The sequence below is a fragment of the Sorex fumeus genome, unplaced genomic scaffold, assembly GCF_029834395.1.
Source record: "Sorex fumeus unplaced genomic scaffold, SorFum_2.1 ptg000007l, whole genome shotgun sequence".
NCBI lineage: Eukaryota > Metazoa > Chordata > Mammalia > Eulipotyphla > Soricidae > Sorex > Sorex fumeus.
Genome location: NW_026606064.1, coordinates 47,878,551 through 47,950,639, shown reverse-complemented (window position 1 = coordinate 47,950,639; position 72,089 = coordinate 47,878,551). Strand labels below are relative to the sequence as shown.

The following is a 72,089-nucleotide window of genomic DNA, read 5'->3' as shown; positions in this document are numbered from 1 at the left end:
CTTGAGGCAGAAAAGTGAATGGACCATGCATTAAACTACAGCGCCATGCCTCCCCTGGAGGGAAAGGGTGTTGCTCCCTTCCGCCTTTTTTCCCCTGGCAGCAAGGTGGCTGCTGCCTCAGAGCTTATAGGAAAGCCAGACTATATTTGAAGATGTGAGTGACGTTGGTGCCTGGCACAGGAGGTGGTGTGTTATTTCTGAGAACTGTATCTCTTACTGGACCTACCCAGATGACGAGAGACGAAAGAATCCTATAGGAAGGATCAATCTGGCCAATTGTACCAGTTGTCAGATAGAACCAGCCAACAGGAGTTCTGTGCAAGACACAGCACCTTTGAGCTGATCATTGTTCGGCCGCAGAGAGAAGACAACCGAGAGACCCTGGTTAGCCAGTGCAGGGACATGCTCCTTGTCACTAAGAACTGGCTGTCTGCAGATACCAAGGAGGAGCGGGAACTCTGGATGCAAAAACTCAATCAAATTCTTGTTGATATTCGGCTTTGGCAACCTGATGCTTGCTACAAACCTGTTGGAAAGCCTTAGACTACAGTGGTCTCTGAGCCTTGTAGCAGATTAGCTAGCTAAGTAAGTGATAAACAGAGTTTAGAAGCATCAGACTACTGATCGAATTTTATGCTTTAAATGCAAAAAAAGGTGTGTGCCAATATTCACTACATATTATGCAGTATTTATATCCTTTGTATGTAAAACTTAAATTTAGTTTTCTTCTGTCATAAATGATTTGAAGAGAATTCATTTTTTAATCTAGTCTGTTTTGCTAAATCCTAATTTAAGAAGCCTTGATTTCCTAGAAATCGAGTTATTCAAATATTTTTGATTTAAAAATATTTTATTTTAAACAAGAAATTCTAAATTGGTTTTTTTTTGGAGCTGCAAGTCTTGAAGGTAAAATTCTCCAAGGGCAGAGGAGAAGCTTCTGGATCTTGGTGATTCTTCTCGTGTCTTGGTACATTTTTCCTAAAGATTGTTAACCATGGCATGTCTTTTTACTGGAGCACTGAAAAGATTGCTAAGAAACCACATGCAGTGGTTTCATAGTGGAGATCTGGACTGTTTTCAAATAGCATGTTTATCTGAGTCTAAAGCTTGAAGCTGTCTTCAAACAAGAGATTGAGGTGTAGGCACTACTATATATGTTTAAGGTAAAGGTAAAGGTAAAGGCCCTGCCGTTGATCATCAATTTGCTCGAACGGGCCCAGTAACATCTCCATTGGAGACTTTGTTGTTACTGTGTTTGGCATATCAAATACGTCACGGGGAGCTTGCCAGGCTCTGCCGTGCGGGCGAGATACTCTCGGTAGCTTGCCGGGCTCTCCGAGAGGGGCGGAGGAATCGAACTCAGGTCGGCCATGTTGGCTGCGTGCAAGGCAAACGCCCTAGAAGATTGAAAAAGCACATGGTTTACCTTTGTTCATTTACTACAGATGCTATGTGGTGCACATTTTCATTGAATACAGGCTTCTAAAAGTATAGCTGCTATATGGCTTATCCACTCCTCAAAATATATTTGGCACATTAGTTCTTTCTACTCTTGTAACAAGAGCAAATTTAAATTCAGAAATGTTTATATAAAAGAAAACTTTACCAAGCTGCTATGAACTAATACTTTTCCTGCAAAAGTTCTTGTCTCTTTCCTTTTTCATGTTCATATATGACAGTATCTAGAAATCTATACAAAGTCATTTGAAAAGCTGTTGTCATGTATTGTCCTTAAAAGCCTAATTTTTTTTTGTTATAAAGTATTCTTAAAACTTGGTTTCAGCTTTCAAATACCCTTTCAGTTTCTTGTCTGAATTGTTAAAAGTTACTCATTTATAAACATTAGCTACTGTCATTTGTCATTTTTCTTTTTATTCATCCAAATGTGTTTTCTTTCTTGTGTATTATAAAGTACAATTTTATACTCTTACTCAATAAATTAAAAAAGTCCAGAAATAGTTCAGGTATGGATACTGCAATAAAAGAATCTTCATTTAAAACTAGTTGAAATATTTGTCTGGTTCAGTGTCTATGGAAAACCAGCATGACGTACTTTAAAACAACTAAAAAATGTAACATCAATATTTTCCAGAAACTCCACTCATTACTATCTATCTCAAGCACATATAAAATATTTAGCTCAAAAAAAAAAAAAAACACAAGGGAGTATGGTGCCGCCAACAGGTCAATCTGTACCTGTGAGGTGAATGCATCAGCAGCCTGATGGCAACGTCAGACTTTCAGATACCCCAAAATTGCTGCTGTGCCTCTGGCCAGACCCCAAAAACTGGGGGCAAAGTTTACCAAGAAAGCAAATGTTCAAAAGTTAGATATGTGGGAGACACACCCACAAACCACCTCTGGCTCAGCTATATAATTGGAGGCATGGCCTCTCTGGTTCCTGATCGAACTGCTTAATGGCCATGATCCCAGAGTCTCAGAAACGAATCTTGGAACCCAAAGGCTTTTGGCAGAAATGCGTCCTATTCCTGCAGTAGATTACTGGTGCTGGGCCACTTCAGGTGGGAATAGGTTTCATGGCTTGGCCTGTTCCCCCTGGCAGCCTGGTGACCACCATCCTCCAGAGGCCACTGGACAGTCAGGTTTGGGCCTGCAGTGACGAGACACATGGGGCCTCACCACATGGGGGTGGAGCTGACTCTTTCTCCCCATCCCAACAAGATCCTGAGTCGCCACTTACAAACGGCTTCTCTGGCTCCCGATCAAGCTGATTAATAGCCATGATACCGGAGACAGAAACAAATCTTGAAACCCAGCGGCTTTTGGCAGAAATGCATATGGACTGCATACAAGATGGCCGCCAGCTCAGAACTTATTGGGAAGCCAGGTATGAGCCAGCGGTGACGGGGTAACTGCAGTCTCATGGGAAGGGGGATGGTACTGGCTCGTCCCTCACGCCCTACTGAGGTCACGAGTTGCCCCCCACAAGTGGCTCTCTGGCACGGCCATTGCTCCAGAGGCAAAAGGACTTAATCCAGAGCCCAGAAGCTTGCGGCAGAAAAGTGAATGGACCATGCGTTAAACTATGGCGCCATGCCCCTCCCCAGGAGGGAAAGGGTGTTTCTCCCTTCTGCCTTCCCCCCCCCCCCCAGCAGCAAGGTGGCCGTCACCTCAGAGCATATTGGAAAGTCAGGTATGAGCTGGCGGTGACGGGGCAACTGCAGTCTCATGGGAAGGAGAGCGGTACCTTCTTGTCCTTCACGCCCTACCGAGGTCACGAGTTGCCTTACCACAAGTGGCTCTCTGGCACAGCCATGGATCCAGAAGCAAAAGGACTTAGTCCAGAGCCCAGCAACTTGCAGAAGAAAAGTGAATGGACCATGCGTTAAACTATGGCACCATGCCTCCCCAGGAGGGAAAGGGTGTTGCTCCCTTCCACCTTTTTCCCCCCTGGCAGCAAAGTGGCCACCACCTCAGAGCTAACAGGAAAGCCAGGTACGAGCTAGCGGTGACAGGGCAACTGCACTCTCATGGCAAGGGGGGTGGTACCCGCACGTCCTTCACGCCCTACCGAGGTCATGAGTTACCCCCCATGAGCTGCTCTCTGGCACAGCCATAATACCAGACACACAGAAACCAATCTTGTAATTATCTGGCTCTTTGCAGAAATCCAAAATCGTGGCTGCGTGACATTATATGATTCTCATAACCAGCTACAGATAACAAAATATTTCACAATGCCTTTTCAGAAACTCTGATTGTTTGGGGGGGAAATTCTAAACAATAATGGTGCATCTTTTGTCGAAATAATTAATGTAATCAATGTACAGAAGAGTTAAGTAGAAATCATCTGCCTCACAGGCATTTGGAGAGGTGGGAGGGGGAGTATACTGGGGTTCTTGGTGGTGAAAAATGAGTACTGGTGAAGGGAAAGGTGTTCGATCATAGTATGACCGAGACTTAAACCTGAAAGCTTAGTAACTTTTCCCACAGTGATTCAATAAATAAATATAAAAAGAAAACAAATAAATAAATTAAGGTGGAGTTCATGCCCAATTCAATCAGCTAATCAGTGGCTGAATAAATAGCAGTACTCCTACAAAAAAAATACAGACTATCTTCCACCAGTAGAACACCCCAGATACCCACCAACATGGAGCAGATGCTGAATCTGGCTCCACCCAAAGGTTTGAAGTTCAGCATAGTTTTCCAAAGTGAGCAGCAGCTTATGTGGTTGCAAGACAATCTCAGTCCCTCAATACAGCTCCCCAAGGTATTTCCCTGGTAGTGGGAGTTGGAGGATGCTGAGAGTGAAGTGAAAAAGATACACCTTCAGACTATAAAAGAAACCATGATAAAGCGGTGAAGATCTCCACTATGGGTAGTGGAAATTGTAATCCTGAGGACTCACTCAATAATAGCCACCTCTACAATATCTGGAAAGGATTTCGAAGTGGAAATGCTTAGGATGTTTAAAGAAATAGTGGAACAGACAACTATGAAATATAAGATCAGAAATGAGAAAACTACAAACAGAAATTACAGAATTGGTAGGTGAAATGAAAAACTCGTTAGAAGACTTCACCAGGAAAGGAATGGCTGCTGAGGATAGAATCAGTGAACTCCAAGATGAAGAGAACCTCAACACAACAGCAGAAAATGGGGGGAGGGGAGAAGTTTCAAAATAAAAAAGTAGCAAACAAGAGATATTTGGAGTGAATTCAAGAGGAATAGCATAAGAATCATTGGGGTTTCAGAGTGCCAAAAAGGCAATCATATCAAAACACCAATAACCAATGATATCACTGCTCAGAAACTCAGTGCTCGAGAGTACAGACACCCAGATTGAAAAGGCAAGAAGGGTACCAGCTAAAAAAATACAAAAAAAGAATTTCAAGATGCATCCTAATGAGAATGAGAAAAATTATAATAGAGACAGGATGCTGAAAACAAGATCAAAGAAGGAGACTAGGGCTGGAGCGATAGCACAGCAGGTAGGGCGTTTGTCTTGCATGCAGCCAATCCAGGTTCAATTCCCAGCATTCCATATGGTCCCCTGAGCACCGCCAGGAGTAATTTCTGAGTGAAAAGTCAGGAGTAACCCCTGTGCACTGTCGGGTGTGACCCAAAAGGCAAAATAAATTTAAAAAAAAAAAGGAGGAAACTATATACAAAGGAGCATTCTTAAGATTTGCAGCAGGATTACTGAAGAAAATATCCCAAGGCTGAATCAAGAAGATTTGGAGTACAGGAATAGAGCTATCATTATCAAGGAAACTGAAACAGTAATCAAAAGTCTTCCCCAAAACTAAAGTCCAGGTCCAAATAGATTCACTATCAATTCACTATCGAATTCTTCCAAGCATTTAAAGAGGACCAATTGCCAGCCCTTTTCAAGCTTTTCCAGGAAATTAAAAAAACAGAAACACTCCCAGCCATTTTCTATGAGGCACATATCACCTAATACCAAAAGCAGACAGAGTAAACACACACAAAAAAGAAAGTTACAGGCCAATATCCCTGATGAACACTGATGCAAAGATCCTCAACAAAATATTAGCAATAGAATCCAACCAACTCATCACAAAGATCTTATACCACAACCAAGTGGGATTCATCTCAGGGATGCAAGGATGGTTTAACATTGTCAAGTCAATCAAACGATCCATCATATCAATAAAAGAAAAGATAAAAAACATATTGTCACTATCAATAGATGCAGATTGCATCTATTTATAGAGAAAAAGAGAAAGAATTTGACAAGATCCAGCACCCATTTATGGTGAAAACTCTCTGCAAAAATGGAAATTTAAGGAACTTTCCTCAATATAGTCAAAGCCATCTACGACAAGCCCATGGCAAGCATTACTCTCAATGGGAAAGACTAAAAGCCCTCCCTCTAGGATCAGGGACAAGACAAGGATGCCCACTCTCGCAACTTCTATTCAATATATTACTGGAAGTACTTGCTATAGCTGTTGGACAAGAAAAAAAAGATATTAAGGGCATCCAGATAGTAAAGAAAAAAATCAAGCTCTCAGTATCTACAGATAACATGATACTATACTAAGAGAACAAAGAGAACTACAAAGTGATACTTCAAGAAATAAAAGAGGAAATGGAAACACATCTCCTGCTAATGAATTGGGAGAATTAGCATTGTCAAAACTGCAATAGACCAAGCATTTAAAGAGGACCAATTGCCAAAGCATTATACAGATTCAATGCCATCCCTATAAGGATACCCATGACATTCTTCAAAGAAACTGGTCAAACACTCCTGAAATTCATATGGAACAACAAGCCCCATGAACAGCTAAATCAATTCTTAGGGAAGTGTGGGGGGTAATATAGGAGGCATCACTTCCCCAAGTTCAAACTATACTACAAAGTGGCAATAATTAAAACAGCATAGTATTGTTGTTTTACAAAGATAGATTCAGAGACCAGTGGAATAGGGTTGAATATCCTTACACATACCCTTAAATATATGATCATTTGATCTTTGATAAGGGAGCAAGAAATATAAAATGGAGCAAAGAAAGCGTCTTTAACAAATGGTGCTGGCAAAACTAGACAGCTATATGCAAAAAAAAAAAAATGGGCTCATACCTCTACCTCACACCACGCACAAAAGTCAGATCTAAATGAATTAACATCAGACCAGAATCCATAAAGTACATTGAAGAAAAGGTCAGTAAAACCCTCCACAACATTGAAGCTAAAGGTATCTTTAAAGATGAAACGCTGCTGACCAAGCAAGTAGAAGCACAGATAAACAAGTGGAACTATCTCTTAAACTAAGAAGCTTCTGCACTTCAAAAGAAACAGTGACCAGGATACAAAGACAGCCTACTGAATGGGAAAGGATATTCAGCCAATACCCTTCTGATAAGGGTTAATATCAAGGGTATAAAGGGCACTGGTTGAACTCTACAAGAAGAAAACATCCAAGCCCATCAGAAAATGGGGCGGCGAAATGAACAGAGACTTTCTCAAAGAAGAAATTCGAATGGCCAAAAGGCACATGGAAAAAATACTCTTCATCACTAATCATCAGGGAGATGCAGATCAAAACAACTATGAGATATCATCTCACACCACAAAGACTGGCACACATCCAAAAGAACAAAAGCAACCAGTGTTGACATGGATAGGGGATGTGGGGGGTAAGGGATTCTTCTTCATTATTGGTAGGAATACTCCAGCCTTTTTGGAAAACAATATGGACGTTTCTCAGAAAAGTAGAAATTGAGCTCCCATTTGACCCAGCAATATCACTTCTGGGAATATCTCTGAGGGTGCAAAAAAGCACAGAGAAATGACATCTGCACCTGTACATTCACTGCAGCATTGTTCAAAATAGCCAGAATCTGGAAACAACCCAAGGGCTCAAGAACAGACTACTGAAACTTTAGTACATCTTACACAGTGGAATACTATGCAGTGGTTAGGAAAAATGAAGACATGAAATTTGCCTATAAATAGATGGACATGGAGAGTATCATGATGAATGAGTCCGAGGGAGAGGCACAGATACAGAATGACTACACCCATTTGTGGTATATAAAAATTATATAGTAGAAGATTAATAAATATCGCCAGGAAAAACAAGGCCTAGGAGGACTGGTCAATGGTTGCATCCACCCACAAGTGTGTGTGAGACTGAGGGTAGGTAAGATATAGAAGAGACCTGTATGACAATCATAATTGGGAATGATCACGCTGGACAAGAACTGAGTATTAGAATTAGGTAAAGTGATATTCTTGATAACCTTTTAGTATCAATACTGCAAACTATAATGCCCAAAAGGAGAAAGAGAGAGAGAGAATAAAAGCCCCTGCCATAGAGTCAGGCAGTGGGTGGGGAGTGGAGGAGTGGGAGATGATGGGAGGGAACCTAGGGACACTGGTACTGGGAAATGTACATAGGTGTATGGATAGTGTTGGAATACTGTATGACTGAAATCAAATCATGAGCAGAGTTGTAAGGGCTTATATCACAGTGATTCTATTAAAAAGATAGAAAAAATTAAAATTAAGGAAAAAAATACTTCAACAAAATAAAAGCCTTACCAAAAATACTTTATCCACTCAGACTCTCATTCAAATATGAAGGAATGGCACACAACTTCACCGATAAAAAACATCTCAGAAATTTCACACTGAACCAACTTCACAAGGAGATGACTAAAGATAAGATGAATCCCACAAACACCAAACTCCAACTGAAAGATGTTACAAAACTCCATGACAATAATCTCTTATTGTCAACAGACTAAATGCATCAATTAAGTGACTCCAAGTGCCAGGATAGATTATAAAATTGAACCCAATATTCAGGTGCCTGCAAAAAACACATTTGAATAATCAGAGAAAATATAGACTCCTAGTCAAAGGCTGGAAGACAATTCTTCAAGCAAATAACTCCATCAAAAAATCCAGGAGTCATACTAGAGTCAGATGACATAGACTACAGACTCAAACAGATTATAAGACACAGACCAACAGATATGTACATCAGAAAGAACTCACACTCCTAAACATACATGCACCTAGTAAGGGACTAGCAATATACTTCAAACAACTGCTTAACAGAATTGAAGAAAGAGATGCTTAGCAACACAATATTAGGTGGAGATTTCAACACTGCTCTGTCACCTCTGGACAGATCAATTAGACTAAAGCTAAGTAAGGAAATACTAGCTCTGAAGGAAGAAATAAAAGAGAGGGGTTTAGTAGACATAGACACACACAGACACACACACACACACACAAACACACATATGGCTTTTTATCCCCAATAAGCCAAATACTTATTCTTCTTCAATGCACATGGGACATTCTCCAAGACAGACCACATGATGGAACACATAAAATATATCCAGAAAATGAAGTGTATAGAAATTATACCAATAATCTTCTCAGATCATGATGTGATGAAAATAGAAGTTAGTCACAAACAGAAACAGAGAAATTGGGACTAGAGAGATAGTACAGCAGGCAAGGTGCTTGCCTTGCATGCCGCAAACCCCAGGTTTGATCCCCAGCATCCTATATGGTTCTGTGAACATGCCAGGAGTGATTTCTGAGTGCAGAGCCATGACTAACCCCTAAGCATCCCCGGATGTGGTCGCCCCGCCTAAAACAAAAACTAGAGAAAAAGAAGAAACAGAAAAAGCTCTTAGAAGTAAAACAGCTCACTATTGAACAACCAGTGGGTTGTTCAGTGATAACCAGTGGGTTATATACAATGATATACAATGATAACCAGTGGGTTAGAGAAGAAGTTTAAGAGAAAATCAAAAGAGTCATGGAAAGAGAGGAGGAAGAGGATCAGACCTACCAGAACTTGTGAGACACAGCAAAAATGGTGTTAAGAGGAAAGTTCATAGCTTTGCAAACATTTATCCGGAGGAAGAAAGGACCCACACAAATAACTTGACTGCACAACTCAAGAAACTGGAAGAATGCCAAAAAAGGAGGCCAAAGCAGAAAAAATCAAACAAGTAGAGTAGAGTAGAGTAGAGTAGAGTAGAGTAGAGTAGAAATTAATAGGAATCTGGAATCCATAAAAACAATCCAAAAGACTAATGAAACCAAGAGCTTGTTCATGAAAAACAATAAGACCAATAGACCACCAGAAAAACTCAGAGAGAGGAAGTGAGGGAAGGATGGAGAAGGAAAAGGAGAGAGAGAAAACCCTAGTAAACTAATCAGAAATGAAAGGAGGGATGTCACAATAAAAACAGAAATTTAAGGAATCATCAAAGATTACCTTCAGAATCTTTATGCCATAAAATTCAAGAACCTAGAAGAAATGAAAACATTCTTGGACTCCTCTAACCTCCCAAGGCTGCCTCAAGAAGATATGAACACCTGAACAGGCCTATTATTTTAGATTTAAAATAGATATTTAAAATCCCCCCCCAAACCAAAAGACCAGGTGCAGATAGATTCACAAGGTTTTTTGTTTTTGTTTTTTTAATTGTTATTAGTGAAACACCATGAGGTACAGTTGTAGACTTACAAATTTTTGTGCTTGGGTTTCAGTTATACAATGATCAAATACCCATCCCTCCACCAGTGCCTATTCTCCACCACCACTGATCCCAGTATCCCTCCCACCCCCCATCCCCCCAGCCCACCGTACCTCTGTGGCAGGGAATTCCCTTTTGTTCTCTCTCTCCTTTTGAGTGCTGTGGTTTGCAAAAGAGACATTGAGTGGCAATCATGTTCGGTCTATAGTCTACTTTTGTTTGTTAACAGTGCAATTTTTTTTTTGTATCACCGTGAGAACAGTCACAAAGCCTTTCAGTTTAAGTCTCGGTCAGTCATACAATGATCAATCACCCGTCCCTTCACCAGTGCACGTTTTCCACCACCAAGAACCCCAGTATACCCCCCCTCCCACCAACCCACCCATCCCCCGCCTGTGTGGCAGATTTCCACTTTACTCTCTCTCTCTCTCTACGTTGATCACATTCAATAGATTCACAAGGTTTTTTTTCTTTTTTGGGGGGGTCACACCCGATGTCACACAGGGGTTACTCCTGACTCATGCACTCAGGAATTACTCCTGGCAATGCTCGAGGGGACCATATGGAATGCTGGAATCGAACCCAGGTCGGCTGCATGCAAGGCAAATGCCCTACCCGCTGTACTATAACTCCAGCCCCCAATTCACTCTAGCCCCCAGATTCACAAGTTTTTAAATCTTTAATGAAGATCTACATTTCTGGATCTTCAAAAAAAAAAAAACTGAAGAAACAGAGGCATTCCCAATTTCTATGGAGCAAAGATCACCCAGAGACCAAAAGCAGACAGAAATACCACAAAAAGAGTTATATATCAATATCCATAATAGACACAAATGCAAAAATCCTCAAAAAATACAAACAGAATTCAACAGCCCATCAAAACAATTATAAACAGTGGGCTGGAGTGATAGTATGGTGGGTTGTGTGCTTGCCTTGCATGCACTGACCCGAATTCAATCCTCGGATCCCATATGGTACCTCAAGTCCACCAAGGTTGATCACTAAGCACAGAGCCAGGAGAAAGCTCTGAGCATACAGGGTGTGGCCCCCAAAACAAACAAAAAAACCACTCAATTAAAAAAAAACTAAAAATATCATGATCAAGTGGAACTCATACTGAGGATGCAAGAATGACTTAACATATACAAATCAAAGTGATACACAATACCAATAAAAATCACTGTCACTCTCACTGTCCTCCTGTTGTTCATCGATTTGCATGCGCGGGCCCAGTAACATTGTGAGATGTGTTACTATGTTTGGCATATCGAATACGCCACGGGTAGCTTGCCAGGCTTTGCTGTGTGGGCGAGATACTCTCAGTAGCTTGTAGGGATCCCTGAGAGAGATGGAGGAATCGAACTTGGGTTGGCCATATTGGCTGTATACAAGGCAAATGCCCTACCTGCTGTTCTATGGTTCCAGCCCACCAATAAAAATAAGAAGAAAAATTATTGATTATTTCAATAGATGCAGGGAAAACATTTGACAAAATCCAGCACTCATTCAATATAAAAACTCAACAAAAAGGGAACTGAAGAATGTTCCTCAACATAATCAAAGCCATTTAACACAAGCCCACAATAAACACTGTACTCAGTAGAGAAAAACTAAAAACCTTCCCTCTAAGAGCAGGTACAAGACAAGGTTCCTCACTTTCACCATTCCAATATAGCACTGGAAGTACTTGCCATAGCAATTAAACAAGAAAAGAATACTAAGTATTTTAATCAATTAACAAGAAAAATGTATTAAGGTATCTGTAAAATCTTAGCACACTGAAGGTCGTGTGTTCGTAGGCTCTGTGGATGGCTCTATCTCACCACCTGCATTCGGTGCTCTTGAGCCACTGTGTGTGGCCTGGATCAGGACAGCTGTTGGCCAAGAGCAGATGAAGGAAGAAACGAGAGCCAGGCTGGTTGGTCCTAGTTGCAGTTTATTCCAATCCTCTTCTCTCCTGTCTCTCCTCTGCCTCCTTCTCTCCTGGGCCCCAATCTGGAACCTTTCTCCTTCTGGCTCTGACTCTGGATCTCTGGAGCCTGAGCTCTCTCACTTCTGACTTTGCCCTCCTCTGAGCTTACATTCTTAGTTTATATAGCAATCACGTAGGGTGGTGACACAAAGGTGGGTTGAACATCGACAAATCAACAGAGGTAAGACCACTCCTCCAGGAGATTAACTCAAGGATAAAATCTCATCTAAAGAGATTGCTCTATATTACTAGGAGATCTGCTCAAGGGTGGAATCCCAACAAGGGTGTGTTCTTTCCTCAGGTGGTAATCTACTTAAATAGATGTATTAAATCTACTTCTAATATTTCTAGCCATGTCATTCTGTGTGAGCACAGTAAGAGATATAAATTTATAGTTTGGTTCTTCCTGAGAACATCTCATTATACATTCTGTCGTCCTCAGGCCAGGTTAGCCTTCCTAGCCCCAGCAGGGTCCTAGCCTCATTGTTACTTACTTTTGGATCATGATAGCATTTGTCCATGATCATGCCCTCAACTTATAGTTGAGTATCGTGGTGCTTTGGCCTGGCCCATTTCGATGCCAGGGTAGCTCACAGCTTGCCCTGAATCCATTCAGTTCCTCGTTGGGACCCTGCTTTTGGAGTGCTGGGAACTAAGGGCAACTGAGTCAAGAAAGCAGATGCCCAGGAGTAAATATTATTCGGAGCCAATCAACTTCCAAGTTACAAAGATTAATATTAACAGTCTTCCTGTGTCCACACAGAAAGGACACTGCTCTAAGGTAAACTATGCAAAAGACATAACTTACAAATTCAGTGTCCTTAGAAGGATCTGATCTTACAAGCTAACAGAATCTGATTAGGGAGAAAAGGTGATAAATTGGCTGGGAGGAGAACATAGAAAGGAGTTTAGAGATAAACAGAGGAATGGCAATAACTTGGGAGCACCAGGATGGGTGTGACCTAATAATCCTAAGATACCTGAGGAAAGACAAAACAGTGTTATCCTACAGGTATCTGGATAGAAAATGAAGTCAAACTCTCACTATGAGAGTATAACACGACACTATATTTAGAAAATCCTAATCCTAGAGACTACCAAAAAAAACTCATAGAAACAATGATTTTTTACAGTAAAGGGTCAGGTTATAAAATAAAAGTGCAGAAATATGAAGTAGAGCAAACAAAATCTCTTCAACAAGTGGTGCTGGGAAAACTTGTCAGCTGCATTCAGGACAATGAATCAAACCTTTCTCTAATGCCAAATAGAAAGGCCAAATAAAAATGTATTAAAGATCTTGATATCAGACCTGAATATATAAGGTGCATAGATGAACACACAGACAGGACTATCCATAATATTAAAGTTCAAGATATCCTCAAGGATTAAACACCACTGACCAAATCAGTGGAAGCAAAGATAAACAAATAGGATGACATTAAATTAAATATTTTCTGCAACAAAAAGGAAATGATGGCCAGCATACCAAGATGGCACACAGCATTAGGGAAATTATTTTCTTGTCACTCCTCTGAGAAGGGTTTAATATCAAAGATATATAAGGATTTTACAAGAAATAAACATCCATCCCAGACACATGAAAAAATTCTCTACATCACATCATCAGAGAGATGCAAATCTAAACAGTGAGATATTATCTAACACCACAGAGACTGGCACACATCAAAAAGAACAAGACCAACCAGTGCTGGTGTGGATGTGGGGGTGGGGAGGAAGTTTCATTCACTACTAGTGGGAAAGTCGATTGGTCCATCCTTTCTGGAAAACTGTATGGACATTTCTAAAATAAACTAGGAACTGAGCTTCCATTTGACCCAACAACTACACCTCTTTGTTTATACCCTGAGGAACCAAATACAAAATGTAAAAAATACATTTGCACACCTATGTTCCTTGCAGCTCTATTCACAATAGCCAAAACCTGGAAACAGCCCAAATGTCCAAGAATAGATAACTGGATAAGAAAAAACTATGGTACATATGCACAACAGAATATTACTCAGCCAAAAGAATAAAGACATAAAACTTGCTGCTACATGGAGTGACCTGGAAAGTATCATGCTGTGTGAAGTTAGAAGGAGAGAGACTGATACAAAATGGCCTCTCTCTCTCATACACTAGAAAGAAAACATATCACAATCACAATCATCACAAATCATCCTGTTATTCGTCGATTGCCTCGAGCAGGCCCCAGTAACGTCTCCTTCATCCTAGCCCTGAGATTGTATTCAAGGCTCTTTAGGAGAATGAGACCCATCATTGTTACTGGTATTTGGCATATTGGGTACGCCACGGGGAGTTTGAATATAACTCCACGGGGAGTTTGAACATAAGAAAACATAAAGGTGGAATAATGAATGCCCAAAAACAGTGGAAGCAAAGAACATGAAAACTGCTATTAGGAAACATGCCTAATGAGGAGGCATGTTGAGGAGGCTGATGGATAAGGTATGGAGAGGGTAATGACTACCATGGAGGGAACTATTCAACTAGGAGGAGGCAGCAATGCTGAGAGGTGATAAATTGTTGTGTAAAAAACCCTATTGACAACAGTACCATGAACCACAGTGCAAAAAAATACACACACATATATAAAAGCACCTCTCATAGAGGTGGGTGGGAAGCATCAGGGGTGGAGTTGGGGCCATTGGTGAAGGGAAGTGAAGGGATCAGCATTGAAGCATTGTGTGTCTTATTCCCAATAATAAATAACTTTGCAATGTTATGGTGACTAAAAAAAAAGGAAAAAGAAAAAAGTTGGGGTTCAAAGACATAAATAACACCAGTAAATCCTCTGAGAGTGTCTTTAGTGACACCATCATGAGGATAAAAAGGTAAAAGGTAAAGGCCCTCCCGTTGTTCATCGATTTGCTCGAGCGGGCCCAGTAACGTCTCCATTGGAGATTTTGTTGTTACTGTGTTTGGCATATCGAATACATCACAGGCGGCTTGCCAGGCTCTGCCGTGCAGGCGAGATACTTTCAGTAGCTTCCCGGGCTCTCCGAGAAGGGTGGAGGAATCGAACTCAGGTCGGCCATGTTGGCTGCGTGCAAGGCAAAATAGCACAGGTAGTAGCAAAGCACAAAAGGATATGAGAGTTGAAATGAAAACACTACTACAATAAGAAATGACAGAGATGAAGAAAAATTTTATTTCTGTTGATATAAAAAAAAAGAAAGCATGAGGGTGGGGGTGCTGGGAAATGTACACTGGTGGAGGAATGTGTATTGGAATATCATATGACAGAAATTCAATCGTGAATAGCTTTGTAATTCTCTAAAAATAAAAAAAATTAAAGTATGAGAGAGCACAAGAAAGTATGGTGTCAAAATGAAAACACTACTACAATCAGAAATGACAGAAATGAAGAACCTTTTATTTCTGTTGATATAAGAAAAAGTAAGTATGAGAGTGAGGGGTAATGGGAGGGATCCTGGGGATACTGGTGCTGGGAAATGTACACTGGTGGAGGGATGGGTGCTGGAATACTGCATGACTAAAATTCAATTATGAATGGTTTTGCAATTCTCTAGATTTTTTAAAAAGTATGAGAGAGCACAAGAAAATATGAGAGTCGAAATGAAAACTCTACTACAATCAGAAATGATAGAAATGAAGAATATTTCACTTCTGATGATATAACAAAAAGTTAATGAAGTGTCGAACAGCAGAATAACAGAAGCTTAGCAAAAGATCAAGGAGTTCCAAGATGAGGAGAAAATTGCTAGGAAACAGCAGGAAATGGAAAACCTGAAAAAGAAATGAACAGCATACCAGGCAACTATGGAATGAGTTCAAGAAGAACCATATATCAGAGTTCTTGAAGACCTGAAAGGCAACTGTGATGATGAAACACTAGTTAAACCATCAAGAAGAACTTCCTGAATTGAGCATTACAGGAATTACCCCCAAGAGGCCATAAGGGTCCCAATGAATATAGACCGAGTTAGGAAAACGCCAAGACACATACTCAAAATGACAAAATACAAATATTTGGATATAAAATTGAATGCAGCAAGATCATAAAAGAAACTTTTATACAAAAGAATGCCTACTAGATATACAGCAGATCAAATGAGATTCTAAAAACCAGAAGAATATGGAAGGGTATAGTATAAAAGCTCAACAAAATGAACACATCACCAAGAATACTCTATCCAGCTAGATTATCCTTCAGATTTGAAGGAACTATACCGAGTTTCATTCTGTGTAAGCAACAGTGCAGGGAATTTGTAGCCTTGAAACCAGTTTTGCAAAAAGGGTTAAAAGAGGGGCTGGAGTGATAGTGATAGGGGCTGGGTAGTGCTCACATGCGGCTGACCCGGGTTCAATCCCCAGCATCCCCTATGAACCCCTGAGCACTGCGAGGAGTAATTCCTGAGTGCAGAGCCAGGAATAACCCTGTAGCATCGCCTGGTGTGACTCAAAAAGCCAAAAAATAAATAAAAAGTGTTAAAAGAGCTCCTTTAAAGGACAAGATAAACTTCCCATCATATGGCATTGATTATGGCACTCACTAATGGTGCATATGGTTGTCCACTATTAGATTTACAAAGGTTAAAAACAGCAATTCACCATCAAAAATTGACTTTTACTGATTTATTTTCTGATAATTCTATTTGCCACTCCTTTGTTTATTGGACTGAGTAATATGAAAATAAATGTTATATCTATGAAAAGGGGAGTAGGCTAGGTATGCAAGCAGGAACCTGCAGCTATAGGTGGAAGCAAAGGGACACTGGTGGTGGGATTGGAGATGTATGCCTGAAAATACTCTATTACAAACAACTTTGTAAATAATGGTTTCTCAATAAACATTCCTGAAAAACAACAACAAAAAAAGGATGCTCAAGAGACAGCTTTAAAGCACCTTAATGATCACCCCTTTCATAAATGATGGAACGTTCAATAATAATTTTGTATAAAGAATTTTACTAAATCACGATCACGATCATCCTGTTGTTCGTCGATTTCCTCGAGCAGGCACCAGTAACATCTCCTTCTTCCTAGCCCTGAGATTTTAAAAGAGCCATTTCAATGCTCTTTCAGGATTAGGAGAATGAGACCCATCATTGTTACTGGTATTTGGCATATTGAGTATGACACGGGAAGTTTGCCAGACTCTGCCGTGCGGGCAGGATACTTTTGGTAGCCTGCCAGTTCTCCAAAGGAAAATAATAAGATGTCGCGTGGCCGCAAATGCAGCTGCACACTTCCGGGAGCTGGGTTTTATAGTCTCTGCATCTTGGCCATTGATGAGACCAACCTGGCGCTGGCGGCAGCTGGTGTGTGTGAGGCCTACCTACTGGAAGATGGGGGGTTTCTGGGTGGAGAAGGCCCAGTTCCTATCCGAGTAGGCTTGGAGACCTCAGCCCTGGGACCCGCATGCCTGGGTTCCTCTGCCAGTTCTTTCATGCATAAGGCCCGTCCAGATGTGTGGAGAGTGGTCCCAGCACGGCCATGGCTGGCTCCGGAGGTCCTCAGCTGCTGGGGCTCTGTTCGGGGCGGGGGGGGGGGCAGAAACTCAACCCCCCCAAGGGGCCCCAGTGAGGACAGCCAGGTGCAGGGGCAAAAGACTCTGCGCTGTTCTCCTCTGGGAGCTGGGTTTTATAGTCTCTGCATCTTGGCCGTTGATGGGACCAACCTGGCACTGGTGGCAACTGGTGGGTGTGACACCTACCTACTGGAAGATGGGGGGGTCTGGGTGGAGAAGACCCAGTCCCTATCCAAGTAGGCTTGGAAACCTCAGCCCCGGGACCCACATGCCTGGGTTCCGCTGCCAGTTCTTTCATGCATGAGGCCAGTCCAGACGTGTGGAGAGTGGTCCCGGCATAGCCGTGGCTGGTTCCAGAGGTCCTCAGCTGCTGGGGCTCTCTTTGAGGTGGGGGGGGGAGAGAAACTCAACCCTCCCACCTCCAAGAGGCCCCGGTGAGGACAGCCAGGTGCAAGGGCAGGAGACTCTGCCGTGTAATCCCATCAACAGACAAAACCCAGAGACTATAAATAAAGCCCAGCTCCTGGAAGAGAACAGCGCAGAGTGTCCTGCCCCCGCGCCTGGCTGTCCTCGTCGGGACCCCTTGAAGGGGTCAGGTTGAGTTTCCCTCCCCGCCCCGAGCAGAGTTCTGGCAGCCGAAGACCTCCAGAACCAGCCACAACCATGCTGAGACCACTCTCCACACTCATGAAGGTACCAGCAGAGGAACAAAGGCATGCGGGTCCCGGGGCTGAGATCTCCAAGCCTGCTCGGATCGGGGCTGAACAACCTCCACCCAGATCCTCCGTCTTCCAGTAGGCAGGGGTCACAACCACCAACTGGCCCCCTGGTGCGATGTAATCCCATCAACGGCCAAGACCCAGAGACTATTATTTTTTGTATGAAAATATATTTATTATTTTAAGGTTATTTTTTATTTATTTATTTATTTTTATTTATTAGTGAGACACCATGAGGTACAGTTGTAGACTTACAAATTTTGTGCTTGGGTTTCAATTATACAATGATCAAATACCCATCCTTCCACCAGTGACCATTTTCCACCACCACGGATCCCAGGATCCCTCCCACCCCCCATCTCCCCCATCCCACCCTGCCTCTGTGGCAGGGCATTCCTCTCTGTTCTCTCTCTCCTTTTGGGAGCTGTGGTTTGCAAAAGAGGCATTGAGTGGCAATCATGTTTGGTCGATAGTCTACTTTCAGCATGCTTCTTCCATCCTGGGAGGATCCTCCCAACACCCTTCATTTGGTGCTCCCTTCTCTATCTGAGCTCCCTTTCGCCCTAGCATGTGTGGCTGGCCTCCAATCCATGGAGCAAAATTCCTGGTACTAATCTCGGCCACTCTTGGGTGTTAGTCTCCTGTCTTGTTACAATAAAGACAACACAATATTTCACTTGGTCACTTGACATCCTGTTACTCATCAATTTGCTCAAGTGGGTGCCAGTAACATCTCCATTTGTCCCTATCGTGTGGTAGTCCAAATGGTGTCTGCTCACTCCAGGAACACAAAGAGCCTCAAACTGGTTGTTGAGGGTCTTGACAAAGAAGTTGGACCATCTCATAGGTGGGTGGCCACGCAATCTTTTGACATCCCGTGGAATCTAGTCAGTAATGGCTCTAGTTCAGCAGTCGTCTCCAAAACACATTATGTGTCCAGCTGATCTTATTTTCGAAGCCTTGGAAAACAAGACAGTGTCCCTGATTCTCGATCGTAGACGGAGGTTGGAACCACGGATTCTTTCTCTCATTTGAGTGAAGCGTGACACTCCAAGCATAGCTCTCTAGATTCCTCTTTGGGAGATCTGAATAGGATTGTCATCCTGTTTTAATAGGGTCCAGGTGTCTGAGGCGTATGTTAATGCAGGAAGAACAGTGGAATCGAAGAGATGTGCCAGCAGCCGGAGGTTTTTCGTCCTCTTAGCTAATTCTTCGACACTCTTGAAGGTGTTCCAAACCACTCTCTTCCTCCTGCACAACTCAGGTGCCAGATCATTCATCATGTTGAGTTCTCGACCTAGGTACATGTAACTGTTGCATTCGGAGATGTTATTTCGTTCAGAGTGAATGGAACGTCAGGAACGAGACCTGACAATAAACATTGTCTTTGTGAGATTCAGATGTAGTCCGACCTTTCCGCACTCACGGTCAAAGTTAGCCAGCATTTGTGCCACTTGGCTAATGTTTGGTGTTATTAGAACGATGTCATCAGCAAAGCGGAGGTAGTGTAGTTGCTGACGGTCTATCTTCACTCCCATTCCTTCCCATCCAGTTGTTGCATGATGTCATGTCCTTGTCAACACAAACTTGGCCATGAGCATTGATTCATTTAAATACCTAACAACCCGAATAGGACCACTACACTTGAATAGATGTGGCTCACTGCTGGCAGTTTCTATCTTCATTGTCTATGCACCAACATCCAATTATGATGGAGAAATTGAGAAGTTCTATATGGAGCTGGAGAAGTTCTATAAACAAGACCACACCTTCTACAAGATCATTGTCGGTGATTTTATTTTTTTATTTTATTTTATTTTTTTGCTTTTTGGGTCACACCCGGTGGTGCTCAGGGGTTACTCTTGGCTTTGCACTCAGGAATCACTCCTGGCGGTGCTCAAGGGACCATATGGGATGCTGGGAATCGAACCTGGGTCGGCTGCGTGCAAGGCAAACACCCTACCCGCTGTGCTATTGCTCCAACCTATGTCGGTGATTTTAATGTCAAGATAGGACTGAGAAGATCAGCTGAAGAACTCCACATCAGGACCCATGGCCTAGAATGGAACGAACGGGTGACAGACTGTCTGAGTTCATCATGTCAACCAAGACCATCCATGGTAACTCACAGTTCCAGGAGGTCAAATCTAAACACTGGACATGGGAGTCTCCCATGGATGATTCCACAACAAAATTGACCACATCATATTCAAATGACGGTTTTGCCTGACTGATGTCACTGTTGTCCCAAAATTCCAAATGGGATCAGACCACCATCTCCTTTGTGCAAATTTCTACTTCATAGAGCAGGGAGAAAGGGCTGCAAAGTTTAAGAAGAGAACTCCCAGAACATTGTGGCACCATGGGAAGATGCTGTCGTTGACAGCATTGACAAAGAATACAATCAACTGGTTCAGCACCTCCATGATTGTGTGAGGACTGCCGAGAGAAAGATAGCTACAAAAAGATGCCTGTCTTCGAAAACTCTTGAGCTCATTCACCAACATGGCTTGGGCGCAAGCCTCAGGTAACTGCAAGCAAACGCCCGAGCTCGCAAAGCAGTGCAGAGAATCAATCAGGGAAGACCTCAAACAGAGAAGAACAGCAGTGCTGGCAGATGTGGCAGAAGCCTGGAAAAGAATTCGCAACACCCGCCTGTCCTTCGCCAACTACAAACCAAGATGACTCCGCTCTGACATCCTGATGGATCTATCACATCTTCCAGAAGGGCAATGGAGAAGATTATCCATGACTTCTACTCGGATTTCTTCAATAGCCACATCCACCTGCCCACATACCAAATTCCTCAGGATGGATATGTCGTTCCCGGTGTTCTCCCTCCCGAAATCCAACATGCCATTTCATCAGCAAAGATATGAACATCACCTGGCCCAGACAAGGTCAGACCTGACCCCCTTTAAAACCTGCCATAAGTACTCATCAATACACTGGCTCACTCTTCACATGCTACCTGTCTGAATGCAAGGTTCCTTCACAATGGAAAACCAGCAGGACTGTTCTACTGTACAAGAAGGGAGACAGCCACAACATTGGAAGCTATCACCTGATCTGCCTGTTGTCTGTCATCTACAAGCTGTTCACTCGAGTCATCCTGAATAGGATTAGCAGAACACTAGATGAAGGACAACCATGTGAGCAAGCCGGGTTCCAAAAAGGATTCAGCACAATCGACCATATCCACACAATAACCAAGCTCATTAAGGTTTCTCGGGAGTTCAAGATGCTGCTCTGTTTAACATTCATTGATTTAAAGAAGGCCTTTGATTCTGTTGAGACAGAAGCGGTTATTGAAGCCTTAGCCAAACAGGGCATTCAAACTCAATACATCAGGATCCTCCGTGAACTGTATTACGGATTCACTATCAGGATCTCACCATTCTACAAGGAAGTGATCATCGATGTCAAGAGAGGGGTTTGGCAGGATGATACCATTTCACCGAAACTCTTCAGTGCTACCCTCAAGAACAAAAAAATCTATGATAATAATGATTTCCACTTACTGGTGAAGGTTCATCTGCAGTCCTTTGCAATTCATCAGGGGATGCTTTTTCAGGATCATATATCCATATAAACACAACCTACAAAAAACATTTGCATGTCTTAACATTTTGCACAAAATTTTATTTTTAACTACGGAAAATCTTAACCCTAACTTTTTCACTTAAACTTTTTTATTATTATATGTTTTAAATCAAAAGCAGTGTATGCTGTTTTAAAATAAATGAAATAATGCAAAGACATATGAAAGAAGAGTTAGTAATATCCTCCTACATTCTAAGATGTCAAAACTTCATATAATTGCCTATAAACCTTTCTCAACACTCAAATCTCACCACCCCACATACTTGCTCACTTTCTTAAAAAGTGAAATAACTCTAATTTCTATTAGAAATTAGTTTTCCTGTTCCCCTCCCTTTGTGATTCTGATGACTACAGGTTACACATTTGCTTGTAGTGATCACAATTTGAGGTGGTTCTCATCTATAAGAACCTCACTTGTGTGTGGTGTGGCCAAGGTCACACACACTGGGTGAACAGGATATCACAACGGTAGTGCATCAGATCACTCTGAAGAAATATGGGGCAATTAGGGGGAAACAAATTTATAACTTCACTCCTTTAAGTGGTCTACTAAGTCCCTGGAACTAAAAATGTCATTTGTAAATTGCCTTTGTCTTTTGTCACATTTTGGCCATTTTAATAGGGTTTGGGGAATGCTATGTGGTCATGGGGATATTTTGAGTGAAATGGGAGTTATTCTAGTTTTAGAAGTGCCCCAATGTTTTCTATATTAAATTCCGTTCCCATTAATAAGAAATCTTTCCTGTCTATTGCATTATTATAGCCATAAAATAACTATTCACTCTCAATTTAACTTTGGCTACCCAAAGTATATACGGACTCGTGTTGGCGCAGATGAGAAAGGGATCCTTCCTCACTGCTGGTGGGAATGCTGACTGGTTCAGCTCTTTTGGAAAATAGTATGGACAATTCTCAAAAAATTAGAAATTGAACTCCCATTTGACCCAGCAATTCCATTCCTGGAAATATATGCCAGAGAGGCAAAAAAGTATAGTTGAAGTGATATCTGCACTTGTTTGTTCATTGCAGCACTGTTTGCAAAAGCTAGAATCTAGAAAAAAACCTGAATGCCCAAGATCAGATGACTGGTTAAAGAAACTTTGGTACATCTACACAATGGTGTACTATGTAGCTGTTAGAAAGGATAACACTGTCACTGTCCTCCCGTTGTTCATTGATTTGCTCGAGAGGGCCCAGTAACGTCTCCATTGTGAGACTTCTTGTTACTGTGTTTGGCATACTGAATACTCTCAGTAGCTTGCCAGGGTCCTTGAGAGGGGCGGAGGAATCGAACCTGGCTCGACCAGGCTGGCTGCATGCAAGGCAAACGCCCTACCGCTGTGCTATCACTCCAGCACAAGTCATGAAATTTACATACAAGTGGTACTATATATGGAAAGTATCATGCTAAGCGAAATGAATCAGAAAAAGAGGGACAGAAATAGAAAGATCGCATTCATCTGGGGAACAGAAAGTAACAAAATAGGAGACTAACACCCAAGAATAGTCGAGATCAGTACCAGGAGGTTTACTCCATGGCTTAGAGGCCACCCACACATGCTAGGGGAAAAGGCAGCTCAGATAGAGAAGGGAGCACCAAATAAAAGGTGTTGGGAGGATCCTCCCAGGATGGGTGAAGCATGCTGAAAGTAGACTATAGACCAAACATGATTGCCATTCAATGCCTCTTTTGCAAACCACAACACCCAAAAGGAGAGAGAGAGCAAAAGGGAATGCCCTGCCACAGAAGCAGGGTGGGATGAGGGGATGGGGAGTGGGAGAGACACAGGGATTAATGGTGGTGGAGAATGGGCACTGGTGGAAGGATGGGTACTCAATCATTGTATAACTGAAACCCAAGCACAAAAATTTGTAAGTCTACAACTGTACCTCATGGTATTTCACTAATAAAAATAAAAATTAAAATTAAAAAAAAAACATGAGCAACAACAACAAAAAAACTCACTTTATGGAGAAGATTATCCATGACTTCTACTCAAATCTCTTAGATAGCCATGTCCACTTGCCGACATACCAAATTCCACAGGATGGGTATGTCGTTCCTAACGTTCTCCCTTCCGAAATCCGACACGCCATTTCGTTGGTAAAGAAGCAAACAGCACCCGGCCCAGACAAGGTCAGACCTGAACACCTGAAGAACCTGCCGTCAGTACTCATCAATACACTGGCTCGGCTCTTCACTCGCTACCTGTCTGAATGCAAGGTTCCGTCCCAATGGAAAACCAGCAGGACCGTACTACTGTTCAAGAAGGGAGACATCCATGACATTGGCAACTATCGCCCGATCTGCCTATTGTCTGTCATCTACAAGCTGTTCACTCGAGTCATCCTGAATAGGATTGGCAGAACACTAGATGAAGGACAACCATGCGAGCAAGCAGGGTTCCGCAAAGGATTCAGCACCATCGACCATATCCACACGGTAACCAAGCTCATTGAGGTTTCTCGGGAGTTCAAGATGCCGCTCTGCTTAACGTTCATTGATTTAAAGAAGGCCTTTGATTCTGTTGAGACGGAAGCGGTCATTGAAGCCCTAGCCAATCAGGGCATTCAAGCCCAATACATCAGGATTCTCCGTGAGCTGTATTGCGGATTCACTACCAGGATCTCACCATTCTACAAAGAAGTGATCGTTGATGTCAAGAGAGGGGTGCGGCAGGGTGATACCATTTCACCGAAACTCTTCAGTGCCACCCTCGAGAACATCATGCGACGACTGGAATGGGAAGGAATGGGAGTGAAGATAGATGGTCGGCAACTACACCACCTCCGCTTTGCTGATGACATTGTTTTAATAACACCAAACATCAGCCAAGCGGCACAAATGCTGGCCGACTTTGACCGTGAGTGTGGAAAGGTAGGACTACAGCTGAATCTTACGAAGACAATGTTTATGAGAAACAGCCTTGTTCCTGACGCCCCATTCGCTCTCAATGGAACGACCATCTCCGAATGCAACAGCTATGTGTACCTAGGTCGAGAGGTCAACATGAGAAATGACCTGGCACCCGAGCTGCGCAGGAGGAAGAGAGCGGCTTGGAACGCCTTCAAGAACGTCGAAGAAATAGCTAAGAGGACGAAGAACCTCCGGCTCCGGGCACATCTCTTTGATTCCACTGTTCTTCCTGCATTAACATATGCCTCAGAGACCTGGGCCCTACGCAAACAAGATGAGAACGCCATTCAGGTCTCCCAAAGAAGAATAGAAAGAGCTATGCTTGGAATAACACGTTTCACTCAAATGAGAGAACGAATCCGGAGTTCTGACATCCGTCGACGATCAAGGATCAGGGACGCTGTCTCATATGCCAAGGTGTCGAAAATCAGACGGGCTGGTCACGTAATGAGATTTAAAGACGACCGTTGGACTAGAGCTGTTACTGATTGGATTCCACGGGATGTCAAGAGACCGCGTGGCCGCCCACCTACCAGATGGTCAGACTTCTTTGTCAAGATCATGAACGATCGGTTTGAGGCCCTCCATGTTCCCGGAGCGAAGAAATGCCATTGGGCTACACTAGCACGCGACAGGGACAAATGGAGACGTTACTGGCGCCCGCTCGAGCAAATCGACGACTAACGGGAAGTTAAGTGATTAAGTGATTAAGTGACACTTAAAAAAACAAAAACAAAGAATATATGGGCTCATTCAAGCATCTTGACTCAATATGAGAAGCTTAATATTATTATTTTTCTGCCTCTTTTTTTCTAATAAATAATTGTTTGAAGAAAATTAAAATATTCAATATTAATTTCTAAATACAGTCATTTTATTTTAATTCTTTTTTTCCCTTTATTTTATTTTATTTTTTTTAAAGTTGTAGATTTACAATTTTTTGTGCTTTGGTTTCAATTATACAATGATCAGATACCCATCCCTCCACCAGTGCCCATTTTCCACCACCATGGATAATATCCCTCCCACCCCCATCCCCCATCCCCCCCTGCCTCTGTGGCAGGGCAATCCCCTGTGTTCTCTCTCTCCTTTTGGGTGTTGTGGTCTGCAAAAGAGGCATTGAGTGGCAAACATGTTCAGTCCATAGTCTACTTTCGACATGCATCTCCCCTCCTGGGAGGATCCTCCAAACATCCTTTATTTGGTGCTCCCTTCTCTATCTGAACAGCCCTTTCCTCTAGGATACCCGGCTGGCCTCTAAGTTATGGAGTAATCCTCCTGGTGCTGATCTCAGCTATTCTTGGGTATTAATCTCATACTTTGTTACTTTATATCCCCCAGATGAATGCAATCTTTCTATGTCTATCCCTCTCTTTCTGACTCATTTCGCTTAGCATGATACTTTCCATATTGTACCACTTGTATGTAAATTTCATGACTTCATCTTTTCTAAGAGCTACATAGTACTCCATTGTGTAGATGTACCAAAGTTTCTTTAACCAGTCATCTGTTCTTGGGCATTCAGGTTTCTTCCAGTTTCTGGCTATTGTAAAGAGTGCTGCAATGAACAAACAAGTGCAGATGTCACTTCGACTATACATTTTTGCCTCTCTGGGATATATTCCCAGGAGTGGTAATGCTGGGTCAAATGGGAGCTCAATTTCTAATTTTTTGAGAATCGTCCATACTGTTTTCCAGAAGGGCTGAACCAGTCGACATTCCCACCAACAGTGAAGGAGTGTCCCTTTCTCGCCACATCCACGCCAGCATCGGTTGCTTTTGTTCTTTTGAATGTGGGCCAGTCTCTGAGGTGTGAGATGGTATCTCATTGTGGTTTTGATCTGCATCTCCCTGATGATTAATGATGTAGAGCATTTTCTCATGTGCTTTTTTGCCATTCGGATTTCTTCTTTGAGAAAGTTTCTGTTCATTTCATTGCCCCATTTTTGGATGGGGTTGGATGTTTTCTTCTTGTGGAGTTTAACCAGTATTTTGTATATCCTGGATATCAACCCCTTGTCAGATGTGTATTCGGTGAATATCCTTTCCCATTCTGTAGACTGTCTTTGTATTTTGGTCACTGTTTCTTTGGAGGTGCAGAAGCTTCTTAGTTTAAGATAGTCCCATTTATCTATCTCTGTTTTCACTTGCTCGGCCAGTGGCGTGGCATCTTTGAAGATACCGTTAGCTTCAATGTCATGGAGGGTTTTGCCAACTTTATCTTCAATGTACCTTATGGTTTCTGGTCTGATGTTGAGGTCTTTAATCCATTTTGATCTTACTTTTGTACATGGTGTTAGGCAGAGTTCTGAGCCTATTTTTTTGCATGTAGCCGTCCAGTGATGCCAACACAATTTATTAAAGAGGCTTTCCTTACTCCACTTCACATTACTTGCACCTTTATCAAAGATTATATGAGCATATGATTGAGGAGAGATGTCAGTGTATTCAACCCTGTTCCATTGGTCTGCAGTTCTGCCTTTGTTCCAGTACCATGCTGTTTTAATTATTACTGCTTTGTAGTACAGTTTGAAGTTCGGGAGGTTGATTCCTCCCATTTTCTTTTTCCCAAGAATTGCTTTAGCTATTCGTGGGGGCTTATTGTTCCATATAAATTTCAAGAGTGTTTGCTCCATTTCTTTGAAGAATGTCATGGGTATCCTTATAGGGATTGCATTGAATTTATACAATGCTTTCGGTAGTATTGCCATTTTGACAATGTTAAGTCTCCCGACCCATGAGCAGGGGATATCTTTCCATTTCCTCATGTCCTCTTTTATTTCCTGAAGTAGCGTTTTGTAGTTTTCTTTGTACAGGTCCTTTACTTCCTTAGTTAAGCTGATTCCTAGGTACTTGATTTTCTGGGGCACAATTGTGAATGGGATTGTTTTTTTCATGTTGCTTTCTTCTCTCTCACTGTTTGCGTATAGGAAAGCCATGGACTTTTGGGTATTGATTTTATAACCTGCAACTTTACGAGTCTATTGTTTCTAGGAATTTTTTGGTGGAAGTTATTGGGTTCTCTAAGTAGAGTATCATATCATCTGCGAATAGTGAGAGCTTGATTTCTTCCTTTCCTACCTGAATGCCCTCAATATCTTTTTCCTGCCTAATCGCTATTGCAAGTACTTCCAGTACTATATTGAACAGCAGTGGAGAGAGTGGGCATCCCTGTGTCGTCCCTGATCTTAGAGGGAAGGCTCTCAGTTTTTCCCCATTGAGGATGATGCTTGCTGTAGGCTTGTGGTAGATGGCTTTAATTATGTTGAGGAAGGTCCCCTCTATACCCATTTTGGCTAGGGTTTTCATCATAAAGGGGTGCTGGATCTTATCAAATGCTTTCTCTGCATCTATTGATATGATCATATGCTTTTTATCTTTTCTTTTGTTGATATGGTGGATTATGTTGATTGATTTCCGAATGTTAAACCATCCTTGCATCCCTGGGATGAATCCTACTTGGTCATGGTGTATGATCTTTTTAATGAGTAGTTGGATTCTATTTGCTAGTAGTTTGTTGAGGATCTTTGCATCTGTGTTCATCAGGGATATCGGCCTGTAATTCTCTTTCTTTGTGGTATCTCTGTCTGCTTTTGGTATCAGTGTGATATTTGCTTCGTAGAAACTGTTTGGAAGTGTTTTTGATATTTCAATTTCGTGGAAAAGCTTAAAGAGCATTGGGAGTAAGTCCTCTATTTTAATTCTTAACATTCAAATATAACTCTTATATCTTGCCACATTCCTTAAATTCAGCTTAAATATCTTTTGGTCTTAAGGCCTCATAGATTTTAAAATTAAGAATTCCAAAGAGCTTGAGCTGGAGCAATGGTACAGTGGAAAGGGTGTTAGCCTTGCATACAGCTGACCCATGTTTGATTCCTGGCACTCCATTATGATTTCCGAGCCTTCTAGGATTAATTCCTGAGCACATAGTCAGGAATAACTCCTGAGCACCATCGATATGGGCCCCCAAACAATCAAACGACAATTAAAAAAAACTCTTTGACGTGGGTTAGATATAATATTTGCTACAAAAAAGAAACAATATCTAATGCTATATACAAATCTATTTTTAAAATCCAATAAACCATTTTGAGTCGGAAAGAGCGGGACAGACATAAAAAGATTGCATTCATCTGGGGAATACAAAGTAACAAAATGGGAGACTAACACCCAAGAATAACCAGGAGATTCACTCCATGGCTTGGAGGCCAGCTGCACACGCTGCGGGGAAAAGGCAGTTCAGATAGAGAGGGGAGCACCAAGTAAAGTGTGTTGGGGGAATCCTCCCAGGATGGAAGAAGCATGCTGCAAGTATACTACAGACTGAACATGATTGCCACTCAATGCCTCTTCGGCAGACCAAAGCACCCAAAAGGAGAGAGAGAACAAAAGGGAATGCTCTGCCACAGAGGTGGGGCGGGATATAGGAAGGTGGGGAAGGGATGCTGGGAGCATTGGAGGTGGGGAATGGGCACTGGCAGAGGGATGGGTACTCAATTATTGTATAACTGAAACCCATGCACAAAAATTTGTAAGTCTAAAAATATAAACCAATCAATAAATAAAATTTGCATGTCTGGTGACCTGGGAAAAAAAACAAAACAAAACAAAAAGAATCCAATAAACCATTTTCACATTAACAATAGCAACATTTAAAAATAAATTTTCCAAAATAAGAAATAAAAATGACTGTATCAGGAGGTGGAGTGATAGTACTGTGGGTAGGCATTTGCCTTGCACGTGGCTGATCAGGGTTTGATTCCAGGCAACCCTTAAGGTCCTCTATTCACTATTAGGAGTATTTCCTGTGTCAAGAGCCAGGAATAACACCTGATCATCGCTGGGGTGTGGTAAAAATAATAATAATAATAATAATAATAGTAAAGTGACTACTATACTTTGCATTACAAAGTAGCCTAACTATCTTTCTTAATAGACAACATCCTGAGTTATCAGCCCTTCTCCTGCATTTAAGTGTTTGCAAATGTTCTTTGAGTGGAAACAGTGCTTGGCAATATGAGATTGAAAAAGGAAAGACTCATCTGAAAGTTCCTGTGGTACTCCAGGTGTGTTCAAACCATAACAAGTACCATCTGCAAATTTTGTTAAAAGAGTAGTTTAGAAAAATTATTCTTTTAATTATGAAGGATAGGAGGAAAATAATGTAGTAGCAATAAAATATTAAAATGCTTAATGTTTTACCTGGGTTGAACTGTTAAAGTCATTTCTGTTGGTAAAAAGAACACATTTCAGTAAAATTCTACTTTAAGTTTTACTAAATTTCAATACTCTCTTTTAGGTTCATTAAAGATAAATAAGAAATTAAAGACTGAATGTAGAAAGTACCACACATATTTCTACAGTTTAATATATTTATCAGTTCTCACCACAGAGGCTTTTAGAAGCTTAAGTTTGCATTGGTCCTTAGCAAAATGACAAGCTCTCAGAGCTAAAGTTGCATGATTAATGTTCTTCAAGTATCTGTCCTAATCACTCCTCATTATATAATGTTTATACTTATATGTCAAGGATGTATAATGCCAGTAAATTAATTTTAATTATCACTGCAAATCCCTCATTCACCATTCTTTCAATGTACCTATTCTAAAATGAATAATATTCTTTTGCATAATTGGTTGCACATTTTAAAGATTCTTTCTTAAAGATTTCTGTATATTTTTATCATAAATATTTCAGAAGTCAATGTTTCAGGACTCCATTATTTCATTTGCAAAATATTGCACATTGTCTATCTTATTAAGATCCAAACAATACAAAGACATTTGGGGGTTAGTCAATGAGTCTTCAGTGAACTTTGAAGACCAGATAATAAACATATTTCATATGTCCAATCTGACAAGAAAGCTACGACTATAAAGGTACCACTACTGAAAACAGACACTAAATATATTTATAGATAAAGTGTTCAGAGCTTATCAAGTACTAGGTTGATCAAAAAGATCCCTAGAGCCCTGGAACTGAAATATTCTGCATATTAGGCTAGTTGTCAGAGGCACCAAAAAGGAGAGAAAAAGAGGACCACTAAGTTAACTACCAGGACACCTAAGAAAGTAAACTTGACAACAGAATTTAAAAAAAAACATTTAATACATTAATAAATATTTTAGTGTCACTCCTAAAACAGTAAAGGTTAATCAGACATTACCTTTTAGTAAAGGTTATCTTTAGTTACTTCTGTAACCTTTGCTAGAAGTAATCTTTTAAAGAGAGTTACTATCAGTGGATGGTAAAGTAACAATCTTGATTCCCATCTAAAGATAATATTAGCATATTTTTCTGGATCTTTATCAATTTGCTTAACTTTATTGAGTTTGTGCACACATTGAAGTGCAGAACAAAAGAGGCTGAAAGAGAAAAACCGCAATTGAGGTTATCAGAGGTAAGTGGATTATAAAAAGAGAGAAAATGGAGGCTGGAGTGATAGCACAGCGGATAGGGTGTTTGCCTTGCACACGGGTTCGATTCCCAGCATCCCATCTGGTCCCCTGAGCACTGCCAGGAGTAATTCCTGAGTGTAGAGCCAGGAGTAACCCTTGTGCATTGTCGGGTGTGACGCTCCCCCCCAAAAAAGAGAGAAAATGACTGGGAAAATTATTACAAGTAATTTGTAAGAGGCTGAAGAGGTTGTACTTGCTTCCACGCACATACACAAAAATTGGAGAAATATACAGATAATTTTATGTCTCTTGTACAGTGATGGCATACAAACTCATGACACATAATCTTATGAAGTATCCATATTTTAAAGAATTCTTCAAAGCAACAGTCCAAATGGTGCTGACTGAAATGATAAGTTTAGTGAATTAAGAACTTCAACAAGGACAAAGAAAGTTTGAGAAAGTACAAACAGAAACCATAAAGCAAAAGAATGGAGTCACTCAACAGCAGAATGTAAAAAAGTCCCAAATCAAATCTTCTTGATATAACGAAGTGGAAGTCATCCAGAAACATTAGAAAAAGAACAATTAAAAACAGTAAGGTAACATCCAATATTTATGGGACAATATTAAGAACAAGATTCATTTCAGATATGGGTTTCAGAAGGAAAAAGAGAGACAAAATTATTATTTGAAGAAATAATAGTTAAGCGTTTCTCCCAGCTGAGGAAAGAGATAACCAAGATCCAGAAAACTTGAGAATTCCAAGCAAAACAACCCCACTGGAATAAAGAAGGGATAATTGTTGGAGGTATCACTCAGGATGCGAGATTATGAACCAAACATGATGGCCTCTTAGTACCTGTATTGCAAACCATAACACTCTAAAGGAGAGAGAGAGAAAGAGGGAATGTGCCTGCTACAAAGGCAGGAGGTGGGAAGGGGTGAGGGTGGTGGGAGGGATACTAGGAACATTGTGGTGGAGAATGGACACCGGTGGAGGGATGGGAGTTTGATTATTGTATAACTGAAACATAATCATGAAAGTTTGTAAGTCTATATGTAACTGTTTATCATGGTGATTCAATAAAAAAAATTTTAAATAAATTTTTAAAAACAAGCACACACATAGACACATTAGAATTGAAGTCATAAAAATCAAAGATAGACTTCTAGGGGCTGGAGTGATATCACAGCAGGTAGGGTGTTTGCCTTGCACTTGACCAACCCACGTTCGATTCCCAGCATCCCATGTGGTCCCCTGAGCATTGCCCAGAGTAATTCCTGAGTGCATGAGTCAGGAGTAACCCCTGTGCATTGCCAAGTGTGACCTAAAAAGAAAAAAAAAGACTTCTAAAAGCAGTAAGAGGAAAGTAAAGATTCATAGGAACCTCCACAAAACTATCATCAGGTTTCTCAATGGAAACTCTATAGACATGAAGGAAGTGGCATGGCTTATACAAAGTGCTGAATGGAAAGACATCCAACCAGGAACATTTTGCACAACTAGATTATCACTCAGATTTGAAAGAGCATTTAAGACAACAAAAATTAAAAGAACTCATCATCACTAAAGTGTTCCTACAGGAAATACAAAAGGGACCAGGACAGAGAGTACAGACGCTAAGACATGTGATTAGCCCCAATTTGATCCCTGAGTACTGTCCCTGAGTGCAGAGCCAGAAATAGGCCTTAAGCACCAATTAATATGTCCCCCAAATCAATAAATACATAAGAGAAACACTAAAGGACTTTGTGTTTATGCAGGGCGGAGGTGGGGGAAGCCTCAGGGGACCATATTGGCTGCCAGAGACCAAACCCAAGTTATTAGCATACAAGGCAAGTGCCCTGTCCACTGCACTATCTCTCGGGCCCCTAGAGAGCTTTTATAACAGGCAAAGAAAGCCACTAGGAAATAGCAAGATGGTAAAAAAAAAAACTTTATATACATTATAAAATGTAGGAGAGAAAGAGAGTACTAATGAAGAACCATAATAAGTTCAATATATACTTGTTCTCATTTTAAAATCATTTTATTTGGGGCCGTACCTAGAAATAGTGTTGACTCCTGGCTCTGTGCTCAGGTATCACTCCTGGTGGGCTAGGGGGACAAAAGAGGGTCCCAGGGATCAACTACATGGAAGACAAGTGCCCTACCCACTGTCCTATCACTCTGGTCCCTTGATTTTTTTTCAGACCAGCAATAAACTTAACACTCTAGGTGTAAATCTTATGGTAACCTCAAAATAAATACTACAAAGGAGCACACAAATAAGGCAAATGGAATCAAATAATTATTCAGTAGTAGAAGGGAGGAGGATAAGTATAAGAAGCATACTAAAAAATCACGTGGAACCCACATAGAAAAATGGCAATAAACCTGTATACATCTGTACTTTCACTTAGTATCAATAGCCTGCATTCACGAACCAAAAGGCACAGACTAGACAATGGATCAAGAAATAAAATCTAACCCTGCAGTCTATGGGAGATCGGTAAGCTCCAATGTAGAAAGCTTGGAAAATAATCCTCCAGGAAAATGTCAGCTTAAAATAAAGTTAGCAACAGTCATTTGGCAAAACATATTATAAGAGACAGGGATAATGAGAAACATAAGTACATAACAATTAAAGCATCAATCCAACAAGTGGACTTAGTATTCATCAAAATATACACACCAAACGACAGAACATCAAATTATATAAAGCAACTATTAACATACATGCAGAGAGACAAACAGCAACATAATAGTAACGGGGAAATTTAACACCTGGGCCTCACCAATGGACAAAATCAACACGGAAACAACAATCTTACATTAGGAGTTGTTATACAAGCTTAATAAAAATTTATAGGGCTCTTCACACCAAATATATAAATACATATTTCGAGTGCACAGGGAACATTCTCCAGGAAAAAGTACATGTTGTTATACATAGTAAGTTTCAATAAGTCTTATATAAGTTATCCTTGGTGAATAATTGTTTTGATTTGCCTGTCCCTGAGCATGTGTGTGCACCTGTTGACCATCTGTTTGTGGAAGGATTTGTTCAGTTCTTTTCCTGTTTTTGATAGAACTGTCTTTCTTTTGAATAATGTGAGTTATTTATATATCTATTTCTATATAAAGGGCTTGAACGATAGCACAGCGGGTAGGGCGTTCGCCTTACAAGTGGCCAACATGGCCAACCCGAGTTCAATTCCTCCGCCCCTCTCGGAGAGCCCGGCAAGCTACCGAGAGTATTCGATATGCCAGACACAGTAACAACAAAGTCTCCAATGGAGACGTTACTGGGCCCGCTCGAGCAAATCGATGATCAACGGGAGGGCCTTTACCTTTTTACCTTTATATAAAGGTAATTAGGCCTTGTCAAATGTAAGGTATGCAAAAACATTCAGTAAGAATTAAAGTCCATTCTATAGGATTTATTTTTATTTTGCTGAAAGTTTCTCAATGCAGAACATTTTAGTTTGATGTAATCCTGTTGGGGATGGAGTGATAGCACAGCGGTAGGGCGTTTGCCTCTCGCACAGCTGGCCCGGCTGAGCTGGGTTCGATTCCTCCACCCCTCTCGAAGAGCCCAGCAAGCTACCGAGAGTCATTCACCCACATGGCAAAGCCTGGCAAGCTACCTGTGATGTATTCAATGCCAAAACATAGTAACAACAAGTCTCACAATGGAGACATTACTGGGCCCGCTTGAGCAAATTGATGAACAACGGGAGGACAGTGACAGTGACAGTAATCCTGTTAATCCTGTTTATTTTGCCTTTGTTTTCCTGGCCACAAAGTTGAATTCTGAAGACAACATCAAAACCAATATCATAGATTTCTCATTTTTTTTAACATATTTTATGGAATTGGATCTAACTTCTTAATTCTCTCTTTAAATTTTATTTATTTTCATTGAATCACTGTGAGATGGACCCTTAAAAAGCTATTCATTATTTGATTTCAGTCATGTAGTATTCCTCCATCAATGTACATTTCCCAGCACCATTGTCCCCAGGTTCCCTCCCATCACTCCTCACTCTTCACCCAATAGTCTGCCTCTATCGTGGGAGCTTTTCTTCTCTCTCTGTCTCTGTCTGTCTCTCTGCTTTTGAGCATTGTGGTCTGCAATATTGACACTGAGAGGTTATCAAGAATATCCCTTTACCTACTTTTAAAACTCAGTTCTTATCCAACCCCATCAAAAAATGGGGTAACGAAATGAACAGAAACTTTCTCAAAGAAGAAATCCGAATGGCTAAAAGGTACATGAGAAAATGCTCTACATCACTAATCATCAGGGAGATGCAGATAAAAACAACAATGAGATATCATCTCACAACACAGAGACTGGCCCACATCCAAAAGAACAAAAGCAACCAGTGTTGGCGTGGATGTGGCGAGAAAGGGACCCTCCTTCACTGCTGATGGGAATGCCGACTGGTTCAGCCCTTTTGGAAAGCAGTATGGATGACTCTCAAAAAAAATAGAAATTGAGCTCCCATTTGACCCAGCAATACCTGGGGAGGCAAAAAAGTACAGTCAAAATGATGCCTGCACTTCTATGTTCATTGCTGCACTGTTCGCAATAGCCAAAATCTGGAAAAAACCTGAGTTCCCGAGAACAGATGACTGGTTAAAGAAACTTTGGCACATCTACACAACGGAGCACTATGCAGCTGTTAGAAAATATGAAGTCATGAAATTTACATACAAGTGGTATTACATGGAAAGTATCATGCTAAGTGAAATGAGTCAGAAAGAGAGGGACAGAAATAGAAAGATTTCATTCATCTGGGGAATATAAAGTATCATAGTTGAATTTTAAGCATATTATGTTATGTCTAAAGGTCCACCGCCAGTGTCAGCTTTCCTTTATTAGTGCTCCCATATCTCCCCATTCCACCACCCCCACTCCAGCCTGCCTCCTCGACAGGCACATTTGTAAGTTTGGTTGTTGTGGTTAGGATCTCCCGCTTTCAGTGTTTTTGACTCTGTGTATTGGATTAATGATTTAAAAATATAGTTCTTGGAGGGGTTGGAGCAATAGCACAGTGGGTAGGGCATTTGCCTTGCACGTGGCTGACCTGGGTTCGATTCCTCTGCCCCTCTCAGAGAGCCTGGCAAGCTACCAAGAGTATCCCACCCACATGGTAAAGCCTGGCAAGCTACTCATGCCATGTATTAAATATGCCAAAAACAGTAACAACAAGTCTTACAATGGAGACACTACTGGTGCCTGTTCAAGCAAATTGATGAACCGTGGGAGGACAGTGCTACAGAGTGCTACAATTCTTGGAGGGAAGTTGACACTGGTGGTGGAACTGGTGCTGAAACACAGTATGCTTAACACTCAACTATGAACAACTTTGTAAATCAAAGTGTCTTGATAAAGAAATTAAAGATAGTTCTTATTTAGTTACCATTCTCAGGGCATAGTACAAACAGAAAAGTGAAACATTCTCTCCAGTCATTCAGTGAAAGAGGCTGATATGCTTGTCTAGGATCCTTGGCCTGTGTGACCGGCTTCAAGTTTGGCACATAAAAAAAAATTACAGGGATACTCTATAGGAACAAATTCCAGTAAATGCTATATCTGAACTCTCCATCTATCTCATTTCAGCCATTCCTATTTCGCAGAAAAGGAAAGTATACAATTCACCTGCACCCCAATTTAGTAACTGCCACCCAGTGGGCAATTTGGGTTGCTCAGTTCTAGTTACCAGCAGCACTTATGCTTTCAGACTCTCAGGACTAATATTTGTATGTTTTTAAAGTTGCTACCTACCTGGCTTCCCATTACCCAGAATCTCGGTACTAACTAATATCCTTTCATTCAGGTCTCTGATATGTCTTAACATACAATAGTAGATTGTATGATCAATCACAAATTCCTGACAGTCAAGCTCAGACAGGATAGCAGAAATTTATATCCCCCAAAGGAAGGAATGGTACAATAGATATTTTATTTTATTTTGCCTTTGAATATTTGTTATTTCCTTTCTTACAATAGATATAATAGGCACTTCACAATTATCTGGGATGGAAATTCTTTGAATCCTAGACTGTTCTCTAGATATTGCTTTCTGATCAAAATTTTTACCTATGAAATTATTTTATAATGAAGCTCTTTTACTTAATCACATTTTCCTTCTTATTGTTTTAACTCATTTTCAACTGAAAATGATTTTGAGGAGCTACAAAGACAAAGCAAATTCTTCTGAAAAAGAACAAGTAAAATAAGAGTTCAATAATGTGTAAAACCTAAAGATAGCCCTCAACACTATCAGTAGCACTGTCCTCCTGCTGTACATCAATTTTGCTTGAGCAGGCACCAGTAATGTCTCCATTGTGAGACTTGTTGTTACTGTTTTTGGCATACTGAATACGACATGGTGGCTTGCCAGGCTCTGCCGTGTGGGTGGGATACTCTCAGTAGCTTGCCAGGCTCTCTGAGGAATCAAATCAGTAGCTTGCCAGGTTCTGTGAGGAACTGAACTTGGGTTGGCCGCATGCAAGGCAAACACCCTACCCCCACTGTGCTATGGCTCCAGCACAACACTATCAGTAAGTTTATATATATATATATATATATATATATATATATATACACACACACATATATATATACATATATACAAACAAACATTGTCCTCCTGTTTTTCATCAGTTTGCTCAAGCAGGCCTGGTAATGTCTCCATTTTGAAACTTGTTGTTACTGTGTTTGGCATATTGAATACGTCACGGGTAGCTTGCCAGGCTTTGCCACGGGCGAGATACTCTCGGTAGCTTGCACGGTTCTCTGAGAGAAGCGGAGGAATTGAACCCGACCCAGCCGGGTTGACTGGGCGGAAGGCAAATGTCCTACTGCTGTGCTATTGCCCCAGCCCCAGATAAATATATGGGGAGAATTCCTGCCTCTTCATTGCTGGGAATCCTGGGGATTCCTGAGCAATACTGAGCATGATGGAATAAAAGGTTTAATGGTCTAGCCCAGTGCTCCAATACTGGGAAAAACCAGAGTGGCACCCAAAGTTGCCTAGAAAGTTGTGTGATGCTAGGGAGCCACCTTAAGATCTCATACATTCAAAGCATATGCCTTATCCCTTTGATCAAAAACCCAGCCCAGCTGGTATGTAATTTTCTCCAACTTATTAACCTACCTAAGCTTATATTTTCTTATTTATAAGGATAGTATAATACTTACATTTATGTGGTTATAATGAAAATATACAGAAAAATGTGCATAAAGTGTGAATATGCACATTAGGCAAATGTTCAAAGAGATTAATCTGGCAGTATATTTAAGGGTATCTTGATTGGTAAATGAAAGTATCAATAATATAGATAATCCACCTGTAACTAATTAAAAAATACTCTTTCAAAGTATTAATTACCCTTCTATTTAATATTGCAATACTTACAGAACTCTATGATACCACTCAAAGCACCGGAAATCATCATCCACAAACAAATACCTTTGTTCTTCCAAATCCTAGAAGAAAATGCAAAAGAAACCTTAAGATGGGGGCTGGTAGCCCAGAGAGTAGGGCGTTCGCCTTGCACGCGGTCGACACGGGTTCAATTCCCAGCATCCCATGTGGTTCCCTGAGAACCACCAGGAGTAATTCCTGAGTGCAGAGCTAGGAGTAACCCCTGTACATCACCAGGTGTGACACAAAAAGAAAACGAAAGAAAGAAAGAAAGAAAGAAAGAAAGAAAGAAAGAAAGAAAGAAAGAAAGAAAGAGAAAGAAAGAAACCTTAATATATTAATTTAAAAAAACATACAGATTTAGATATACAGATGTACTCATTTATTTCTCTAAGATTAGAGGAAGTATATTTTTAGGATAGAATAAATACACATTTAATAGTAGTTGACTTCTTTATTCTCTGTAATGAAGAATTTACATTCATGAATAAAAAATTTAGATGGATTGCTATTCCTATTATTTCATATGTGAAATAATAGGAATAACAGGCCCCTGTTCCTCCTAATATATGATCTTTTATATATTGCCTAGTTCCTGACACAAAGATCCTAGATATCTTTGGATTTCTTGGTGACAGGAGTATCTTTTCTACTAATAAGGCAATTCTTGGTGGCCTCCTGAATAGGAATTTGTAACTAGAAAGAACAACACATGTTTAGAAATGAAAACTTGCAGTGCCCTTTCTCATTATCTGGAGATTGGAGAAGCTATAGAAAATGGTTCAGCATTCATATATATATAATAAATCCCCTATAAACAAAAATATCATGAAGATTAAGGGCAAAGAGATAGCACAGGAGGTAAGGCACTAGCCTCACAAGCAGCCCTGTTAGTCAGTTCAAATCCCCAGCACTGCATATGATTTCCAGAGCACCATGAGTGTGCTCTGGGACACAGAGCACAGAACACAGAGCTAGAAACACCTCCAAGAACCAGTGGGTATTGTCTGACCTCCTCCTGACAAAACAAATGAACAACTCTGAGAGCACAATTTAGAGAAGTTCCAGATGAGTGAACACAGCCAAAGAAGCGTGGCACATGACAATTCCACAGGGAAAAGAGCTTCTATACCAGAGATCTTGTGAAAATCTTCCTGTGTAACTCTTTGTGTCAGTTCATCTGCATGCTTCATCGTAAAGTTAAGTATAATTAATAAACTTGCATTTCCTGAGCTTGCTGAGCAGATGAGGCAAGTGATCTAATCTGAGGGAATCTGGATTTATGTCCAGCCATGATTAAGTGTATACAAGTAACAACTCAGGAACCACAACTGGCATCTGAAGCTGAGGCAGTCTTGTTCAAAGGAGCTTTTAAGATGTGGGATGTGACAATAACTCTATGAAGACAATAACAGAATTTTGAATTGTGGAACACCAAGCTGGTTTTTAGAAGTGATTAGTATAGATAGAATCAATTCTACCCACATACACACAGAATTTAGTCACAGAACTGTTCTCTATGAGTACATAGAAGAAAGCAGTGACTTTTGCTCAAAGTTTCCTCCTTTATTTGTACAATAAATAGTTCTCACCCAGAGGTGGTTTTACTTGCCAAGAGATACGGCAATGTGTGGAGATGCTTGAAGCTGTTATAACTGAGTGATTTTGAGTACATTTCAAAGTCATATATACCTCATCTAGAGACTAACTTGTACATAAATTATGAGAATATACAACCAAAGTATTTGTGTGTCTTTTCCCTTTTTTTTTCTCTACACATAAAACTGTTATCAGTTTCTAGATGGAACAAAAGGGAAAGGGGTTCTTTACCTCCTCAGGGGTGATTTATCTGCTCAGGAATTGTACTTCTGAAATTAGTAAACATTAATAAATTCAAAAAGAGAAAGTCAAGTCTGAAAACTCCATGTTCAACGGAACCAAGAATGGGTGACCTCCCCCCATGTCTCCCTGTTTCTGGCAACTTGGCAGTCACTCCCACAAGCCATCTCTGTCTGGTGCCATAAAATCTCATCAAGCACCATGATGCAGAAACTCATTATCAATCTCTTGGAAGAGAACATAAAATGACATGCCATAGCCATGACACTGGAACCTGCACCAAGCTGTTTTATTCGGGGCAGACTGGAGGGAGGAGGGGGAGGCCCCTCTTCGACCCAACAGAGCCAGCCCTGCCAGCTGAAAACCTCCAGAACTCAATCACCACCATGCTCAGGGTCACTCTCCACACACGCTCAGGCTGAGCCTTATCCATGAGTGAACCTATTCCTACAACCACGTGACATCTCATATCTCACAGAGCTAATATTCCAAGAGTAGTGCACCACATTTGATAGGGTTTAAAGTAGAAGGCAACCAATCTTAGAGGGAAATATATTTATACACACACACACACACACACACACATATATGCACACAAGGCTCAACCTTTAACAACATGTTAGTAATCCTTTATAGAAGAGCTTAATGGCCTCTGGGTGAAATACAACAATCTTCACACAATTTCCCCTAAGGAAACTTTTTTAATCATTTTCAGCATTTTATTCATAATAAACAATACAACATAAATTATTTTGGTTTGGGTTTGGGGGCAGGGGGTGGGGTTCAGAATGGAAACATCCAAAATTGGGTGGTGGGAAGGTGTAATGGTGGTGGGATTGGTGTCAAATATTAAATGTAATCAAATATTGTGAACTTTATAAAATGAAATAAAATGAAACAAATTTTAAATGCCAGAGCCAAGATTCAAAATCAGAAGGTTATCCTGTAGAGGCTCTTTTGTTAATTCTAGGTCCTATATAACATTGATTTTCAAAGAAGAGTTAATTTCCAGGTTTGGATTATGTTCTGGCATGTCTTATGTGGTATTTTGTTTGATTGTTTTTATTCTGCAATTAATTTTGTACTCCAAATAATGTCTTTAGTTAACAGGTCTTTATCAGTGCTGTAGAAATATACATACATATATATTTTAATGTTCTGTTGCATAATAAATGCTTCCAGAATTTGCTAATTAAAAAAGAGAAAGTCAAGTGATTGAAAATGAAATAATATTCATCTGGTCTCTTCAGCATTACTCCCTACACATGTCCTTTAAAAAAATGAAAGGCAAAAACTCCAAAGTTACATAAAGTCTGTGTAATAATAAAGTCTGTGTAATAGTGACATTAGACACACATTGCAAAACATCAACTGTGAGATGTGTGCTTAGTAGTACTTTAGTAATAATTATTAAAGCATCAATCAACCAGTCTATGTTTTTGTTTTGGTTTGGTTTTAGGACCACATTACAGTTACAATTTAGAATTAATTTTGATTAAAAATGATACTATTTTAAATAAAATTTAAAAAAACATGACATTAATATAATATCTCCATTTTGTAATTTTATATACTTTTAAAAGCAAGGGCTATACAGAAATCATTGTTTCCCACATTATATTTCAAAACTACAATTTTGTTCTTATTTTCTAATTTGATTGCATTATAATCAAAGCTTCTGAATGGCATTAAGTCTCTAGAATTTATGGAGGTTTATCTATAGTTTTAAATATGGCTGTTTTTGTAGATACTCTATGTGTGTTCAGAACAAAATGCATATTTTCTGATTATTGAACATAAAATCAGTTTTTTTAAAAAAAATGATACTATTTTATGTTTACATTTTCTTTTGTGAAACAAAATACTTCCTATTGAAAGAAATTTAGAGAGATGTAAGGAGGAGGGAGAGGTAGGGTTTGAGATTCAAAGAGAGAGAGAGAGAGAGGGAGAAAGAGAGAGAGAGAGAGAAAAGAGATAAATGTTCAAGAGAGAACTCTGGCTTCTCCAGAATGGAAAAAGCCAAAAACTGATACTATTTTAAACCAAGTTAAAGTTAAGCAAAATTAAAATGTGGTGAGAGTAAGTCCTCAAGACTGAATGAGTAGATGTATATCCCTGCATTCCTGGGTTTAATCCCTGGCACCAAAAAATAGTAATAATAATAATGAGCAATTAAAATCAACTTACTAATGTTGTGACAATTGGCTTTATAACCTGCAATCCAGGATAACAGTGCATGTCTGTCTGGGGTAAGCTATAAATTAAAACAAGAAAGAAAAAATAAATACAGAGCATAAAATTAAATTAAATAACATTTCACTATGTTTTCCCCTCCTCCCCCAGCTCCCATCCTATTTCTCACATGTTCTCTTCTCCCCTCTCCCCTTCCCTCCCCTCCCCTTCCTTCACTTCCCTTCTCTCTGTTGTTGTAATGCTGGGAGTGTAATGCTTACCATTCTTGGCTGTGGTGCTCATGCAGTTTCAGTTACTGTGCTCATTAGAGATCATTTGTTTAATTGTGGTACTTTTATATACTGCCTAAGGTATGCAAGAGATGCATACTTCATGCACCAGGAACCCCAAATGGTAGAGCTGCCTGGCCATGCCCAGGGCATGTAGACGGCACCAGTGATCAAACTGGCAGTCTCATGCTGCCTAGACAAGTCCTTTTGTCACTGAGCCATCTCTTATCACACCCCATCCCTTTATCACCCCTCCCTTTCTTTTCTTCATGGGGTCACATGTGGTGGTACTCAGGGATTACTCCTGCCTCTACGCTCAGGGATGATTCCTGTTAGGGATCGGGGAACCAAATTAAGTCCAGGGGATAAAACCTTGGTTGGCTGCATGCAAAGCAAGTGTCCTTCCTTTTTCACTATGCTCTGAACTATCCCTGTTCATTTTTAAGCCTAAAGACTTCTATTTATATGGATAAGACAATGTTAAATACAGCAGTATTTTAAGTTTATCCTATTTCAATGAAATTTTATCTTTCTTTTAACATCTATTTAGTGGAAAGGGTTTTCATTCAGGGCACCCCAGAGTGGGGTAGGTGAGAGCCCTCCCCACCCCAAGGGACCCAACCCCAGCAGCCAACCTCTGCTACCCAACTGCTGCCATGCTCCAGGCCACTTTCCGGATGCTCGGGCCGAGATCACACATGAATGAAGTCCCACAGAACCCAGATAATGCGGAACTTTGTGACCTTAGACCCTGGGCTCAACAGAACCCAGGAGCAGAGATCTTCTGCTTGCTTCACCCAGTCTCCAGTGACCCAGGGATCACACCCAGAAGCCACCTCCTGTTGGCGTCAGATAATCATCTCATCAGCCACCCTCCAGAACACATTGGCTGCTTCTCCTGGAAGGGAGAATAAAATGAGACTCCCATAACCATGACACCGGACTCCATGCCAGGCTGTTTTCACTCGGGAAACTCCAGAAGGGGATGGGTGAGAGCCCTCCCTGCCCCAAGGGACCCAGCCCCAGCAGCCGACCTCCAGTACCCAACCGCCGCCACACTCCAAGCCGCTTTCTGGACCTCATTGCTGCAAAGCGACACATCATAAGACACTTCCTACCCATTTTCCATAATTACCACACCATATTTGATGGGATTCAGACATTAGGCAACAAATCATAGAGAGAAATATATATAGAGAGAGAGCCCAGCAAGCTACTTAGAGTATCCCGCCCGCAGGGGCAAAGCCTGGCAAGCTCCCCGTGGCGTATTTGATATGCCAAATACAGTAACGATAACAGGTATCATTCCCCTGACCCTGAAAGAGCCTCCAATCATTGGGAAAGATGAATAAGGAGAGGCTGCTAAAATCTCAGGGCTGGGACAAATAGAGATGTTACTGGTGCCCACTCGAGTAAATCGACAATGAGATGACAGTGATATAGTGATTAGTGGAAACAAACTCAGGGTCAGCGGTGGGCAGGAAGGGACAGAAAAGGCAACAGGCACAAGGTACAAACACAAAACCCTTTACTCCTCTAGCAGTTTCCTGAGCTAGAAGACAATCTTCATGGCATAGCTGCCTCCCACCCCGCAAAACGCAAAGCTGTACAATAGAACCAATTACTTTTTTATGTTCTTAACTAATCCCTGTCCTCCCCAGAAGAAGTCTAGCCCTGTCTAAAAAACTCTTAACCCGCAAACCCACAGGGACAGCCTATTGCCCACCTCCCACTTTGTACGAGCTTCTGTTTCCTGTTATTTAATAAATATTCTTGTCTGTCTCCGTTCTCTTTTTCCCTTTTCTAATTTGTTGAGTAAGGAACAGACCATGAACCCTATCAGCTCCTCAGAACTGATTAACAAATCACAATCTTGAATCTAATTGCACACATTACATGCTTTTTAGTAAGATGTATAAGTATATACCTATATTGACAACTGGGCTGGAGCAATAGCACAGCGGTAGGGTGTTTGCCTTACAAGCAGCCAACATGGCTGACCCTAGTTTGATTCCTCCGCCACTCTCAGAGAGTTTGGCAAGCTACCGAGAGTATCTTGCCCGCATGGCAAAGCCTGGCAAGCTACCTGTGACGTATTCGATATGCCAAACACAGTAACAATTGTCACAATGGAGATGTTACTGGGACCACTCAAGCAAATCGATGAACAATGGGAGGACAGTGATAGTGAATATATTGACAACCATGACAAAAACTTTACCTCTTATTTTTCAATGAACACGTTTCAGAGACACTCCACTCAGAAAATGAAGTTCCTTCATACTCTAACTTAATCTACAACAGAAATTATAAATAGTTCATATCAAAGAAAATCTGCCTGGAATTTATCTTTTCCTGTTTTAGTCACTGAAATTACAAAGCTATTCATCATTGTGTTTCAGACATACAATATTTCAACATAGATCCCTTCACTAATGTTCACTTCTCTCTACCAATGACCACCTCCATCCCTGTTTGCCTCCCACTCACCAGTCACCCTTTATGAGAGGTGGTACTTTTTTTTTTTAATTTCATGCTTTATTTCTTTACACTTTATATTCATTATATAGGCTCAGGAACAGAACTGAAGCAAGCCATAACTGTATTTGTCTCTCCTCAAATCTGATGCTCTATTATTTAATTGTGAACACTTTATCGGGTACAATTGAATGTTACTATAATATTTCTCTGGTGACTATGTGACTTGGGATACACAGTCAATCCAAATCAGTTGCGGAAAAAAAAAATACTATTGATGTTGAAGGTTGAATTTTGTGAGACCCTATACTAAGTTCTCTAATACATACTGCATACATTTAACCCTTTAACCATATTCTTTTTTTTAATTAATTAATTTATTTATTGAATCACTGTGGGAAGTTACAAAGCTTTCAGGTTTAAGTCTCAGTCATAAAATCATCAAACACATCTCCCTTCACCAGTACCAATTTTTCACCACCAAGAACCCCAATATACCCCCCATCCTCCCAATGCCTATGAGGCAAATATAGTTAACACTCTATCTACCTCGATTAGATTCGCCGTTTCGACAAAAGATGCACCACCATTATTTAGAGTTTACACCCCAAAATCAATACCTGCTGAAAAGGCATTGTGAAACAACCTATTTTCTACAGCTGGCTACAAGAAGTAAATGATGTTGCGCGGCCGCTATTGTGGCCATGCAATTTTGGATTTCTGACACTCCACTTATTTAAGCCTGGAAATATTTCTGCCGAGAGTCAGATAATTATAAGATTGGTCTTTGTGGCTCTAGAGCCATGGCCGTGCCGGAGAGCCGCTCATGGGGGGCAACTCATGACCTCGGTAGGGCATGAAGGACAAGCCAGGAACACCCCCCTTCCCATGAGACTTCAGTTGCCCCATCACGACTGACTCATACCTGGCTTTCCAAAAAGCTCCAAGGTGGCCGCCACCTTGTTGTCCAGAAGGAAAAAGGCAGAAGGGAGCAACACCCTTTCCCTTCCGGGCAGGCATGGTGGCGTGGATTAATGCATAGTCCATTCTCTTTTCTGCCACAAACTGCTGGGCCCTGCATTAAGTTCTTGTGCTTCTGGAGCCATGGCCATGCCAGAGAGCTGCTCATGGGGGGCAACTCGTGACCTCCGTAGGGCATGAAGGACGAGCTGGGAACGGCCCCCTTCCCATGAGGTTTCAGTCGCCCCGTCACGACCGGCTCATACTGGCTTTCCAAAAAGCTCCGAGGTAGCCGCCACCTTGCTGTCCAGAAGGAAAAAGTGAGAGGTACTTCTTAAATATAATATATAAGTTTTTACATTTAATTTTAAAGTGCTATTGCAGATAGGGTGTCATACATAACACTTGACCACCTTTCAGCACCATCTCCTCCTTCCAGTTGAATGCTTCCCTCCACCATAGTCATAGCGCCCTCAGCCCCTTCAAATGTCATGTTTCCTACTGAATACCAGTTCTCATATTGTTTCCATTGTCTCTGGGCATTCATTATGACACCATTATGTTTCTTTTCTTTGTATGGGTCTTTTACCTCTTTAGTTTAGCTCATCATTTCAAGGTACTTGAATTTCTGAGGCACACTTGTGAATGGAATTTTCTTAAATACATTTCTATTTCATCTTTGCTTATAAAAAGCCATGGGATTTTGCTTGGCTGTGTAGCTTGCCAATTAACTATACAAATCCATTGTTTCTAGGAGCTTTCTTGTAGAGTCTTTAGTCTAAATACAGCATGTCATCTGCAAATAGTGAGAGCATGACTTACTCCTTTCCTGTCCAGATGCCCTTAATATCTTTTTCTTCTTTAATCACTATGACAAGCACTTCCTTCCTGTACTAAATTTTACTATATTGTACTATATTAGAAATGGAAGCATCAAAATTCCTGATATCAAACTATATCATAAAATAATAGTGATTAAAATAGTATGGTATCAACACACAAATCATTAGAATAATGAGACTAGAAATAGGTCCACACATATATGTACATCTGATGTACAACAAAGGATCCAAGAGCACTCAATAGAGAAGGAACAGCCTTTTTTTTCCACAAACGGTTCTGGGGAAAATGATCAGTCATAGAAAGGAAGGAAAGAGAAGGGGAGTTGAGGGGAGGAGTGGGTAGGGGAAGTAATATGGGAAAGGAGGGGAGAGGGAGAGAAAAAAAGAAAAGTATTGGATCCCTACCTAATACCACATACAAAAGCTAACTCAAAATTGATAAAATGCTTGGATATTAGACCCAAAGCCATAAAACAGAGAAGAAAAAATATATCAAAAATATATTTGGAGATATAACTCCATTGGCAAAGGAAGCAAATGATAAACTAATGGGACAACATCAAATTAAGAAGCTTTAACACGATGACAAGAAACCACCACAAAACCAAGGTACTTGATACAATTAAGAGAAGGTACTTGGTACATCATACACCTGACAAGGAGCTGATACACAGATGCTATTTTTTAAAAAAAAATCGGGGTTGGAGAGGTTAAGGGGCATGCTTTGTCTGACCTCTGTTCAATCTCAAGGTCTACATATGATTGTCCAAGCATTACCAGGAGACCCTTAAGTACAGAACCAGGATTAAGCACGGGGCACTCCCAGGTGGAACCAAACAACCATCTACTCCTAACCAAAATCACACAACACAATAAAGAAAGAGAATCCAATTTTAAAAAGGGAAAACTTCTTCAGTGATATGCTGATGGCCCACAGACACACGAAAACATGTTCAACATCTCCTTTTACTAGAAAAATGCAAATTGAACCCATAATAAAATAATACCTCATACTGGTGAGAATAATCTACATCAAAAGATTTAAAACATGTTGATGAGGATGTGGTAAAAAAGAAATTCTGGTATACTATTGGGGGGGTAGACTATAATTAGGTACAGCCTCTATGAAAAATGGTATGGAGATTATGTAAAAAAAAATCAAAATACCACTCCTAGGCATTTATTGAAAGAATAAGAAAACATTAATTTGAAAGGATACTTCCACCCCTGTGTAAACACAAAAGAAAAGCAGCGGTCTATCTCTCCCACTGCCCGTGGTCAGTAGTCTCACGCCGTTTCCCCACCCTGGGGAGGTCGATGGCGATGAGCAGGCGAAGGAAGGAAACGAGGGCCAGGCTGGTTGGTGTCAGTTGCAGTTCATTCCATTCCTATCTCCATTCTCCTCTGATTCTCCTCCTGCTTCTTCCTCTCCCATGCTACTTCATTCTCCTCCTCGATCCCCCTTCAATCTCCTTCTGGCTCTGGAATCTGGCTCTTGATCCCCCAGTCCAGTCTTATATCCAGTTAAATCCCCAAACCATGAGGGGTTGCACTTCACATAGATGTGGTCACAATCAATAGGGGTAAAGTTCTTTCCCTCAGGGTATACTTCTTCTACGACAGATACTCTCTCAGCAGGACGACCCACCCATGAGCGGAATCCCATGGGTGTGTTTCTCCTCTCCTTGTCCAACAAACATATGAACATTCATAATATTAATCATTTTGTATGGACACAGTAAGAGATACATTAAGCTTATAGAATTGCTCTCCTAGGGTCATCTTGATCTCAGACTACAGTGCTCAGACCAGATTAGTCTTTCCTATCCCTAGCAGGGTCCTAGTCTCGTCATTACTTTTGAATAATGACAGCATTTGTCCATGATCAAGCTCTAGCTTATAGTTAAGCCACACATTCTAGCGGAAAAGGGAGCTCAGATAGAGAAGGGAGCACCAAATAAAGGGTGTTGGGAGGATCCTCCCAGGATGGAAGAAGCATGCTGAAAGTAGACTATCGACCAAACATGATTGCCACTCAATGCCTCTTTTGCAAACCACAGCACCCAAAAGGAGAGAGAGAACAGAGAGGAATGCCCTGCCACAGAGGCAGGGTGGGATGGGGGTGACAAGGGGATGGGAGGGATACTGGGATCTGTGGTTGTGGGAAATGGTCACTGGTGGAGGGATGGGTATTTGATCATTGTATAATTGAAACCCAAGCACAAAAATTTGTAAGTCTACAACTGTACCTCATGGTGTCTCACTAATAAAAATTTTTAAAAAAACGAATCGTGGAACTTTGGCCTGGCCTATTTTGATGCCAGGGTAGCTCACAGCTTGCCCTAGGTCCATTCAGTCCCTTTTCAGGCCCCTGCTTTTGGGGTGCTAGTTCCTTCATGCGTGAGGCTCGTCCGAACGTGTGGAGAGTGGTCTTAAGCATGGCTGTGACTGGTTCTGGAGGTCTCCGACTGCTGGGGCTCTGCTCGGGGTGGGGAGGGAAACTCAACCTGACCCCCTCCAAGAGGCCCTAGTGAGGACAGCTGGGCGTGGGGGCAGGAGACTTTAGATTAAACAGCAGAAGCTGGGATATGATCCTTAGATCAGAACAAATCCCAACACTGACCTGGAGAATTATACATGCAAGGCTGATACTTTGCCATTGAGCTGCTTTCATAGGCTCAAAGGAGTCCTTAACTGGCAGAGGAACCCAGGCATGCTGGACCTGGGGCTGAGATCTCCAAGCCTGCTTGGATCGGGACTGGGCCTCATCCACCCAGACTCCCCATCTTCCAGTAGGTAAGCGTTACACCCACCAACTGCCCCAGCACCGTGTTATCCCATCAACGGCCAAGACCCAGACACTATAAAACCCAGCTCCTGAAAGCGTGCAGCCACATTTGCAGCTGCGCGACCTCTTATTATCTAATTCTTACTCCTGGAGAACCCGGCAGGCTACCAAGAGTATCCTGCCCGCACGGCAGAGTCTGGCAAACTCCCCGTGGTGTATTCGACATGCTAAAACCCAGTAACAATGATGGGTCTCATTCCTCTGACCCTGAAAGAGCCTCGAATGTGGTACTTTCTAAAATCTCAGGGCTAGGAGATGTTACTGGTGCCTGCTTGAAGAAATCGATGAACAACAGGATGACAGTGATACAGTGAATATAAACATACATTGAATCTACATATTCTTTCTTTTTAAAAAAGTTCAGTTTTTAAGAGCACCCGTAAATTTGAATTTCCCTACACTTTTCCCCAGATGATTTAAGTTCATTCAAAAAGGGGCTGAAGAAATAGTAGAGCATGTAGGGTGCTTGCCATGCACGAGGCCAAGACAGGTTTGATCCCTGGCATCCTCTATGGCCCCTTGAGCACTGCCAGGAGTAACTCTTGAGTTTATATACAAGGGTAACTCCTGTACACTGCCACATGTGGTCCAAAAACGAGAGAGAGAGAGAGAGAGAGAGAGAGAGAGAGAGAGTTGGTACTTCTGGGTATTTCTTTATGGATTGCTTCCCTGCTTTCCTCAAATCCACCTCCATTCACTCCCCACTCCCTATACACATACACCAGGTGAAAGCTCTAGGGCTGGAGTGGAAACAATACCATGCTTGTCTCCAAGTGTACCTCTACTTAGGAGCTCAAGGGAAGTGAAAGAAAGTAGTCTCTAGTTTACTCAACATGCTACCCCTAGCTGCATGCACATGAGAGCATGCATACACACATGCACATACGCACACACATCTATCTATACCAGGAGATAGGCATAAGAGTGTGTGAATGTTATCTGGTTCAGTTTCTATAAAAAGATGTATGAATATTTCTCAATCTCCCACCTTTTAATATCTATCCCCCAAACAAAAACATTAACTCAAAAGGACGTATGCACACTTTATTGTCATTGCAGTGCTTAGGACAATAACTAGGATAAAGATATAACTCAAACACCTAACAACAGATGAACAGATCAATAAGTTGTGGCATATGGAATACTATGCAGTTATAAGAAAAGAAAATCATCCAGTTCATTGCAGTATAAATGGAAATAGGGAAAATCAGAGCAAAATAAGTCAGAGGACAAATATTGATAATCTCATTTATCAATAAACTATAGAGAGATTAAATAGAAAATAGTCAGTACCAAACAGTGACAGATCCTTGGAATAAAAAATATATTTACCAAATAGTTGGGGGATAGAGGTGATGCAGGGTAAAAGGTCATGTTTACTTTGGTAGTGGCTGGATATTACATATCAATACTATACTTTAATATGATTGTAACTACCTAAATTACAATAAGGGTTTTTTGTTGTTGTGGCTTTTTTTTCTTTTTGGGTCACATCCGACGATGCTCAGGGATTATTCCTGGCTCTGCAGTCAGGAGTTACTCCTGGCGGTGCTCAGGGGATCATATGGGATGCTGGAAATCAAACACAGGTCAGCCACGTGCAAACGCCCTACCTGCTGTACTCTAGCCCTCAAACCAGCTTTTAAAGATATTTTGTAGCCTTTTACAAATTTTTACTATAGCTCCAGCCCCTAAACTACAATGTTATAAAATGTTCATAATATCACTAATCATAGAAGATTAAAAATGTAAATAATTGCTATTCAGAGTAGAATAACACATACTGTGGTATCTTAATTCACGGGAAGAACTTACAGCTGTTAAACTGGACTCCAACTATATGAAACTATATATTGCAAAAAGGAGCAGTCAAAGGTACCAGAAATAAAGAAGGTTTAGATATAAATCATCTATATCACTATCACCCCGTTGTTCATTGATTCGCTCGAGCAGGCCCAGTAACGTCTCCATTCATCCCTGTCACGTGTTAGTGCAGCCCGATGACATATTGGGGGCTCCTTCAGGATCAGGGGAATGAGGACCATTCATTGTTACTGTTTTTGACATATCGAGTACGCCACAGTTAGCTTGTCAGGCTCTGCCGTGCGGGTGGGATACTCTCGATAGCTTGCGGGGCTCTCCGAGAGGGATGGAAGCTTTGGGGGCAGCCTCTAATCATTACAGGTGTTTCTAGTCAGGCATATTGGCGGGTATGATACTCTCAGTAGTCTGCCGGGTTCTCTGAGAGTGAGAACTAGAGAATAAGAGGTCTTATTGGAGATCTCAGCCCCGGGTCCCGCACACCTGGGCTTGTCTGCCATTTCCTTGTCCAAGCATGTGGTCTTAGCATGGCTTTGGCTGGGTCCCGGAGGTCTTCAACTGTCGGGGTTCTGCTCAGGGCAGAGAGGGAAACTCAATCCGCCCTCCTCCAAGGGGCCCCCGTGAGGACAGCCAGGCACAGAGGCAGGAGACTCTGCCTTGTTCTCTTCCGGGAGCTTGGTTTTAGAGTCTCTATATATGGAATCATCTAATATATGGAACAAAAATGATACCAGCAAAATAGTACCAAAATAGCCAGTTGCTTTATCAATGCTTGTTATGGAGAAGTAATGTGAATGCATATTTTATATACTATCAAGGTGAATACCAAATGATTTTGTGACCTATATTTGACCAGTTAAAACATAAAGTATATTTAAAAGGGTAAGATAAAAAAATATTTGCAACTTAGGACAAAGATTTGTCTTTGAGATTTCTTTAAAAGTATAAATTTTAAGGTCAAATAAATGAAGTTTTTAGCTTTAAAAAGCCAGTTTAAAAAAAATCACCCAATGAAAAATCAGAGAGGAGACAAGATGGCAGCAGCATGGATGCAGGTGCTGGGACAGGTGGAGTGGGGATGGCTCTGGAACTCTGAACTGTGGGCTTCCAAGACTCTGAAATGTGAGTCACACGGCATAGGAATTCTCCATAATTTTGTTGGAATGAGTGTATCAATTCTTTTAAAAGCACTTTTTAAGGCCAGTCTGGCACCTGAACTGCTGTGGCATCCCAGATTTTACCATAAGCAAATGACATGGGCAGTTGGGCAGTCCCAGAAACTCACAGTTGGCCAGACACCCACTCTGGGCCCAAAAGTCATGCCAAGAATAAAATTCCTCCACTGCTGCCTACACGATTCAGGGCTCGGGCTGCAGAACTGCAATGCAACCCCACGTATCTGCCATAAACAGCCAGCTTGGATAGCTGAGCAGTTCCAGAAACTTGTGGACTACCGAGAGCCCACTCAGGGACCAGAAGCCACACCAAGACTTAAAGTAGCCACCACTCCTATATGACTTAGCCACTGGCAGGGCAGCCCCATCACCACTTCTTCACCAACAGATGTACCGCCCACAGCATATTAAGGAGGAAACCTCCCTGGGCATTGTCTAGAGACACAGGCTGGAAGCGTATGCCCTCTGGTCAGGCTCTGCTAACTGGTGGCTGCAGCCCACCCAGAGTGCCCATATCATGAATGGTAGCATCCTTGGCCATGGTCCTGGTCCTTGCTAGGGCTGCTACTGCCATTGTCACTGGGGCCCAGGTGGTACGGCGTTACCAGCAGGTCATCCTGGACACACATGATGAGAGCATCAGCAGCCTGATGGTACCTTCAGACATCCTGATACCCCAAAATCATTGGTCTGCCTCTGGCTGACTCCAACAACTCAGGACCAAATTTCCTGAATAATTAAACCACCAAAAGCTAGATATCTGAAGCCATGTGCACAAACCACATTCAGCTCAGCCGTACAAGCTTATTACTTATTTATCAGTCTTGCTTCAGAGACCTTTAAATAAATCTCAAAAAAGATCAAAAGTTTCAGTTAATCTCAGACCCAAGCAAAACTGAACAGACCCGAAGACAGGAGGGAGGAGTTCATCCTGGTGCCCACCCAAACAGAGCCCCCAGAAGCCTCTTGTTCCCAAAATCCAAAATTGCCTCCATGCCTCCAGATGCTACTGTCTTAGGATGAACCGAGATATTAACCTGTTGAAAATTTGGGCATACGGCACTTGTGACTATAATCTCCAGTATTTCTTGGAATCAGGATGGTCTACCTCCTGCTACTTCCCTATTCATCTGGAAGTACAGGCAGTCAGCCCCATAAAACAACTGTAGTGCCACCTTGTAAGCTTTTCTACCAGCTTCGCTTCAGAGCCACATAAATAAATCTTGAAAGATCTCAAAGGCTGCAGTTTATCTTGGACCTGAGCAAGACTGAACAGACCAGAATAGGTTGGAGGGGGCCAGTTAGCATAGTGCCCACTCAAATAGAGGCCCCAGTAGTCACTTGCTCCCACAATCCAAAATCATCACCATGCCCCCAGTCAGACTCCACAGTCTCAAGACAGACTTCACTGAGATATTAATCACTTAATCACCTAACTTCCCGTTAGTCATCGATTTGCTCGAGCGGGCGCCAGTAACGTCTCCATTTGTCCCTGTCACGTGCTAGTGTAGCCCAATGGCAACTGTTCGCTCCGGGAACATGAAGGGCCTCAAACCGATCGTTCATGATCTTTTTTTTTTCCCTTTATTTTATTTTTTTTTTTACAGTTGTAGATTTACAATTTTTTGTGCTTTGGTTTCAATTATACAATGATCAGATACCCATCCCTCCACCACTGCCCATTTTCCACCACCATGGATAATATCCCTCCCACCCCCATCCCCCCATCCCCCCTGTCTCTGTGGCAGGGCAATCCCCTGTGTTCTCTCTCACCTTTTGGGTGTTGTAGTCTGCAAAAGAGGCTCGTTCATGATCTTGACGAAGAAGTCTGACCATCTGGTAGGTGGGCAGCCACGCGGTCTTTTGACATCCCGTGGAATCCAATCAGTAACAGCTCTAGTCCAACGGTCATCTTTAAATCTCATTACGTGACCAGCCCATCTGATTTTCGACACCTTGGCAAATGAGACAGCGTCCCTGATCCTTGATCGTCGACGGATGTCAGAACTCCGGATTCGTTCTCTCATTTGAGTGAAACGTGATATTCCAAGCATAGCTCTTTCTATTCTTCTTTGGGAGACCTGAATAGCGTTCTCATCTTGTTTGCTTAGGGCCCAGGTCTCTGAGGCATATATTAATGCAGGAAGAACAGTGGAATCAAAGAGATGTGCACGGAGCTGGAGGTTCTTCGTCCTCTTAGCTATTTCTTCGACGTTCTTGAAGGCGTTCCAAGCCGCTCTCTTCCTCCTGCGCAGCTCGGGTGCCAGGTCATTTCTCATGTTGACCTCTCGACCTAGGTACACATAGCTGTTGCATTCGGAGATGGTCGTTCCATTGAGAGCGAATGGGGCGTCAGGAACAAGGCTGTTTCTCATAAACATTGTCTTCGTAAGATTCAGCTGTAGTCCTACCTTTCCACACTCACGGTCAAAGTCAGCCAGCATTTGTGCCGCTTGGCTGATGTTTGGTGTTATTAAAACAATGTCATCAGCAAAGCGGAGGTGGTGTAGTTGCCGACCATCTATCTTCACTCCCATTCCTTCCCATTCCAGTCGTCGCATAATGTTCTCGAGGGTGGCACTGAAGAGTTTCGGTGAAATGGTATCACCCTGCCGCACCCCTCTCTTGACATCAACGATCACTTCTTTGTAGAATGGTGACATCCTGGTAGTGAATCCGCAATAGAGCTCACGGAGGATCCTGATGTATTGGGCTTGAATGCCCTGATTGGCTAGGGCTTCAATGACCGCTTCCGTCTCAACAGAATCAAAGGCCTTCTTTAAATCAATGAACGTTAGACAGAGCGGCATCTTGAACTCCTGAGAAACCTCAATGAGCTTGGTTATCATGTGGATATGGTCGATGGTGCTGAATCCTTTGTGGAACCCGGCTTGCTCGCATGGTTGTCCTTCATCTAGTGTTCTGCCAATCCTATTCAGGATGACTCGAGTGAACAACTTGTAGATGACAGACAATAGGCAGATCGGGCGATAGTTGCCAATGTCATGATGTCTCCCTTCTTGAACAGTAGTACGGTCCTGCTGGTTTTCCATTGGGACGGAACCTTGCATTCAGACAGGTAGCAAGTGAAGAGCCGAGCCAGTGTATTGATGAGTACTGACGGCAGGTTCTTGAGGTGTTCAGGTCTGACCTTGTCTGGGCCGGGTGCTGTTTGTTTCTTTACCGACGAAATGGCGTGTCGGATTTCAGAAGGGAGAACGTTGGGAACGACATATCCATCCTGTGGAATTTGGAATGTTGGCAAGTGGACATGGCTTTCGAAGAGATTTGAGTAGAAGTCATGGATAATCTTCTCCATTGCTGTTCTGGAGGACGTGATGGATCCATCAGGACGTCGGAGGGCAGTCATCTTGGTCTTATAGTTGGCGAAGGACAGGCGGGCATTACGAATACTTTTCCCGGCTTCTGCCGCATCTACCAGTACTTCTGCTCTTCTCTCTTTGAGGTCTTCCTTGATCGCATCTCTGCACTGCTTTGCGAGCTCGGACGTTAGCTTGCGGTTGCCTGAGGCATGCGCCAAGCCACGCTGGCGAATTAGCTCAAGAGTTTTCGAAGATAGGCGATTTTTTGTGGCTATCTCTCTCTTGGCGTTCCTCACACATTCATGGAGGTGCTGAACCAGTCGATCGTATTCCTCGTCAATGTTGTCAACAATGGCATCTTCCCATGTTGCCGCAATAGTACCAAAGAGTTCCCAGTTGGTGGTCATTCTGGGAGTTCTCTTTTTGAACTTTGCAGCCCTTTCTCCCCGCTCTGTGAAGTAGAATTTTGCACGAAGGAGACGGTGGTCCGATCCCATTCGAAATTTTGGGACAACAGCAACATCAGTCAGGCAAAACCGTCGATTGAATATGATGTGGTCTATTTCGTTGTGGAATCGTCCACCGGGAGACTCCCATGTCCAAAGTTTAGATTCTGCCTTCTGGAACTGTGAGTTACCATGGATGGTCTTGGTCGACATGATGAACTCAGACAGTCTCTCACCCTGTTCGTTCCATTCTAGGCCATGGGTCCCGATGTGAAGTTCTTCAGCTGATCTTCTCGGTCCTATCTTGGCATTAAAATCACCCACAATGATCTTGTAGAAGGTGTGGTCTTCTTTATAGAACTTCTCCAGCTCCATGTAGAACTTCTCGATTTCTCTTTCATCATAATGAGATGTTGGTGCGTAGACAACGAAGATAGAAACTGCAGGCAGTGAGCCACATCTATTCAAATGTAAACGTCCAATTCGGGTTGTTAGGCATTCGAATGAATCAATGCTCTTGGCCAAGTTAGTGTTGACAAGGACACCGACGCCTCCCACACCTCTTTTATCGCATGTTCCGAGGAACAATTCTTCTCCAGTGTCGAAAACGGCATGGTGAGATTCGTGCCTTCTTGTCTCGGTCAGACCAATGATGTCGTACTTGATCATTTGCGCTTATACCATCAGGTCCTCGATGGATGCATCTGATGCTAGCGTACGTGCATTGAAAGTACAGACAATCACTTTTGTCTTCCTTCGTTGTGGCAGCCTACGTCGGCCTTGAGATTTTGTCGGCCTCTCCTTTCTCATCCTTCTCAGTGCTGCCATGTCGGTGAAGCCTTCAGGGTCAGGTGAATGAGACCAGTTGTAGTTACTGGTTTTGGCATATCGAATACACAGCGGATAGCTTGCCAGGCTCTTCCGTGCGGGCAGAATACTCTCGGTAGCTTGCCAGTCTTTCCGAGAGGGATAGAGGCTTTTGGAGTGACCTCTAATCACCCTTGTAGGTGTTACCATATTTGAACCCTATCAAATATGGTATGACAATTCCAGAAGATGGGTATTTAGTGTCTTATGATGTGCCGCCGCGCGGGTCCGGAAAGCGTCCTGGAGTGTGGCGACGGCTGGGTAGTGGAAGTAGTGTCCACTGAGATATTAGTCAGCTAAAAATTTGGGTATGCTGGTTTTGTGACTGAAACCTCCAGATTTTCTCGTGGTCAGAATGAGTTACCTCCCTACACCTCCCTGTACCTCTACAAAGCCCGGCAGTCATGTCCACACTCCAAAGCCACCACGCAATTAAAAAAAAAAATGCTACTCCAGTCATTACTTCCTGATAAAAATAACGGAAACCCTGAAGAAATGTGATGCTCTCTTAGTACCTGTATTGCAAACCATAATGCACAAAAGGGAGAGAGAGAGAGAGAGTGTAAAAAAGAAAGAGAAAAAAGGAAGGTGCCTGCTATAGAGGTGGGATATGAGAGTGGTATAGAGGGTGGTAGGAGAGTATCTGAGAACACTAGTGGTTGGAAATATTCACTGGTGGAGGGATTATATTGGAGCATTGTTTGACTAAAATCCAATCATGAATAGCTTTGTGATGATCTATCTCACAGTGATTCAGTAATAAAATAAAATAAAATAAATCATCGATAGCCAAAGTTAATGCTTACACAGGAGACTAGGAAATGAATACTGAAACATTTAAAACCAATTATTAGGTTAATATATAAATGGAATGTATATAAAACTTTGAAAATAAAAACCTAAAGGGAAGAAAATAGTTTTCTATAGAAAATAGTCTATAGTTTGGGTTATCAGATATTATAATTTGATAGCACAGCAGGTAGGGCGTTCGCCTTACAAGCGGCCAACATGGCCAACCCGAGTTCAATTCCTCCGCCCCTCTCGGAGAGCCCAGCAAGCTACCGAGAGTATTCGATATGACAGACACAGTAACAACAAAAGTCTCCAATGGAGACGTTACTGGGCCCGCTCGAGCAAATCGACGATCAATGGGAGGGCCTTTACCTTTACCTTTACCTGATAACAATTATCCTAACGTAATATTAATAGCACATTCTTTTATTCTCAATAGCTAATAAAATATATTTCATGGGCATTTATCTTTATCATACAATTCTGTAATATTTAATTACAAAAATACTCAAAATAACACTACCCTATCTATCTTTGCAACATACATATTTTTTAAAAAATGTGTTGGAGAGGGGATCTTTAGGAGGAATTGAAGTGTGATAAAGCAAATAAAATCTAAAAACTTACATTGTACTCTACTACAGCTAAATATGATAATTTGTGTTCTAGCATTAAAAATTAACACTAGACTTGAAAAACATTCAACACTTACAGTAGTTCTCCTGCCAGAAATGAGGAAGTTTGGGCTGTTACAGGAATACCTGTTGAAGAAAAGGTCAAGTGTGAACATTAGAACTATGTTCTCCTCCAAATAAGAGAATGTCTATTCAAAGTAAGAATAGACTGTGCTGTCAAAAGCTTACATTCCAGCTCAAGAAGCTTCCTGACCCCATTTTAAAAAAGTAGACCCCATTAAAAACAAAACAAAACAAAAAAAACAAGGTCAGGAGAGTAGAAAAATAAGTTTTAAAACATTTTATTCTTAGGCTGGGGGAGTAAATCAAAGAGTTAAAAGGCAAGCTTTATAAGGCTCTAGTTTCTAAATTTGATCTCTGGCATCACCTGGCCTGGTCAGCATTCCAATTCATGAATCCCTGGAGGGCCCTGAGCACTACTGGGTGTGGCCCTGATGGCCACCAGCACTTGCTAGATCTAAGTAGTACTGCATTGCTATGTAGAAGTAATGAGCTGTTAGATCCACACATAGGGGACAGGAGTGACGCTCAGGTCCCTTGAGCATGTCAAAGTATATTCTGTATACAATTTACATAAAATAATTCTTGGGATGATGCAATAACTTTGGAGCTCATAATTTGTATGTCAGGGCTCAGATTCTGAGATTCTATCCATGATCCTTGAGCACTACTGGGAGTGGTCCTCAAATGAAACAAAAAGTGTTAAAGAGGAATTTTACATTACTTTGGGTACTTTCTTTGAAATTCAGTGTAATCATATTTAAAAAATTTCAATTTGAACTAATCATATTTCAAGTGCTCAAAAACCATATATGTCAGTGGTTATTGAAAAGAATTGCCTTAATTTTTTTTGCCTTCTTTAATCAATAAACTATGCTATGTCTGCTTTGACACCTAATTACTCTCAGATTTGTGCCATCTCTATAATCTTAAATCCAAGGAAATTAAAGGTTGTACATTTGTGTGGAAATTTGGGGATATCATTATGTGATTCCTTCATCCAAATTATGACTTCATAGTTTTCTGAGTTTTAAAATGTCAATCACCATTACTATGAAACACATTTTACTACAAAACACTATGAATTTCATGTATTTTTAAATCTCTACAAATTTAAATGAAATATACTTTCATCAGACTTCTTCAAGTATGAACCTTCCCTTCCTAACACATATAAGATCCCTATCATGACAGAAAAAAAAAGGTGAAAATCTCAGGAGAAACAATATGTGGCAGAATTTTTGTTTTAACTTTATAAGCTAAAATATGGAATTTGTCAATGAAACCTGGTTGCTATGTTATAAAACGACCTTTCTTGGCAAACCCTTTCTGCTGACCCTCCTCCTCGTTAACTTCCAGCTCTAGTGGTACAGTTCGGAACACAGAATGGAGGGAAATGTGGCTAAAAAACTAGAGTCGTTCTCTGTCTCAAAGAACAGTGCCTGCCATAGAGGGGAGGCTGGGGGGCTTGGGGGGAAGGGGGGATGACAAGAGGGAAATTGGGGAAATTGGTGGTGCAAAATATATACACTGGTGAAGAGATAGGTATTGGAACATTCTATGACTGAAACCCAGTCGTTAACAACAAAAGTCAAACTCGCATTAAAGATCTCTCAGAACTTCAGTGGTCGTCTCCTAAATTGAATCACTTTACATAGGTATTAAAATTGGGGCGAGTGGGTGGCACACTCGGCAATGCTCAGGGGTTCCTCCTGGCTTTGTGCCCAAGAATCACTGCTGGTGGGGCTTTGGGGTTCAGGTTGAATGAGAATCGAACCCCGGCTGGCATCGTGCAAGACAGGCCTCCTCCCTGCTATAGTTCCACTCCGCCCCCGGAATTAAGTTTCTTCACATAAGTAGTGTTTACACCGTATCAAACACTCTCTCACAAACCTTTTCAACAACTTCCTAATTATAAACCTAAGGTCAGCTGTCTAGTTTTCCTAGAAAATTTTCCTTCCTCTCCGGCCCCAGTAGCATGAGCCAAGTCGAAGACCTGGGTCTGAGAGAGCGGGTAGTCCGGGCCCCAGAAGGTTCCTGGGAGGGCCACCCGCTCCCCACGCATACCGGGGACCACCTTCGCCCTGTGATCCCCCGCACCCCCCATAGGCACCGGGCATCTCGACCTCCACAGGGCCGAGCCAAGGCAACTCAACCACAACAGCAACAACAGCAGCATCGCCACTCTCTGTGCTGACGAGCCCCCAGTGCCTTGTCAGCTCCTCAACCGCCCAGACTGCGCCTCAGAGAGCGCCTCAACGGTCAGATGCGCGCGCAGCGCCTCAGAGCTCAGACGCGCGAGCCTCAGAACTCAGACGCGCGAGCCTCAGAGATCAGACGCCCGCCCCTCAGAGGTCACATGTGCGCACCTCAAATGTCCGAGGAGTCCGGTCCCTCCTGAGTGGGCTGTGGCGAGCGCGGGGCGGGGCCTGGCTGGAGGTTGGCAGCCCGGCGGGGCGGGGGCGGGGCGGGCCTCTGGCTCCGTCTTCCTCCGCATGTGGCGGGCGGCCGCGGAGCAGTTCCGTTCGCGCACTCCTCGCCGTCCGCGTCTCCTCAGGGCGCTCCTCGCGTCGCAGAGCCATGGCGTTCGCCGAGACCAACCCCGCCGCCTCCTCCCTGCCCAATGGCGACTGCGGCCACGTTCTTTTTGCCATGCCTGGTGATGCTCAGGGGCTACTCTTGGCTCTGTGCTCAGAGTTGCTCCTGGTGGTGCTGGGGACCATGTGGTGACAGGGATCAAATATGGGGCTTTCTATGTACAAAACCCATAATACTGCCCAGTAATCTAGTTCACGTTTGCATTTAAGAAAATACCACTTTGGAGGCCGGAGCGATAGTAGGGTAGGGCGATAGGTAGGGCGTTTGCCGTGCCCGCTGCTGACCAGTGTTCCATCCTGGGCATCCCATGTGATCCCCCAAGCACCGCCAGGAGTGATTCCTGAGTGCAGAGCCACGAGTAATTCCTCAGCATCGCTGGGTGTGACCCAAAAAGGAAAGGGGGAGAAAAAAATACCACTTTCTGGCCGGGGAAAAAGCTCATGTGTTAGAGCACATGCTTTGTTGTTGGATGGGTCCCTGGTTCCGCATAGTCCCCCAGTACCTCCCAGGCTCCATTGTGGTTCCCCTGATTATAACCGGGTATCCCCATCTCACCCCTCTACCCCCGGAAAAAAGAAAAATCTTTGTAAATGGAATGATTCAATGGCTGTCATGATTTACAAAAAAGACCTTCATGACAACATTGACTTACACGTTGTGGGGGGGGTGGGGGGTGCTGGGGAGCTAGCTATACGTCTGATTCTTCCATCTGTGTTTCTCATTTAGTATTGTGCCTAACAGTTTGGTAGAAAGAGTCCACAGCTTCTTAGGAGCCCCTTTCAAAGCAGTTTTGCTGTGAAATGTTTGAGAATGGTAACTTAAGGTATGAAATAGATGGTACCTAAAAGTGTTTTTTAATTTTTGTAGCCCTTATCTGTGTATGAAATTGGAAGATATAAAAATTTAAGGTAAAATGGATATCTTTACATCTTTGAAAGATAACAGAGCTAAGCATTTGAATGTCTTTGCTGAAAAAGAAATTCAGATAACCAGTGTATGTTTTCTTTTTCATCTAGTGTGGTTACTGTTGAGTAGTTAAATCAACTACTACTGCTTAACCTATTTTACTTTGAAATCATAAGCTAATTGCAATTATATGATTATTTAAGTGTAGTGTTTATAAGCTACTTGTTTATAACTGCTTTATTGCTGTAGATTGGTAAGAGATTTAGTTTTAATAATAGATTCATCTGGAAAAAGAGACTGTATTTTACAGTAATTTGCCAGGAAAGCAGCACAGGTAGTGCTATCAAAAGATTGTTGGATTTCTAGGTCCTTAGAAGTAAAACAGCAGGTAGGACGCTTTGTCTTACACACAGTTGACCTGAGTTCTGTCCCTGGAACCACATGTGGTTCCCTCCCAAACCCTGTAGGAATGATTCCTAAGCACAGAGCCATAAGTAAGCCCTAAGTACTTCTGGCTGTGCAGGCTGTGCTCACCCAAAACAAAAAACCAGAGAGATTCCTGATAATCTTGACTATTCCAGACAAGGAAGTCTTTTTAGTTGCTAAAATAGTTCAAAGGAATGGAATCTGAGATTTTTGCTGCTCTCTATCATAATAATTCATAATAGTGACCCTGACTTCTTGATTGATATTCATTTAAAGTTCCATCTATTCAGAATAAAAGGACAAAATAAAGATTCTCAAATTGTGTTAGAGGCAAGTGGACTGAAAAATGCCTTTGAGCTATGTTCATGAAATTTGTTGGTCTTTCATATTTGGCTCTTTGTTGGGAAAGAAGCACCATTGTTTCAGGTTTAGAACATAAAAGAACATTTAGTAAGTTCATCTCCTCTACCACTGTAGAAATACAGTTAATGTTGGACAGAGAAAGAGCCAAGAGTTAAGAAATTGATAGTTAATTTTGTAGACACACAATTTCATTTCTTTCCAAACTCCCTTTCTTCCTACAATTTTTTCTGAATCTGTGAGGTTTCTTACTTATACCACCAAATTTTCTTGATCCAAACTTTATTCTTAAAAGCATCTGTCTCTTGGTGGAAAATGGACACTGGTGGAGGGCTAGGTATTTGATCATTGTATAATTGAAACCCAAGCACAAAAATTTGTAAGTCTACAACTGTACCTCATGGTGTTTCACTAATAAAAAATTTTTTTTTAAAAAAAGCCTCTTTTTCTGAGGAATCATGGGAAGAGAATTGAAAATACTGTCTTCTGTTTTCCTTCAATTAAACATCAAACTGGGAAGAAAAAAGTACATGTGTAAAACCAGAACAGTTACAAATGAACTTAAGTACTATCATATCATCCTGATTTATACAGTTCCCTTACCCCCTTAGATTTTTGTTTCTGAAAGCATGAGTCTTTAATCATTTGTGTGTCTTTTTATTGCTAGTACAAGATATGAACTTGGAGGGCAGGCTGTATATATACAATGGATTTGTGTTACAATGGATTTGTCAGTCATTGGAATTCTTTGTATGCAATGGAGAATATTTTAAGTAGAATGAAGATTTATTTGAATGAATAACTGGATGGCCAGACTTCAGAGTAGCCTCAGAGTCAAAAACATCTCCTAGGATGTTTTGACTCTCCAAGTTCCTGCATTCAGAACTTGGAAATCCTTGTCATTAAAATGCCTCTTTTGATCATGAGAATCTATATCAAACTCCTAACTGCTGCCTGGAATCTCAAACACAGTTTTCTAAGAGTGAAGAGCTTAACTGATTCTGACTGGATAAAGTTTCTATGACTGCCATGGAGGCAGAAGAGGGTGGGAAAGGGGGGGGGGTGCTTACCAGGGACATTGGTGGTGGGGAAAATTTCCAGTGGAAAAATATGAAATAAATAAGCAGTTCTGGGCTCTTTTATTTGTAAGTGGTTTCTAAAGGTCTTACAAGTTGAATTGCTAATGCTTTATTTTTTTTAAAGGAAATTATGTTTGGAATTACGTGGTTTTATAAGTCAGAATAATGAAAATTAGCTTTAATCTGTATTGGTTTTAAAAATGTGAAGGGACATTTTAGAAGAATTGCTTTCTAGTTTGAGAACAGAATTATATACCAGCTATACTGGGGATCAATCCGGGATACATATAAAAACACACACACACACACACACACACACACACACACACACATTTTCACAAAGCTACATCCCCCTTCAAGAATACGGTGGTTTAGTGAAGATTTTTACCATGCCAATATCCTAGGAACAGGGCTTCTTAAATTTTTTCGACTCCTGAGAAATGTTTTATGTGATCCTGGGCATATATAAAAAGTAGGTATATAAGTAAAACAATTGCTGGTAGTAAATTATGAGGTTTTTTTCTTTTTGGGTCACACCTGGCAATACACAGGGGTTACTCTTGGCTCTGCGCTCAGGAATTACCCCTGGCGGTGCTCAGGGGACCATATGGGATGCTAGGAATCGAACCCGGGTTAGCCGCGTGCAAGGCAAATGCCCTATCTGCTGTGCTATTGCTCCAGCTCCCTATGAGTTTTTTTTTTAAATAAAGTTTCTAAACTCTTTTAAGCCTCCACATTCAGATAATGTAACTTTATATTGGTGAGCAAGCATATAAGCAAGGGTTTACAGTCTAGACCATTTTAACATTTTTCTTGGTCATTAAGAAGCTTGTATTTTTAGAGTTAATCTTTCGGGAGGGCTTGGGGGTTATTTCTCAGAGCAGTAATACTCAGGGACCATACAATGTGAGGGATTGAACCCAGAACCTTAGACAAACAGATCATGTGCTTACCATTTGAGTCACGTCTCTAACCCTGATTTAATCTTAATGTAGAAATAATAGTAAAACTTCAGTAAATAAATATCTAAGTATGGTATATTTGTGACTGGATGGGGGGGTTGGTTTTTTTTCCTATATGTACATACAACAAAATTTCTATTAATATAATAAAAATACATGACATTATAAACATGTTTTTGCCCAAATTTTGTACATTACATGCAGCCACTTTGGGATTCACAGTTTTCGTTTGTTTCTTAGGACTTTAGATGGTTTACTTCAAAAGTGAAGATGTCTAAAAAAAATTGAAGACTACATGATAACCTTTCAGCATTTGTGTTGCAAACCATAATGCCTAAAATGAAAGAGAGAACAGAGAGAGAGAGAGAGAGAGAGAGAGAGAGAGAGAGAGAGGTGCCTGCCATAGTGGCAGGTGGGGGTGGGGGTGGTTTGAGGGGGTGGGAGGGAAACTGGGGATATTGGTGCTGGGAAATTACACTGGAGAAGGGATGAGTGTTGGAACATTGTATGACTGAAACCCGATAATGAACATCTTTATAATGCTCCTTCTCACGGTGATTCAATAAAATTTAAAAAAAAATAGACATCTAAGAATCATTAATATTCTCTCTCACTATAACTAATCTGAAAGACAACACTAGTTGCTGTTAAACAGTTCATTATATGTTAATTGAGCATTCCATAGTTAAATAAAATATACAGTGATCAATAAAATGTATTATAATTTAAAGTATTTGTTCAATGCAAAGTGATTGGGATCATAAGTATTACAAGAATTCAACTCTTGCAAAGCAGCAAGAGTTACAAGTGACTATTAGTCACTTGTATGATGAATTAATATGATAAGTACTATTTTTGGGGAATTACTGATTAAGTTTGGTTTGGGGAAATTTTGGATTAAAAAAGGAATGTGTTAAAAATAGAGCAATTGGTGTAGCTCAGTACTAGTTGACCTCCCGAGTGCTCCTAGGAGAATTATTAAACAAATATGTTTGCTACTTCTCCTGGTGCACACTGTGTAGAGTTAGAAGCAGATCCTTCACTGTTATGGTAGCCTGAAATTCAGAGTATCTGTCCTTGTAATTTGCTGATAGTTGGGAGAGTAAGATGATAGTTAACAATGGTGTGTATAGTGAAACCTCTTTGTTCTGCTTTATGTCTATATAAGTAGACACATATTACTACTTAATATATGTAATTATATATTAATTACAGATTAATATATCATTGTATAACGTGTATAATTATATTAATTATATTTAATTATATATAATTAATATATTATAATATTTGTGGGACCTATATAAGTTGTGTTTGAGGATACTTGCCTGAGTTTCCAAGGTGAATTTTGTATTTTCCACACAACCTATAAATACATTAGGCTAGCATCCAAATGGGTATGCCTTTGAAATTAAATCTTACACAGTGTTAACATCTATTTCATATATAGATATCTCATCAAGAAACTCATGATTAATTTCTTTTAGTTAACCTCAGAGTTTTCTACAGAGCATGTATTTCAAGATTAAAACCCCTTTGAACCAGACATCCCCAAAGGACACAGTTGACCAAATTACTGTGCTAGAAGTAAGGTTTCCTGGAGATATTAGCCATATTTTCATATTCAATGGAACAATTTAAGTGAGATTTACATGATGTAGTAATAATTAATTAGGCATTGGTTATTTAGTGGGCAGGCTGTTCATGCAACTGTAATTCCAGAATTTTCTAGCTGAATTTTCCAGTACCTACTTGGAAAAACTTAAGAAATTAGACCAGTTTACCCCAAAAATCATCTATCATGACAAATCACAGTTACTTGCTCAAATAAATCTATCAGCTATCATTTCATTTCATTTCATTTCATTTCATCATCCTGATATTCGTCGATTGCCTCGAGCAGGCCCCAGTAACGTCTCTTTCATCCTAGCCCTGAGATTATATTCAAGGCTCTTTAGGAGAATGAGACCCATCATTGTTACTGGTATTTGGCATATTTGGTACGCCACGGGGAGTTTGCCAGACTCTGCCCTGTGGGCAGGCTACATTTGATAGCCTGCAAGTTTGTCCAAAGTAGGAATGAGACAATAAGATGTCATAAATGACAATATGATGTCAGCTATCATATTTCAATTATGGTTACTGCTATTGTTTCTACCTATGTTGGTAAATTATTATCGAAGACTTCAAGAGACGTTTTGTTATACAAGAACTTTGTCCTGTACAGCTCAGTTTATAATTATTTCCTCAATTATTAGTATATCTATCACTTAATCACTTAACTTCCCGTTAGTTGTCGATTTGCTCGAGCGGGCGCCAGTAACGTCTCCATTCGTCCCTGTCGCGTACTAGTGTAGCCCAATGGCATCTGTTCGCTCCGGGAACATGAAGGGCCTCAAACCAATCGTTCATGATCTTGACGAAGAAGTCTGACCATCTGGAAGGTGGGCGGCCACGCGGTCTTTTGACATCCCATGGAATCCAGTCGGTAACAGCTCTAGTCCAGCGGTCATCTTTAAATCTCATTACGTGACCAGCCCATCTGATTTTCAACATCTTGGCAAATGAGACAGCGTCCCTGATTCTTGATTGTCGACGGATGTCAGAACTCCGGATTCGTTCTCTCATTTGAGTGAAACGTGATATTCCAAGCATAGCTCTTTCTATTCTTCTTTGGGAGACCTGAATAGCGTTCTCATCTTGTTTGCTTAGGGCCCAGGTCTCTGAGGCATATGTTAATGCAGGAGGAACAGTGGAATCAAAGAGATGTGCCCGGAGCCGGAGGTTCTTCGTCCTCTTAGCTATTTCTTCGACGTTCTTGAAGGCGTTCCAAGCCGCTCTCTTCCTCCTGCGCAGCTCGGGTGCCAGGTCATTTGTCATGTTGACTTCTCGACCTAGGTACACACAGCTGTTGCATTCGGAGATGGTCGTTCCGTTGAGAGTGAATGGGGCATCAGGAACGAGGTTGTTTCTCATAAACATTGTCTTCATAAGATTCAGCTGTAGTCCTACCTTTCCACACTCACGGTCAAAGTCGGCCAGCATTTGTGCCGCTTGGCTGATGTTTGGTGTTATTAAAACAATGTCATCAGCAAAGCGGAGGTGGTGTAGTTGCCGACCATCTATCTTCACTCCCATTCCTTCCCATTCCAGTCGTCGCATGATGTTCTCGAGGGTGGCACTGAAGAGTTTCGGTGAAATGGTATCACCCTGCCACACCCCTCTCTTGACATCAACGATCACTTCTTTGTAGAATGGTGAGATCCTGGTAGTGAATCCGCAATACAGCTCACAGAGGATCTTGATGTATTGGGCTTGAATGCCCTGATTGGCTAGGGCTTCAATAACTGCTTCTGTCTCAACAGAATCAAAGGCCTTCTTTAAATCAATGAACGTTAGACAGAGCGGCATCTTGAACTCCTGAGAAACCTCAATGAGCTTGGTTATCATGTGGATATGGTCGATGGTGCTGAATCCTTTGTGGAACCCGGCTTGCTCGCATGGTTGTCCTTCATCTAGTGTTCTGCCAATCCGATTTAGAATGACTCAAGTGAACAACTTGTAGATGACAGACAATAGGCAGATCGGGCGATAGTTGCCAATGTCATGATGTCTCCCTTCTTGAACAGTAGTATGGTCCTGCTGGTTTTCCATTGGGACGGAACCTTGCATTCAGACAGGTAGCAAGTGAAGAGCCGAGTGTATTGATGAGTACTGACGGCAGGTTCTTGAGGTGTTCAGGTCTGACCTTGTCTGGGCCGGGTGCTGTTTGTTTCTTTACCGACGAAATGGCATGTCGGATTTCGGAAGGGAGAACGTTGGGAACGACATATCCATCCTGTGGAATTTGGTATGTCGGCAAGTGGACATGGCTATCGAAGAGATTTGAGTAGAAGTCATGGATAATCTTCTCCATTGCCGTTCTGGAGGATGTGATGGATCCATCAGGACGTCGGAGGGCAGTCATCTTGGTCTTGTAGTTGGCGAAGGACAGGCGGGCGTTACGAATACTTTTCCCGGCTTCTGCCACATCTACCAGCACTTCTGCTCTTCTCTCTTTGAGGTCTTCCTTGATCGCATCTCTGCACTGCTTTGCGAGCTCGGACGTTAGCTTGCGGTTGCCTGAGGCATGCGCCAAACCACGCTGGCGAATTAGCTCAAGAGTTTTCGAAGACAGGTGATTTTTTGTGGCTATCTCTCTCTTGGCGTTCCTCGCACATTCATGGAGGTGCTGAACCAGTCGATCATATTCCTCGTCAATGTTGTCAACAATGGCATCTTCCCATGTTGCCGCAATAGTGCCAAAGAGTTCCCAGTTGGTGGTCATTCTGGGAGTTCTCTTTTTGAACTTTGCAGCCCTTTCTCCCCACTCTGTGAGGTAGAATTTTGCACGAAGGAGACGGTGGTCCGATCCCGTTCGAAATTTTGGGACAACAGCGACATCAGTCAGGCAAAACCGTCGATTGAATATGATGTGGTCTATTTCGTTGTGGAATTGTCCACCGGGAGACTCCCATGTCCAAAGTTTAGATTCTGCCTTCTGGAACTGTGAGTTACCATGGATGGTCTTGGTCGACATGATGAACTCAGACAGTCTCTCACCCTGTTCGTTCCATTCTAGGCCATGGGTCCCGTTGTGAAGTTCTTCAGCTGATCTTCTCGGTCCTATCTTGGCATTAAAATCACCCACAATGATCTTGTAGAAGGTGTGGTCTTCTTTATAGAACTTCTCCAGCTCCATGTAGAACTTCTCGATTTCTCTTTCATCATAATGAGATGTTGGTGCATAGACAACGAAGATAGAAACTGCAGGCAGTGAGCCACATCTATTCAAATGTAAACGTCCGATTCGGGTTGTTAGGCATTCGAATGAATCAATGCTCTTGGCCAAGTTTGTGTTGACAAGGACACCGACGCCTCCCACACCTCTTTTATCGCATGTTCGGAGGAACAATTCTTCTCCAGTGTCGAAAACGGCATGGTGAGATTCGTGCCTTCTTGTCTCGGTCAGACCAATGATGTCGTACTTGATCATTCGCGCTTGTACCATCAGGTCCTCGATGGATGCATCTGATGCTAGCGTACGTGCATTGAAAGTACAGACAATCACTTTTGTCTTCCTTCGTTGTGGCAGCCTAGTTCGGCCTTGAGATTTTATCGGCCTCTCCTTTCTCATCCTTCTCAGTGCTGCCATGTCGGTGAAGCCTTCAGGGTCAGGTGAATGAGACCAGTTGTAGTTACTGCTTTTGGCATATCAAATACACAGCGGATAGCTTGCCAGGCTCTTCCGTGCGGGCGGAATACTCTCGGTAGCTTGCCAGTCTTTCCGAGAGGGACAGAGGCTTTTGGGGCGACCTCTAATCACCCTTGTAGGTGTTACCATATTTGAACCCTATCAAATATGGTACGTCAATTCCAGAAGATGGGTATTTAGTGTCTTATGATGTGTACGGCAATTCCGGAAGATGGGTATTTAGTGTCTTATGATGTGTTGCGGCCGCGCGGATCTGGAAAGCATCCTGGAGTGTGGCGGCGGCTGGGTAGTGGAGGTAGTGTCGATAGTGGAAGTCTGCCAGTGGGGTATTTATCTGGGTAGGGTGGATCTTCTGTGCGCAATCCGATCCCTGGGTGGTTGATGGAAGCAGACAGGGCAGGGTAGGATGGGGCTCCTGATTAGAATCCCTTTGTCACCTGTGGTTGGTGGGAGCAAGCAGAGAAACTCTGTCCCTGGGTCCACCGAGCCTGGAGTCCAAGGTCTCAGAGAGTTCCACTTATCTTGTTCTGTGGGTCTTCAGTCGTGCGTGAGTCTCGGCCGGAGCTACCACGCGGGTCCAGAAAGCATCCTGGAGTGTGGCGGCAGTTTGACATGGGTTTGCTGCCACTGTCCTCCTTTGCCTTCCTTCCTTCTTCTACAGGCTTGAGATTCAACAATGGTGTTACTTCAGCATTGCCATAGCCAGCAAAGGTGATTGCAGCAGTGCCGTTTTCTTCATCTATCTCCTCAATCTCCGCTTGGTAACACCTGTAAAGATATCATGGTGTCCATCTTCACTCCAGATTGCCATACACTTGTCTCCTACTTTCCATGAATGAGTAGGCTGGATAGAAGCAAAACTGTCTGAACTTGTAAGAGTTCCAGAAGGTTGAGTTGACAGAAGGTCTTTCGTTAGTTCTATAACTTCTTGTAAATCTTTCTTTAGTTTGAGTAAATCTTCATTCTCTCCATTTCCAGACAATGCAGCTTCTACTTGTTGAAGTTGAGCTTTGTAGCTGGCTAGCTGTTTTGCTAGATCCTCTGACATCTTGTGCGGGGCTGGGGCGGCGGGAAGGGGGGGTCGGGGCCACTGAGCCCAGTGGGTGGCAGTGACGACGGCGACAGCGGCACCTGACAGCTCAGATGCGAAAACCAGGCGAGCCGGTCGGAAAAGGAAGGACTCGGTCAGCGGCGAGGGGAAGGGGAGGAAAAACTATATCTATATATATAAAAGCAATTTTTGAGATTTCTTTAAGTTTTTTGTTTTTTGTGTTAAGTGAATGTATTTTTAGTGGCTTTTTATAGAGCTAGGATATGGTTCAAAGAACTGAAGTGCATGCTTTGAATGCAAGGAGCCTAAGCTCAATCCCTAGCATCACATGGTCCCTCAAGCTGTTAGTGGG

The 72,089-nt window shown here is 41.8% G+C and overlaps 1 protein-coding gene across 1 annotated transcript; it reads right to left on the bottom strand.

The window, feature by feature from the left end:
* Positions 1-30,967: 30,967 nt before the first annotated feature.
* Positions 30,968-71,872, bottom strand: LOC130016297 (survival of motor neuron-related-splicing factor 30-like). Its single transcript, XM_056106974.1, is given in 3 exon segments — positions 30,968-31,095; positions 71,291-71,471; positions 71,474-71,872. Coding segments are annotated over 3 exon segments (570 nt in total). The 5' UTR covers positions 71,735-71,872.
* Positions 71,873-72,089: the final 217 nt, after the last annotated feature.